The sequence below is a fragment of the Lissotriton helveticus genome, chromosome 7 (genome assembly GCF_964261635.1).
Source record: "Lissotriton helveticus chromosome 7, aLisHel1.1, whole genome shotgun sequence".
Classification (NCBI taxonomy): Eukaryota; Metazoa; Chordata; class Amphibia; order Caudata; family Salamandridae; genus Lissotriton; species Lissotriton helveticus.
In genome coordinates, this window is record NC_136068.1 from 1,869,861,675 (window position 1) to 1,869,933,763 (window position 72,089).

Below are 72,089 nucleotides of genomic sequence, written 5' to 3' on the forward strand. Positions count from 1 at the left end.
TTATTTAACATCTTTAGGTTGGTTCTGACTGTGGGTGGTAGCAACCCCCGATTGGGTCCTTTGAGAGTTATTGGGTCTAGTTCATGGAATTGTTCCAAAATTGACGGTTTCTCAAACGAGAAGCTTACCCGGTCAGAATCTAGATCTTCCGGTCTATTAATAGAAGTGTGTGGTGAACTGTTTATCATTGCTCGTTCTTGTCTCGAGGTTCTCTGTAGCTGACAATTGATTACCTTTTGATTTGGGCCTTGCCTTTCTTGCTCGTTTCCCTTGTCTTTTTGTTAATTTGTCTTGAGGCTGAAGGCCCGAATTGCCCAGAGGTTTAGTTGTTTGGTTTTCCTGAATGGCGGATTCCTTTTTCTGGTCCTCCATGTGGTCCTCTGGGTTTGGTTTCCCGTCTCCCTCTCTGCTGCGTTTTAGTTTATTTGGGTAATTGGGCTATTTAGTTTGTCCTTGCTGTTTTTTTTACTGGTGAATCTTGGTTGACCGTCCCCTTGTTCCCTATCTTTACTGTTCCGAGAATGTTTCTCAATGGTACTCCTACAATCACAAGTACTTTGTTTGTGTTTTGTTGAAAGTTGATCGATGGTTCCTTTGTCGTTTGAAATCTTTTTTGGGAGATCATCCATGCTTCCTTTGTTTGCCAATAAGGATATTATTGAGTCAGTCTTGGAGCTGATGTGTGCGATATGCTCTGCAATAATGTTTATGAGGTCGATTTGAACCTCCATTTTGTCAGACTGGTAATTACGCGCCTTTATGGCTTGGTCCAGTGTGCCTATTAGCGCATTACCCCAATGCACGTTGGGCTCCTGACTGCCTATGCTCCCCTTTGGGTCGTCTGAGTGTGTTGTCATGCTTGCCGATGAAATGGAAATTGGCGTCTGCATGATTCCTTTTCTTACTTTACCTCCGCTGTAAGAGCTGTCTTCTATCAAGATTCTTTGGTTGCCACTATTTTCCGTTAAATTGTGTGGCGTGGATGCAACTAAACCCAGCCTTGGCTCCTTAAGAATTAAATCCTGTGCTGGGTTAGGCCCTTTTTGTGGTTTTGGCCGAGTTTGAGTCGCCAGGTCCCCTTCTAGCCTCTGTTTTATCTGTTCTTTGATTCCTCCTAAGGGTGTCTCTTTACGTTGGTCTTTACGTTGGTCTATAGAAGGATCATTGTGGTTATTATCCCCCATACTTATCTTGTTTTCGGAGTTGTTCAAAAAGTCCTCCAGAGATTCTTTTCCTGGGGATATCGAGGAAAACAATGAGATTTGTTGTTCACCCTTCGTATCTGGCTTCCTTATTTGTTGTTTCCCTTCCTCAAGTAGGCTCAGTTTCGGCTTGATTTCAATCGGTGATAGATTTGTTTTATGGACCAGGGCCTGCACTGTTTCAATTTTTTGGGGATGTTGTTTATTCGATTGTTTGGAGGGTGTTTGTTCCGTTGTCGGCTTACCCAGATTTAAACTTCCCGACCGATTTGATGGTTTTGGCTTGTCGGGCTGGATAGGGCTCGGTAGGTTCAGTACCTCCCTTGTTGCAAAGAGTGTGGATACCGGGTCTTTCAGGAAGAAGAATTTGTTAATCTTCTGCTGTTTTCCTATAGTTGGTCCGGGTTTGTCAGGTATCTGAACTGGTCCTACCGTCGCACTCGCCCCCTGGGCTACCAACCTCCCCTTCCGGGCTACAACTGGGGAAGGTATTTCTTGGAGGGACTTGTCTGGGTTAGGTTTTTTCTTTTTTTTACTACGTGGCGCTTTATTCGGTGGTGCTTGCCGGTTTGTTCTTGATCGCATTCTCCTTATTGTATGGTTGGTTGATTTTGTGCTCTGGCTGATTAACAGCAGGAAATGTGCAGTTAGATCGATAAGTTTATAGCTTGTTAGGCTTGTTAGGCCTATTGAGCCTTGGTCGACCTTGCTGACCCTTGATAATTCTTATAAAAATTCTTATAAACATACAGTATGGCCATCTGAAGCCTTGCTCCTGATTTCTTAATTCCTGGCTCCTGGGTCCTAAATGTCGGTTGTAATTGGTTCAAGGGGATTTGCAGATCCTCTTTTGCTAGTTAAATGAATTATACCCTCCGTGGGGCCGTTGGCAAGCTTCCTATGAGCTTGCTGTGAGGCTTCCTAGGGGGCGAGTAGGGTATTTGATTTCGGCAGTGGGGACTAGTTGTTAGCTATGCCCCCCCCCCCTGCGGCAGCTGGCGAGAAATGCTGTGAGGCTGTGAGGGGGCTGCAAATAAAGCCCACGTGAGCGCAAAGAGGATGGTCGGGAGCGGAGCGCTAAGGGTGGACCGCGGGCTAGATCGAGCCTAGTCGGATCTGCCTAGTCAACCCCCCAGGCTCTTACTTCGCGGCTGCCTCTAACAGCAGCCGCGCTTGTGTCTTCCTCCTCGCCCCTCCCTCAGAAGCGGCCTCACCCAGCGGGCTCCTGGTCCCGGTGCCCGGGTCGAGGCAGAAAAGGCCCGGCGGCTTCAGCGGGGCTTCAGCGGGGAAATGCCGAGATATAGGTAAGGCGCACCCGCGCTGCCACCGATGCCGATGCCGATGCCAAGGAACCGCTGCCTGCCGCCCGCTGCCTTCACTTGGGGTGCGGCTGAATCTGCGTCTGCGTCTGTGTCTGTGACAGTTCTGCTCCTGGTGATTCTGCTCCTGCTCCTGCTCGCACTGGCGCCTCCAGCCTCCAGTCTCCAGCCACCAACACATTTTTTGGTTGAGTGTTTATTAGTTTGGGGCTTAAAGTGTATAATTAACATTATCACTGGCGGAAGGTAAATCCTTTTGTCCCTTCACCTGAGGTATGTCGACTCCTGGTTCTCAATTCTCTGACCCACCTGTTTTTCCATGAATGCTGGGGGCAAGTAAACAGAGAAGACTTACCCTCTGACTCAAGACGCTCACAATCCATCAGAGCATACCAGCGGGTAAGATCTCCTTTATCTCCCATCCCGCTAGTGTGTAGCCTCCTGTGCCCACTCAACAGGTGCTGTCTCTGCCCACGCTGACCTTGACAACACTGCAGCCTCCCAGGGCACGTAAATCGGAAGTACCGAAGTTGAACTGCCATGGTGCAGCAGCGAGGTACTCCCCGAGTCACCATCCGGCTTGCCCGACCCCAGTCGCCTAATGACCCAATACCCTTAGAAGAAGGGGGGAATCATCCTTAAAAATTCTAGCACTGTCAGCATAATGCTAACAGACGCGCGATTCCAACCTCATGGTTGCTCTCGACCAGCCCTTCAGCCAGCCACCATGTTATCTATACCTATGAAGTGTCTTATATGTCTCTTTATGCATGCTGTCAAAAAAGCTGGGTATTTTGCTTATAATTCTTTACATTTTTTCATGTAATTTCCTACGTCTGGCCTAAATCTATTTAGGGATTGTGTTATTATGGAGTTTTTATGCTTTTATTCATTGTATCATTTTGATTACCTGCACTAAACAGTTATCACTTTGATGGACTTGATTGTCTAAATAAAGTATTCAATTGGAAAATAGCATTGAATCCTAGAGGCCAACAGTCCAACTTCCAGCAGGTATCCAGAAACACACAGTCTCATCCATGATGGTTGTGTAGCATACTGACTTGTTGATGTCCACATAGAGATTGTAAGCCAAGAAGGGGAGGAGAAAACACACTGTGGATCTGATGAACTCAAAGAAATATACCCCATCAGGCATGTAATATGTGTTCTCCATAAAGAAAAGGCCCACACTTTTGGGGACAGGACAGATACGTAACAAATGTCGATGAAGAATACATTGGTGAGGAAGAAAGGTATTGGGATGTTCAAATGACTGTTTGAATGAAAGTTACCACAATGAAAAGGTTTCCAAACAGAGCCGTTATGTAAGTCAGTAAAAGAGCAATGGAAAGAGGACCTGTGGCCTTGAAAAATCTCAAAATACCATTATTAGAAATTCATCCTTAGAGGTTACAATTTTTGCTCTCATTGCGCTTGGAAAATACTTGTAGATAATCTGAGCGTTAACAGAAGACCAATGGAAGGGGAATTGCTGTTAGTACATTCGCAAACGTGTGGTGGTGAATAGATGGAAACAGAATGCAACAGTGACAAATATGCTTTCCTTAAAGTAGATAAAAGGGCCAGATTTCCAAGTACTTGTGCCTTACTTATGACTTATGTGTGACTTACTTTCAAATAACCGTAAGTTATGAAACTTACTCAGAAACATGATTTTTGAATTTGGTCTAAGACAATTATGTACATATTTAATGACATGTATACTTGTCTATGATTGGAACCCTTTTTTTTTAAAGTGAGTATTATTAAAATAGAATGATTCTATAAATAGCTAGCATGCAACAAACGTTTAAAGGCAGTGGTGTGAAATCATCCTGAATAGACACATGACAACCTCATTTCAGAAGATAGATCTTCAAAATCCTCAACCTCAAACAAATTTTGTTTCAGTTGGAAGGATAGGTAGTTGTTAAAGGTGCAGTATGAAGTGCCCAATGCCCAAATCCAACAACTGAAATGTCTGCCTAATTCACCTTAATTCCAGCTCGATTCACAATCACAGAGATGAATTAGATAACTAAAATGAAAACCTTAAACCCTTTGATGTAGAAACTGGCTTATGTATTCCTCTTTCTTTGTCTTTCTCTTCTTTGGACGCTCTTTTTAATTGTTTCCTTTCTTCTTCACTCTCTTCTGTGTCTCTCTGTTTTTCTTCTCTCTCTCCTGCAAGGTCCCTTAAGTCCAGGAATATATAGTGAACAATCAGATGCTTCTGTTTTCCGTGAGTTGTAGACATGGTAGAACTTGATGAGACAAAATCTCATGAATGTTCATTTACAACTGGCGAATAAGTTAATTTCTTAGACACACAGTTCTGGAAAATGCTCTTTAATAAGTGGCTAATAATCATTGTTAAATGGCCAAAACAGTCACTTCTGAGCTCTTGACGCTAACTCTTGCACAATAATTTGCTATATATCTATTATGCTTTCTATTCTGCACACTTCAAAGCAGTGGAGTAACCTTTTTCTTTTTGTAAAAGAGCTACTTGCAAAAATGTCTATTATGGCATTTGGGTCCTCGTTAGCGATGAAAGACATTGATTTGGAGGATGGAGAGGTAACTTCCTTGATGCCGTCACTATAAGGAGAAAAGAGAGTGGTCCAAACCATGTTAAAAGGGAGCACTTTATCCTCAATAATTTGAAATGTATATATGTATGTATTTATGTATGTATGTATGTATGTATGTATGTATGTATGTATTTCCTTAGAATTGTTATAGTGCAAATCTAACCAAAAGGCAGCAGAGTTATGAACAGGGTCAATGACAAGCAAAAAGTCAATGATTGATAGGAGAGGGAGCTGATTTGGGATAGTTATGTTATATGTTATGTTATAATAGCTTATCGAGCGCACGGCTGCCCCAGCAAAGGGGCGTCCCGGCGCTGAAGCAGAAAACTGCGTGTGCAGATTGGCCAGGAACCCAGGAGAAGAGATTTTTAAAAAAATATATTTTTATTATCACTGTGAGAGAGAGACAAAAAAAAACAGAATGTCATTCATTATGGACATACCATAAAACATGTAAATGTAAATGTATTTGAGCTTGTAAAGCACACTGCTACCCGTCCGTAGGTTTCCTGGTGCTGTATAACTCTGGGGAACCCGTCCTGGCTTTCCCTGTGGGATGGTCCCTGCTGGGAGTCCCCAAGGTGGAGCCAGGCATCCCCGGAATTGATGGGGCCATTGTGGAGATTAGGCAAGCTATTGCCCAGAGTTGCCGAGTGGAACCCTTGATTAGAGTAAGCACCGAAGCGAGAATTATCGAGTCCGCTGACCCAAGTCCACGACCCTGCCGCGTCGGGAATTGAACCCTGGTCACGGGCCGACTTCTGCTCCCGGGTCTGCTGCCTCTAACCTGTGAGCCACACTACTCCACTGTAAATTATTAATACAGAGGTATAAATTATAATTTAAATTACCAACACAGATAAAACATATATCCTGAATACATAATTGCGATGGTCTGAACAGTATTTTAGAGGGGAAAAAAAAGGGGGGTTGAGAGCTCAAAATTCATATAAACATTCCCCAAATTCTCTCCCATTTTCTTAAAGAGCGAGGACCCCTTACTTTTGCTAAAGATAGTTCCATTGTAGAAATTTCATTGACTAGGGTCCACCACTCCATAACATGCGGGGGTTTTGGAGAAATCCGGGCCCTAGCTATAATTAATCTTGCACATGAAAATAAAATAGTATTTAAATCTTTATGTGGGTTATTTACCTCCTGTAAATCTAACAAAATCAAATGTATTGAGAGAGGCGGAAAAATGATCTGTTTCTGAGTAAGAATGCCTTCTATTCCTTTCCAAAACTCAAACAATGCAGGACAAGCAAAAAGCATATGCTCCAAATCAGCTGCCACGAGATCACACTTAGGACATTTGGAACGATCATTGGGTAGGTTGCTTGGTAACCAGATAGAAATTCTTTTGGGGGTATAATACATTTGACAGATAGTTCTGTACAGTTGAAGTCTTATACTAGATGACTGAACCACCTGATTAATTTGACAGAAAGAAGCAGATAACTGATTTGATGTTATATTTGTGCCCGTTCTAATGGTCCATTTAGCCGCTAGTTTACTACAGTCATCCACTTTCATCTGAGTTAAGTGCTTATAGCCCTCAGTGATGAGTGATTTAGTCTTATCTGAGTAAAGACATGTTATGATGTCAGAATGCGCAACTTGATTAATTTCCATTTTCTGGACAAGAAAGTCCCGGATTTGCATATATTTAAAGTACATAACGCCTTTCAGTTTATAAAGGGATTTAAGTGAAGTAAAATCAAGTAATCCAGTGGGGTCATAAAAGTCACCTAAAGTATTAATACCGCAGCAAGACAATAAGGGGCCTGTGCCATCCGAAAAAATTCTAGGAATTCCTGGATTACCCGATATCTGTAATTCTGGATGAAAAAAAAGAAGTCCTGCAAAAAGTCAAGATCAGATTCCAAATGCTTACAATCTCCCTAGCGGTCTTGACTCGCTTAAAGTAGTTTGGATCGTTGACTCTAGCTAGAAATTGATTACAGTCAGAGCCCAACATAAACTGATAAAAAAATAGCAAGTTTTCCTTTTTGAGCAAGCTCCGGAGACGGCCAAAAAAAGTTGCAAAAAAATATAATTTAAAATCAGGAAAAGTTAACCCTCCTTTTGCTATTGGAAGTTTCAATAACTGAATCGATCTATGAGCTTTCTTGTATCCCCAGATGTAGCTACTACATATTCCATCAAGTTTAAAAAAAAAAGATTATTAAGTCGTAAGGGAATTGATCTAAATAAATAAAGGAATTTAGGTAATACTTTCATTTTAATTAAATTAATCCGTCCAACTAGACTAAGTGGGATCTTATGCCATTTTTTAGTGAAAGAGCTACCTCCTTTAATAATGAGTCATAATTTAGTGCAATTAATTCATCAATGTTTGCAGATATTTTCACTCCCAAGTATATAGCATTTTTACATAAACATTGGACCAATACCGGTGGTTTGTGATTGACTAAGACCTGTGTTTTATTTAAGTTTAGTTTGTATCCAGAAATGTCCCCAAACTTTTTTGCTTACTTAGTTATCCCCGAAATAGCTTTAACTACGTCAGTGGTAAAAATCGCAATATCATCCGCATACGCAGTTATTTTTAGAGTTTTCATGCCATGTTGGAAAGGGATAATATCAGTTTGGGTCTGAAGCGCATTTAAAAATGGTTCCATAGAGAGAGCAAACAGCAAGGGTGACAAAGGACACCCTTGCCAAATGTACCTCGCTATTGTGAAGTTAGATGAGCTCATACCTGCATAGCTTATTTTAGCAGTACAAGGACTGGATCCAGCTGAGATATTGACCCTGGAATCCCAAAGCCTTAAGTACCGCCCATAAATAATCACACCCCACCCGGTCGAATGCTTCTCAGCATCCAGCATGACCATTCCGAGTGGGCTGGAAGAACTTGATGCAACATCAAAGGCGGTAATTGCCATATTGACATGGGCGGTAGTATCTCTCCCCATGACAAATCCGTGCTGTTGTATGTTAACCAGCTCCGGCATAAGGGGGACTAATCGAGTAGCTAAAATGTTCGCGAACGCCTTGGCATCCGCGTTGATTAATGAAATAGGTCTATATGACCCACATTCATCTGCGGGCTTATGTTTCTTAAGAAAAGAATACTATTTTTGCTGTATTCCAAGATGTAGGAGCCTTCCCGGTTTCCCCAATTGAATCTATAACTAAGCTAAAGAGAGGGAGTAATTCCTGGATGCATATTTTATAAAGTTCAATGGGAAGCAAATCTTCCCCCGCTGCCTTCTTGCCAGAGGGGAGAGAAGCAATTGCTAATCTAATCTCTATAAGAGTAATATTTTCATTAAGTTGGCTCACTCCTTCTATGTCTCGTTGACCTGTCAGATAAGCGTTAAGGTATGATAATATATGATGGTTAGTAGGAGAATTTTCCGGAGTATATAACCTACTATAATATTTAACAAATTGATCAAGAATCTGTTCTGGTTGGTTGTAATAAGTTATAGTGTTCATACCTTTGATAGCCTTAATTAATGTCTTAGCCTTCATGTCAGCTACTTTGTAAGCTAATATTTTCCCGATTCTATCTCCGCTTTCATATTGTGATAGATGGTACTTATAAAGTTTCACACTATGCTTCTCCCTCAGTGTCTTTTTAGTAGCTGCCTGAAAGTTCACTAATCCCATTCTTAGCTCATCAATATTAGATTTTCCTTGTTGAAGAGCCTCTGCCAGCTGGGTTTCCAGAGACAAGATATTAGAGGTCATAGACTTTATCTCTTTCAAATGTTCTGAGTTCTTTCTAAAAACATATTGCTGGTCGAAACTGGCTTTACAGGCGTCCCAGACAGATATTACTGAGGTAAAATTCAAATTAATCTCAATGCATTCACTAATGTGTCCTTTAAGTTGTGAGATCAAAGCTACATCCGAAAAAAGCAATCTGGGGAACGTAAATTGCCTGACACCTTGTTTCTTAGTGGAGATGTTAAATTCTAAAAGAATAAGATTGTGGTCTGATGTAACTCTTGGGCACAGTTCTATAATGCAATTGTCCAAAACTCTATCTGTCGCCCAAATCATATCTATGCGGGAACACAGTTTATGAGGCGCAGAATAATAAGTGAAACCCGCTATGTTAGGATGAATTGTACGCCAGATATCTTTCAAATTTTGCAAACGACTTAATTCCACTATAGCAGCTCGGATTTTGCGCATTCACTGAAAAGCACCCCGCCTGGTCGAATCCAGATCGTAGTCCATAACACAATTAAAGTCGCCCATGATCAATATCTCTCCTTCCCAGTCTAATAGTTCAACATTTATCCGATCATACATAGTTGATTCATCAATGTTAGGTCTATAAACCACACAAAATACATGTTTGCGGTGTTCGAGTTCTACCTGAGTTATTGCCCATCTACCACCCGTATCAGCAGATGTTCAAATAATTTCAATACTTAATTGCTTTTGCTTCAATATTGCAACCCCCCTAATAGAGGCACTCAAGGTAGAACAAACAATAAGCTCATATACCAATTGCCCTAATAATTTCTTATTTTGAAATCCTATATGAGTTTCTGAAAGCATAACCAAATGGGGTTTATACATATTAAGCCTCCTCTTGTCCTTACTGTTAAGGTCAGCCACATTCCAAACTAGGCATCTTAAAACCAGATAGAGTACCTTCCTCTGTATTGTGCTCTATTGTAAGATACCATAATGTAAGTGTTCTGCAGTGACTTTGTTTGACAATTCTGATTCTCACAGTGAAATATTTATCATTTTTAACCCTGCAGGCCTTAAGCCCACCCCCTCCCCTTAGTCCCTTCGGGGAGAAAACCCCTCTATACTCAGCTGCCGCTGAAAAGGCAGCTCTGCAGAGTGACAGCAGGTAAGCTACTACCGACAGCCCCTGCCAGGGAAAATAAAGTAAGCATAATAAGAGACTATAAGTGAAAAGAAGAGTAAGAGCGAGAGGAAAAGGAAAGAGAGAAGGAAGGATAATAAAAGAGGGTGAAAGAAGTAATCTCACTACTAATTATCGTGGTTATAGTAATTGCAATCATAGAATTTATTCAGTTCCGATCGGGTTTCTAAATATACTTCATTCAGTCTACCCTCTTCTACTCTTATACTAGCATTCCCTTATGTGTATCACTTAACAGGCCCATACCCATCAGTGCACCTAGCCATTAAACTACTATTAAACCACTATTAATATTCATGTACTAAACTTAGAGAGTGCCAACGCTGACTTTTTTAGATCAGTGAAAAAATACGTGTGGCCATCTTTGGCAACCTTGAGATGAGCCGGTTCCTGCAAGTGTACATCACAGCCAATAGATTTAAAAGAATCTATCAGCTGGCGAAGCTTCCATTGCCTATCCATAGTATTTTTACTTAAATCAGAACGTACAAAAAACGTTACATTTTCTACAGTGACAGGGGTATTGGGTCTAGCTTTTAGCGAGACAGCCTGTCTCAGTAGAGAATTACCAAAATATATCAAAAGAGGACGTGGAAATTTGCTTTCTTTGTTTCCTTGGAAAAGAGGTAATCTATGAACTCTTTGTAATTGCGAGTCTCAGTCCCAGTCCGAGAGATCTATAAAGGCCTTTTGAAACAGTTTAACCACGTAAGCTCTTGGATCTGAGCCTTCCGACCCTTCCCGAATGCCAAAAAGCCGAAGATTTTGTCTCCTTTGGCGATTTTCAATGTCCTCAAATTTAGTTTCCAATTTCGTTATTTGCGCAGAATGTTGGTTAGTTAGAGATTCTGTACGCACAGCTACTTCCTCCACATCCACTACTCTTTGTTTTAACTCTTCAATCTCTTGTTTGCTGGATACCTCCAGTAGGAAATTCTGCAATTTGTTGTTGTCTTACCTCAACTGAAGAAAGTGTTGCAGTCCTTCCTGTCGCTGGTCCATAAGAGTCTTCAAAATAGGATCAAAGCAGGAGGTAGCATGTTCTGAGTTCAGAGATCTCTCTAAAGCTAATGGCTCATGAGTGCATGAAGTACAAGGGGTTAAAATTGTAGCATCAACAATAGAAGGGAGGCTTGTAATTGTAGTTGGGCTTAAAGTGGTAATTACAATCCTACTAGCAGGCTCACATATCTGATCCATGCAAGTAGCTTTTGAGCCAGCGTGAGCAAGAATCGGAGACGTCACGTTATCAACCATTGGAGAGAAGACAACTCCATCTCTTACATTAGCATCTTCCATTGAGCTGGCACCAGACAGACGCAAAGCCATACTCTTGATGCCTCCCTTAGCTTGAATCCATTTCCGCAAAGGGCTTTCATCCCTAATAGGCTTAGTACGCAGATTGGCAGAAGAGATAGCAAGATTAGATACATTAAATTTCCCTTTCTTAAGTTTATTTTTCGTCTTAGCTTTTCCTTTTTTATGACCGAGGAGTTTGGCAGTGCAGTCCAGGGAGGACCTGGCTTGGCATTTCGGGCTGGACTGTTCCCATGGGGCACAGGGTCAAGACTGATTTGCATATGGCTGGGTTCAAACTGGAATGGCATGGTGAGCAAAAAAACGATGGGCTTAAGCCCAGATTACTGTACTGGGGTGAATGTATACATTGTTCTGCATTCTTTCCATCAACTGTTGTTTTTGCATTTGTCACCCCGAGTGGGATGGGTATGCTTAGACGTGAGTCCCATGCTCTCCATGCCACTGGAATCAAGCTATCCGGGCTGATGAGGGCTGAAAGCCAGAAACCGGTCCTAGGATGCTTTTTCCAGACCAGGGAGGACCTGGCTTGGCAGTTCGGGCTGGACCGTTCCCATGGGGCACAGGGTCATGAAAGATTTGCATATGGCTGGGTTCAAACTGGAATGGCAGGACGAGCAAAAAGACTATGGATTTTTTCCCAGATCTGTGTACTGTGGTGAATGTATGACATTGTTCTGCATTCTGTCCATCAACTTTTGTTTTTGTTTTTGTATCTGAGGTTGATGATGTCTTTCACTGAATAGTATAATGGAGAAGGACTTGACCACCTTGATCAGTGTAATTGAGCAGATCATGTAGTCTACCGCCACAGATCTTTTCGAGGAGAAGTGTGTGCATCAAAATGGTTCATTACTAGGATAACATCCATTCAGAGCCATGAGTGACATTTCCTCTTGAGCTGCTGTCAGACTCTCTTCTGTTACATTGGCTCTTTGTGGGTATATGCCCTGTGCTGGGATCAGCCACCAGGAGTCTGCTATTTTACTGGAGGGATTGCTTTTTTAAAAACAAATTTAGATTGAAATCTCAGGTCAAGATGAAATTGTCTTTGGGACGTGGGTCCCTGATATCCACAATCAGGCGTTCTGGTTCCTGGGCTTCAGGCTTCTTCCTGGGGGTTGCCTGGTAAACATATACATTTAGCAGGATTGATCGACCCATTGCAGGGTTCTGATTCCAGTTCTTGAGTTGTACACATAAAAGGCTTTGATGGCTGGTAGCATAGGCTGAGGCCATGAAGTTCCAGCGTGGTGATGAAAAAATAGGCATGCTGCCCATTGCATGACCATTGGCAGATTGTCTCAATGCAGGTTTGAAGAATGTGTGGTAGCCTTCTAGTGGGGTTTCCACTTCTTACCATGACTCCTGGATGCATATAATGTCATCATGTGATGTTTAGTGTTAAGAAAGACTTAGCATCCAGGTCTGGTACGATGTTCCCAAGGCCAAGCACTATCCAGGAAGGTAGACTCATGACTAGGCTCTTCCTCCAAGCTTTGGAGTGAGATGGAATGCTTTTTAAATGAGAGTCAGTTTGGTGGTGAGGGTCCAGACAGGGTGGCAGTCAGACAACTTCAATGCTCTTGCTCAGTTTACAATGGTGGTATAGCAAACTTGCAAAGTCCTCCTGTTTGGTTGTGAGCAAAAATAGTTTAAGCTTGCCTGTTGTTGGTGGCACTAAAATACAGAGGGCCTAATGCATTTTCAAGCATGAATGAGGTTCTTGATAATGTATGTTGCCTGTAGGGTCTTTTGATTTTGTCATGGTCAAGAAGGGGCTTATGGGGGCATGCTTAGGGTCATGTTAAATGAGCATGTGGGAATAGCAGGGCTTTGGTGGTAATGTTATCATAATCCCCCATTCTTCTAGGAGAATGCATTTTTCACATATTGTGCTGACTGCTGAGTGAGTAGTCCAAGTCACAGCGGTTGCTTCCTTCTAGGGAAATATGGTTGAAGTAATAAACTGTATACTTCCAATATTGCTGGAGTTGGCAGAGATTTGGATGAGAAGCCAGTAGTTTGACGATATTGCCTGGATTCAGTGTGTCTTGAAGACCTTGTGAAGTGTACTCCAGGTGCAAAATTGTTATTAGTGCTGTGGTTTCATGTGATAAGCGGTTCTGGGCTAAAGTAATGCCAGGATTTATCAACGGCACTGTTGGAACAAGCAGTGGTTCATTGGGGGTACAGCCCCTTGAGTGACAAATGATGGTGTGGACGTTAGCACGGATGGAATGGTTGTTCTCCTTTGAAGGTTGAGGAAGGATGGTAGAGGAGAAAGACTCAGCAACTGCCTCACTTGATGGAGGAGCTCAACTAACCTGGAATTCTTGGAGCAAATGTACCTTTTGAAACACTATAGCTAGTATGTCGGTTTTTGGATTCGTGAGGGTGAGCTCCGGTAACTTCCTGAGGCATTGTTGAGTTGCCAGAAAGTTGACAAATAGTTTGTTTTGTTATCTCTACTCAACAAGTTTGTGGGTGAGATAGTTTCCGCATGGGTCTTGTTTGCTTTGGTATGGTAGACATTTTCAATCTTAGATCTCTTATCAGCCAGTCTCAGGAGTTTTTTCTGTTTCTTATTTTCTTTCCTAAGGTGCTTTATTTTGTGCTTAACTAATTTTAAAATAGGTGTACTCATCCAGATTGTTTATTTGTACTATCTCTTTGGAGCTGTCAGCCACATAAAGATTCTTATAAAAACAACTTAAGGTCTTGGCTTTTTCTGTTTCGGTGACTGCCCTTCCCCCGAATTGTATTCAATATTTCCTTTTTTTTCCTTTTTCCTCTTTATCCCCAATTGTCTAGCTAGGTGTGTGCGCACATTATTTCATCTGTTGCACGTTTAGGTCATAAGATGGTAACTTCAGCCCAATTATTGTATATGGCATAAATCTTACCTCTGAGTGAGGTCAGTTTTCTCTGGAAAGAGAGAGTGGGGTTTTTCTTATGTCCTATATATATCACCTATAGTGTGGCATTTAAGATCTGAAGAAGTGGGAAAGATATGTTTCAATTTAGTTGTGGATAAGTACCAATCATATAGTGCTTTAAAATGAGCCTCCTGCATCCCCATTGAATTACTGCATTTAGGTGTGTCTCTGTAGAGTCTATGCCACTGTTTGTCCGAGATCGTGTTACGCAGAGTCCGCTCTCAGAAAGCCCTATGCCGTGGTATGGAGGCTAAAAAGAATAGAGTAGTAGAGAGTACAGAAAAAACTACAACCCTTAGAGCCACTCCAGCCTTTCACAAATCGCACCTTTGGTGTGAGGTCCCTAGCTGCTGCTTCCCTCAGCTCGGAGCTGAGTACCCAGTGCTGACGTTGGGTGAAGTGAGTGATAATGTTCATTTGCCAGTAGGTGGAAGCCTTTTGACAGTGTCTGAAGATGAGAATCATCCCATTATGAATGAGATCTGACACAGTGAGGCATCCTCCCACCCTCCATGCATCAAAGGGTTTGGGTTATAAATGCTGGGTTGTAGTGAATTCGAATAAGTGGAGAAGGGAAAGTTGTCTGAGTGAATGTCTTGTTGACCTCATCCCCCATCTTAAGTGTATTCTCCGTGGGGGTGCTAAGGAAAGTATTCAGCGGTCGGTCTGCTTTAGGCTTCCACAGGAGGTCCCATATGTATCTTTTCTCCACTGCCCCGTCCTTATGGAGTCAATGTTTATCAGACTCGCGGGCTGACCACTCAGAGATCACTCATAGTTGGGATGCCTTATAATAAAGTTAGAAATCTGGCAAAGCCAACCCCACAAAAGCTTCTCAGAAGTCGAAGATGTTTAAATGGAAGACACACCCTGCGATCTTGCCATATGGAATGTACATTGGATTTCAGTGTAGGCAAGAACGCCAATCCAGATCAATCGGCAAGCCCTGAAAAAAGAACAGAAGTCTGCGTTACATGTCCATTATAATGGCATATATGCAGCTCAGCCAAGAGATATACATGCGTGATCATCTTTGAAATTCCACCACTTGTGTAAAGTGTCCTAGCTCTACCTGCATTGCTTCCAGGGAGGACCTGGGAGATGTGACGGTCATTAGTATTTCATTGGCAAAGAGGGACATTTTGTGCTCCTCTGTGCCAAATAGAATGTCATGAATGGAGGGTATCATGCCTAGCTTAGCCACCAGGAGTTGAATACAAAGGGAAAATGATAGTGGTAAGAGCGGACACCCCTGTTGTGTTCCCCTCTCCAAGTGGAAAAGATCAGAGCCCACACTGTTTACCAGGACCCAGGCACTATAAAACACATGTTTATCTCTGCTGATAGTAAAAAAACAATCCCAGAATGTCAAATCCACCTGATCAAAATACTTCCCAGCATCTAAGATTGTATTTGGTGGCCTTTGATAAAGCCAGACTGGTCCAGAGGTATCAAGTCTGGCATGAGACCTTCCAATCCAGAGGCCATCATTTTTGGATATATCTTGGAATTGAGGTTGAGAAGAGCTATTGAATGATAGGAACTACACCACCCAATAGCTTTGGGTTCAAGCTAGCCTGGCTGATGAGAGGTGATGCCCCACAACCGGTCCCAGGATGCTTGTTTCCAGTCCAGGGAGGACCTGGATGGCAGTTTGGGTTGGACTAGTCCTATGAGACAGAGGGTCAAAACTGTTTTGCACATGGCTGGGTTCAAACTGGGGTGGCGGGTGACCTTAAAAACAATGTATTAAACCCAGATCCTTGTGACTGGGTGTGAATGTTTGCATTGTCCAGCATGCCATCCATCAATTGTTTCTTTTGCATATGTCACCCTAAGTAGGAAGGGTATGCCCAGAACTGGGCCCCATGCTCACTACGCCACTGGATTCAGGCTAGCTTGACTGATGGAGGGTGATGCCCTGAAAACGGTCCCTGGATGCTTGTTTCCGGTCCAGGGAAGATCTGGCTCGGCAGTTCCGGCTGGACTGTTCCCACAAAGAGCAGGGTCAAGACTGATTTGCATATGGTGTATGATTAATACTTGTCAATATAAATACTTTGTTGACAACCAAGTTCAACCTGGTAAGTCTATGTTTTAAGTGTTACAGCATTGTTGTCATTTTGTGTGTTTCCTTTTGAGAGACTCTTTGATCAGCTGGAACCTTGTTGTATGTAAGATGAGGATCAGTCACCTCTCTAGCAGGTCTTACCAGCCCAGAGGCACGGTGCATTATATTCCAGGTGTGGGTATATCTGCATGAGAAGATATGCCCCTACAATATTAAGGTGTATTCCCTAATATTGTAAGTGCCAGGGAAGCCATTGAGAGTGCATGGACCATCAACCTGGCTACTCTAGTTCAACAGCACCATGATGGCTTCACTGAACCCAGGAGCGTTTGTTCCAAACAGCTCCTTGTAATAAATTCACACTAGGAGGACTGTTGCCTTCAATAAAGACTCCAATCTCCCAAGGACAGTGGACCTGTTCAAGAACTAACAAAGCTCTGAGAACCTCCACAGGGAGGACTGACTATGGTTGACACGGGTATCTGCTGCACAAGAACTCCAAGAACCACCATGGTTGAGGACCGACACTTTTCGACGCAACTCACTGTAACTAAGAGATCTCCCAATGTTCGCAATGGTAGAGAACAAGCACTTATGCCAAACCAACTCTGCCCCGCTCACAAAACACCCTGCACCTGGATGAGCTCCATAACCTCAAAGGATCCTCTAGACCTCTTACAGTTAACAACCACCTGCAACTGTAACTGTGCTGGGCACCTCCTGAACCGTCTCCTGCCCCTTGCTTCCACGGACCACGAGGGGGAAGAGCATTGCTTGTATCCCCTGCCTCCCTGTTGGGACAGAAGTTTGCACTGTATGGGTGTCCCAGTCCCCAATGACCAACCCTGAACTCCCAGTGGATCTGACTACCCAAAGACTGGAACTATAAGTTATATACTCACTCAGTCCCCCTCTTAGGGATCTTGACTTATTAGAATATTGAACTGTTGATTTTTCAACTCGAAAAGTAGCTTGACTTGAAACGCACTCACATCATTACAAAGTCTTGGTTTTCAAAATAAAAGCACAAACAAAGTGTCATTTTATAAAATTGGTCTGGATCTCCTTCTTGAGTCGTGTTACCATTTTTGAACCTGTGTGTACAATACATGTCTTACTCACCTCTGTGTTAGACCAAAGGCTGCTCGGCCATGCTAAAACAAATAGAGCACTTTGGGTTTTGCATTGAGCCCTGGCTTTTTTTACGGAAACCCTGGACTTTGCGGACAGTGTCACCACCCAGTGGTGGTCACATCTGCAGAGCCAGCTTCCTACAGTGGTGTAAGGGAAGATTTTCTACGAATACCAGTGGGAACATTTTCGACATAGTTCTTAACATCCCTCAATTGCGTGGGCCACCAAAACCACAGTTTGCACTCATTTATTGTTTTACATTCACCTGGGTCCCCTGCCAGAGTGGTGTCTTGAGTCCAGTGTAGATACGAATTCTACTGATTCATGGTTAGGTAGTGATAGATATAGTAATTCACCTTCTTTTGTTAAACCTTCCACCACCTTCATGTTTTATTCTGCAGCCTTGAGTTTATCTAGAAATACTTTCGAATTACAGTAGGCTATTATATTGGGGAATGGTATCTTGTGAAGTTTCTGTTTCCTCATCTGCTTCTGAAAAACTAAAAGGAGACAACCGTTCTGCTTTCAGTTGTTTAGTGCCAGGACAATAAGTGATCACTGCATTGTATTAGCTGAATAATAATAACAAAAGCATTTGCCTTGGAGTTAGAGATGTTCTGGTAGAAATAACAGCTGATGACCCCCTTCCTGTAATGTTAGTTGTATAGCTAACAGCTCTGCTATAGTTTAGTTTTATTCTGCAGAGAGGATTATTTTTAGAAAAATATGCTACATGATATAAGGGCCACAATTACTATTATGTCATTTTGTGACTCACCTGTGATTTAAATCACCAATATTATTAGTATCCTATATGGAGGGGAGCCGAAATCATCCCAATTTTCAAAAAAGGGGATCGTGCTGATCCTGCGAATTACAGGCCAATTAGCCCAATTGCATGCATTCAGAAGGTTGTGGCTAGGCTTGTACTACATAGAATTCAGAACTGGATAGATGATTCTGGGGTTATGTCCACACTACAGGCAGGCTTTCGCCCTTTTACCAGCACTGTGGATCAAATGTTCAGATTTTCTACTATATATTGGAAATGGGTAATCCTTGGGGGAGGCACTCTTTACGCAGCCTTTGTCGATTTGAAATCGGCTTTTGATCTTGTCCCACGTACCATGCTGTGGCGAGTGCTTCATGAGCAAGGTATGCCACACGAACTCCTCACCTTCTTGATCAAATTTCACGAAAATAACTATGCACAGGTTAGGTGGGGCAACCAGGGCCAGGTTACCGATAAATTCGATACAGAAAGGGGAGTTAGACAAGGGTGCGTCCTGGCACCAACTCTGTTTACGTTATACATAAACAGGGTTATTGAATATTACAGGGAGGTTCACACAGATGCACCTAAACAAAATGGCATCCCAATACCCCTGCTAATGTTCGCAGACGACACCCTTCTAATTTCTAAAACGCAAGAAGTGCTTCAAAAAGCAATTGGCTGTTTGAGGCTTTCTGCAAAGACCATGGTCTAATCATCAATGTGTCAAAAACCAAATTCATGGCAATACACATACACAAGAAAGTGAGGGGCACAGTCTTTATGAATGGTGAGCTTTTAGAACAGACAGATTGTTTTAGCTATCTGGGCATTACACTGGGGTCTAGGATGGAATGGAAGCCACACATGACTTATTTGACTACAAAACATGCACAGCTAGCAGGTGTCCTTTTGAGAGAATTAAGATCATCAGCTACTCAACCAATAGCCCCAGCCTTAAAAATATATGACACGAAAGTTAGGGCTTCGATGTTATATGGGGCCGAACTGTGGAGGGTTTCTGATGTCTCAGCCCTGACAAATGTAAAAAAATAAATTCTTGCGGTGCATAACTAGACTTCCAAAATCAAAATCATTGACACCGCTGTATGTGGACTTGGGTTGTCAGAAAATTAAGGACATAGCTAGCTTTAGATCAGTCGCATATTGGAGGAGGCTATGGGTTACGCCCGAACTATCTCATTATGCTTCAGTGCTCCTAGAAACTAGAAATATGGACACAGGGGGTAAAATAGTATAGTTTAAACAGGTCAAGTCGCAATATAAAGCCTTAGGAATGGTGGAACTTTGGGAAAACCCATTAGAAAATATCTTTCCATCACGAAAGGCCCTAAAAGAGCTGTATTGGGCTAACATAACCCAAAGGGAATTTCAGAAACATACTGATGCATCACTAACCAGGGCTTTTTTGGAACAAAAACATATCTCTGTATATGAGCGATATTGGGACCTTATCACCATCCCCAATGATAGGAAACTTTTCCATCAATACAGGGTAGGAACCCTTCCTATCAACACATTCACAAGCAAGTGGTCAACCAATAAAGATCACCATCAGTGTCCTTTCTGTATAGCCCAATCCGAAACTCTAGCTCATGTTTTGTTCATATGCCCAGTATACAAAGCCCCGCGCCACAAATGGATAAGACCAATTTGTATACAGAAAGGCATCCATAGTGGCACTGTGGCATTTAGGATTTTAAAAACAGATTGCACTGATAGCATGGTAATTGCACTTGCAAAGTTTTTAAAATGGATAAACTGAAATTAATCTAGACTGCAGTGTTTTAACCTGGCCCTTATAGTAGAAAGTATGAGCTGTTAACTATGTAACACATTTTTAAATGGTTTATAAACATTTTAAGATTACGATATATTTTTTTTTAATGATTGTGTTTGGAACACCCTGTATAAAGCATTGATTAATAGATTAATTCATGAACTTTCCCTTGCTATTATGGATATTATGATGTAACAAGTATGAAATGTTGGGTTTTCTATTGTTTTACTGTGTTGTCTTTTATAACTTGTGTCGAAATAAAGACTTATTGACTTGCCTTGACTGTAGTATCCTATATGGGCTAATGACGGTGTACCAATACACATCCTTAAAACAAGTTAAAATAGATACCGGTCAGTAATGCATGTTAAAGAGTATTCAAATTAAAAATAAAAATAAAAATTGATATTGTGTCCTGTATGACCTATCTACCTAACATACATCAATAGACCAAGCTGACATAGATTTAGTCCTCTGTTTATGGGCTTATTACTGTACAGTTCAACCCTTGTGAAATCACACTATACTGAAAAAAATTAAAGAGCAATACAAATCTTACCTCTCTGGAACAGAGTCTGATTCATATTTTTTCCTCTGTTCCAACCTTAGACTCTTGGACATTCGTTCTTGTAAAATGTATGTGCTTGTTTTTATCCCAAATATTCCACCCCCTAGCTAAGGCGTTTGTTTACAACCTGTTTAGCCCTGTAAAGTGCTTTGATACCCTAACGGGTCAAGTCTGTGCTCTGTAAAACACAAATAAATAAATAAAATACTGTGGGAAATCAGGTTCTGAAACCATGATGAGAAGCCTCTGTTATGATATAGTCTGTGGATGAACTCCCATATGATTAAAATAAATTAGCAACTATCAGTAAACTCTGGTTTCTGTGAGGAATCCCACACTGACTCCTTCCTTCTTGCAGCAAGAAGGAATTCTTTCCTCACAATATGTGCATTAGGAACATGAACAGGAGTAGCAAACAATCATTACAGTTATGAAACAAAGAAGCTAAAGCTGTAAAACAGCTTAGTTAAAAACAATATAATGGTTTCATTGGCACACAATGAATGTGTGTGATGTAGAAATCAACAAAAAAAATGTGGATGCTTGGATATCTAATACAATCTGTGAAAGTGAAAAAAATAAACTCACACTTTCTTAAAAAAAAATCACTAAGGAACAGCTAAAAAAATATTAGTTCTAGCAAAATGTTGCCTTTTGAAGAACAATAGCACATATATATATATACTTGATCAAGGCTTTCCTTAAGCCAAAATGCGTTAGTCAACAATACATTTAAAATTGCAGCAAATAACGTTGCGTGGAGTTTGACTGAGACTAACAGTTTGGACATATTTTTGGGATATGTATATACCTGTGACGTCTGATCAGGGAGGACCTGGCTTGGCAGTTCGGGCTGGACTGTTCCAATTGGGTGAAGGGTTAAGACTGATTTGCATATGGCTGAGTCCAAACTAGAATAGCATGGTGAGCAAAAAACAATGGATTTAGGCCCAGATCTCTGTACTGGAGTGATGTCTGACATTGTTCTGCATTCTGTCCATCAATTGTTCTATTTGCACATGAACATGGAAGTGGCAGTACTTCTGGGAATATCTGGAAAGGACATCATTTGTGACGTGCTGGACTGACACATTCAGAACTGGGAAGACATTTTGACAACTCTGCTCAGATTCTACATCGACACATCATTGTTTTGAGAGCTTGACAATACTATCTCTACAAACACAAGGAGACTTTGGATGGAGCACGGAAACATTTCAGACACACATTCCCAGTCACAGATCTGGGTTGAATCAATCACCTTTCTTTAGCTCACTTCACGTCCCCAGTTTAGACCCAGCTATATGAAAATCAGTTTTGACCCTGTGCCTCATGGGAACAGCCCAGCCCGAACTGCTAAGCGATGTCTTCCCTGGACCGGAAACAAGCATCATGGGACCAGTTTCAGGCTAACAGCCCTCATCAGCCAGGCTAGCTTGAATCCAGTTGCAAAGTGAGCAAGGGACCCACTTCTAGGCAAACCCTGCCAACTTAGGGCGAACAAAGCAAACACAAGGAGATGATGGAATGAACAATTGAAACTTTTCAGACACTCACCCCCTATCAAAGATCTGGGCTGAATCCATTGTCGTTCTTTTACTCACTACGCCACCCCAGTTTGGACCCAGCTATATGCAAACCAGTCTTGATCCTGTTCCTCATGGGAACAGTCCAGCCCGAACTGCCAAGGGTAACACCCTTCATCAGCTAGGCTACCTTGAATCCAGTGGCAAGGGACCTAGGGACCCATATCTGGGCATACCCAGCTAACTAAGAACAAACAAAGCAAATACAAGGAAATGATGGATGGAGCACTGCAACTTTTCAGACTCTCACCCCAGGCACAGATCTGGGTTGAATTCATCATCGTTCTTTATCTCACTTCGCCACCCCAGTTCATGGATTCAACCTTGATCTGCCACTGGTGGTAAGTGTCTGAAATGTTTCAGCTCTCTGTTCAGCATCTCCATGTGTCTGCAAAATATCTTTGCCCCAGAATTTCTATTAGTTGCAAACTCCATGAACTAAGTTACAAGCATATTGCTGTTAAAATTTGATGTTATGTTACATTATGTTTTGTGTATATTCTTTATAAATTAATAAATTCATCTCCTCCCTAAGGGTTATTCTGAAGCATAGTAAGAAAGACATTGCCGCAGACCTCACCACAGAAGTAGTGACTAAAATATTGGGGTTTACAGTTTAAAATCGAATGCATTAACACATATTGTCATTATTACCTGCAGAGCCTAGTTGTGATGCACCAATGTCTACCCACCATCGGTATAGTACTTATTCTCGCTAATCTCCCCTTACTCACCGTGGATCCAGGCATAATACAAGCTGCTATTAGAGATGTGCAATTCACTTTCTTAAATGCCCTGGTCAGTCCTCTATGCCTCCCATATCTTTTACCATTTTTTATGGCAACCTCTCCCATCATGTACCACTTTTTCAGTCATCATGCACCAGTCCATGTCTTTTTACCAGTCCCTAGCAGATGGTAAATGTTCCCACCCACATCCCCAGGCAATGTTTCTCTTTGTTACTGCAGGCCAAGTGACAGCCACAGTTGTTTGTATTTAGGTGTCATGTCCTCTCCCCATGTGTTAAGCACAAACCACTTAGCAGTGTGTCACATATGTCATCACTCTTTCTATTGCCCTCCAATAGCCCTGGATCTGGGGACACTCCCAGAGGATATAAAGAAGGAGTACTGTTGACCACAGTCTCTTGCACACCCTTGTGCTGGGCTTTTCCCGATTTTGTATAGGTCTGCTCATCAGTAGTACCACATGTGTAGGACCTGGGACTGCATCATGTGGAAACCCGTCCTGATGTTGCTATCATGTGGGCCCTGAAGTGCCTCCTACCATTCCTCTTATTCTACCTCGCCTAGTTCAAACTCCCACTTTCTTTTTAACTTCTGAAGTAAATTTGGAGAATTATTAAGTATTTTTTGTACACTGGGGATATTTTTTTTTCTTTAGAGGGTGTAGCAGCATCTGGTTCTCTAAAGGGGTTGACAATGCCAGGTGTGTGCCATGGGCAATATAGGAATGCAGAGCGTCGCTGATCTGTTGGTATCTATAGTTTTCTGTGGCCACTTACTGGAAGTCCCTACAAAGGTTTCATCAGCCTGTATGACCGCTAGTTGCCGAGCCTTGAGATTACTATTGTGTCTCAACTTAAAGTTTCCCACCTCCTTAAGTGTGTCACTATCCCGCAGAAGATTTTGCTCCATAAGGATATCTTTCAACTCCAGGCATGTGTCACCTAATAGGTCTGGGTTCTGACCTAGACCTATAAGGTGACTCTGCGGGGCAGGTAACTTGATGCACGTGTGACTAAAGGGCAAACCTATGTTTTCCTGAGGTCCCCAGTGACGCATTTTCCCTCCCAATGAGGGATGGAAATATGAATGTCAAACAGATAATTATCTGTTTACTTATTCCTAAGAAGCAGCTATCTGCCCTTACATAAAAGTAGGATATGGCCCCCCATCCTCTGCTTCAACCATGGAGGACATGTTTCTCTGCCCTGAAGAAAGTCCAGGACCCTCGTGGCCTACACAGGACTGAAACATGTTGGCATCAGGGTCATAGGACCATAACACTTTTTTATTCCTTTTTAATATCCCTGACAGAACCACGAATAAAGGGATACTGGTATCTGTCTGCAGGTTTTTAATCTTCAACTGCCCCAGGCCATATCTCACTAAGAGCTCCCTGGAACACGGTCGAGCCCACCCTGACTTCTAGGCGTCAGAGTGACCCCATGATGAAGCATGACACCACTAGGGTGTGTGAGGGTAATAAAAACAAAAGGAATCCTTTACTTCCCCACTCCCTAGTGGGTACTGACTTCACATATTAGCTTCCCTATCTTATCTTACTAAGAGTCATCCTAGTTAAATTGTGTACATTGTTCACTTTCTCGTGGAGTAATTTTTTGTGGTTTGTTGTTCATACACAGGAGGACGTACTCCTATGAGATAATCCCTCTCAGCCTCTTCGGTACAGGGGAATTTCGTTTCTCTGTTTAGTGGCTTTGAAGATGATTCAAGACTGAGGCACAAAGAGGAAGATTTAGTGCTAGCCTGGCTGCCATGTTATGAAGCAACTGTAGTTACTTGAAGATATGGGCTGAGAAACCCACATAGAGGGCATTACAATAATCTAGCCTCCTTGTAATTGGCGCTTGAGTGGCCAGTGGTAAGCACTTGAATATTTTCTGAGTATCATAAGGATGCTGAAACAGCAGTACTAGGCCTCCGTCATCTGATTGGTCAAAGTAAGCTGGCTGTCCACAATGATGCCTCAGTTCCTAGTGAATAGAGTCCACTGAGGAGGTGGCCCTTGATCCACAAGCCACCAGGTGTTAGCACACAGAGTTGTGACTGCTGGAATGGGACTATTTCAATGCTGTCAATGTTAAGGTTGAGCCAGTTACTTCTCATCTTTTCAGCTACTCTTATCATAAAACAGGTAAAGTTGCCCTGGGTATCATAATGCCCATATCAATAGTTGTTAAATAGAAATAAGCTAGGAGTAGGTTTAAATGGGTGCAGTGAGATAAGATAGTAAGCACACAAGAGTAAATGTAGCTCTGTTCTGCTAAAGAAATAACAGTGAAGTATTGGATGTAAAAGAAAATTATTTAGAGAACATTTGGCACATTTGCCACAAACACACAATATGTGTGCTTGCCACTGAATATTAATGAAATTGTGAGTAAAATACATTAACATTTTTGCTTGTCACTCTGCTTGAACTCACTGATTGCAGACGGTTGTAACCCCTGGTGTAGTGTCAAGGCCAGATTATGCTAGCTCTGCCTACATTGGGCTATGGACACCACTGTCTTCACTCTGAGAGCAGGCTGCTTCCAGAGATTAGAATTATCCAATGTATCATTCCTGTGAAACACTGACCCCCACTACTACCCTCACAGATACACTTCAGGGGCCCAACTTGTTTGAGGAGAAAACAATCTCTTGATCTCTAGGATCCTAAAAGGTTCTACTAGGGGAGTTCTCATGACCACAGGGTCCTAGACGTCCGAAATCCAGAGCTGCAAAGAAACCTTTTCTCTGGTACATTATGGACGTTCAGAGTGAATTTAGCAACTAAACCCTGCTCTTTTGTTTTACTGTATGGGTTTAGTGTTTAATCTGCCCTTGGATACAATTTAAAATGCTATTTGACTTTGTATGTGTTTATTGTGTTTGTATAGTGAATCTTTCTTTTGATTTTGTTTCACACCTTGTAATCCTAACTCAAAAATAAATAAAATAAATCAAAGCTGCCCATGCATTCCCCTGTCAATAGTTGCCTCTTACTTTGTGTACCCCTTAGAGGTCATGTCTCCAGGTGAACATCCAACGTTAATGGCTGAACCTCTGCATCCATGGAGATACCTGTTCACCATCCCACTGCCACCAGCACGCGGAGAAATGGTTTATATACAGCCAGTGCACAAGGCTCTGGGACTGAGAACTTTCTTTTCAAAGGTGTTTTTAGTTTTTCTATGTATAGTTTAACTTAACTCAAACAAAGCACCTCCTGATGCGTCATCTCTTCTTCTAAGTGTACCTGGAGTTTTAAAGTGACAGGCATCACTATTTTCCTGGATTCCCTTGGCAGGGCTTGCTCGTGAAACATTACTCATTGTATTGTTTGCAGACAGGTAAGAGGGTCAGCTGTGGAAGACATACCATGAATATAGTTGCTGTTGTTTGTTTACTATAATTTGCTTTTCTTTCGTTGTTTCAGGAATGCAGGCCTAGATGTATCAAGCCTTTTGCGATTCGTGAAGGCCGAAATTCACAGAATTTCGGCCTTAACGAATCGCAAACTGACATTTTGCATCTTTTGGAATGTATGAGAAATTAGCAAAATAAGGAATCGCAAAAAATTGCGATTCCTTATTTTGCTTAAGCATTTAAGGAATCGCAATTTTGCGATTCCTTAAATGCCATGTATGAAACTTTTTTACATTGCGAATTCAGGTTAAGGAATCGCAAATTAACACCAATTTGAGGTTCGTGTTAATTTGCGAAATCCTTTCAAAAACCAAAATATGACAATTTTGAAGGTGGCATGTGACACACATACATGCCCAAAGGGCATGTATGTGTGCCATATGCACACACCTGTAAGTTTCAGGGGTGCAGCAGGGTGTCCATGAGACACCCCTGCACCCTTGAAATAATTCTCAAATTGCGATTAGCAAATTGCGAATTCGCAATTTGAGAATTACTTCACAATCATTCCTATGGGCCCCCTGACCCATAGGAATGCATGGGAAATTATTCCTTATTTGCGAATTCGCAAAATGCAAATTCGCAAATAAAAATTAATAAGGAATCGCTAAAAAAAAGCGATTTTTTACATACATTCCATTTTGCGAATTCTAAATAGCGATTTGCTAAAAATCGCTATTTAAGATTCGCAAAATGGAATCTTGATACATCTAGGCCGCAGTTTTTTGGGCCGGACTGACCTTCCTGTTCAGTCTGGTTCACCCATATAATGTCTGGAGTGAAAGATACCTATGCTGCACGCGTCTTGTACATACGGTCGTGTCACCCATCAGGACTTTTCACTTTAAACCTCAATGGCTTTAGATCAGGTTAAGCGGGAGAGGGCGCTATGAAAATGGGAGCAGTTTATAAATTACTGTCCAATGTACCACCCGCCTTGTGCTGCCAGTAGGACAACTAGAAACACCAAGCCCCGTAGAGTGTCTGTACGTGCCCTGTGTAGGACCTGCCTGGGTATGCATGGGACACATACTAGCCTTTAGCATATAAAGCGAGCCCTGGAAGTGCTAAGTTAAGTCCCAGGGTCCTATATCATACAGCGATGACTGTGTGCACTGAGTTTAGACTTTGGGGTCGATTTGATAAAAACGCACGCAGCGCAGCACAGCAACCAAACCTGCTGGGCTGCATTCATTGATAGTGAGAGAGCAGGACAGGGCCATGTCTACTAAGATGTAGTGCTCTCCAGCTCGCTCCCTAGAGCTGCTGCACTCTCAGGCTGCCCAGTGCCAAGCACACACCTGGGCGCCCCAGCACAAAAGGAGTTTGCTTCATGTCTTGTTGTGAAAAGCTACCTTTCCTGTACAAAATATGATTATAAAACCCGATGCCTACACAAACGTTAACACTTTTCCCACTTTAGATGTATGCAGCAGATGGTTGTGTAGGAACCCCCATGTACCATCCATAGAGAGGGTCATTTGCTGTAAAGCTGTGCATTATTCCGGGCATCTTTTCAGTGCGAAACACATTTTGTGCTGAAGAGTACAATAATGCAAAAATGTTGCCCTTGGGTTGCATCAGTTTTCTAGTGCAAGCCCGATGCCACATGTTAGTAAATCAACCCCACCCTATCTGTCACAGTTTTTGGAGTCCTAAGTAGTTGAAGAGCTGGAGTGGCACTTCTTTTGTTTACCAGGGCCGTTTCTAGGTGTTGTGCTGCCCTAGGCGAGAATTGAAAAATGCCGCCCCCTCCCTTTTTCTACCATCACTCTCTCCCCCGTCATCCAGGCTAGAAGAATAAATGCATTAGATAGTCTGCCATTTATTGCAGTATTATCCTTCTACCTGTGTTTGGTACTCGTTTGTAACATGCACACGTCACTTTTCTCTTGTAACACACTGTTTTCTACCGCGTACATTTTGTTTACTTTCGATGCCTGCACAAGTGCCACCAGTGCCTACGTAACGTTTGTTCTTGTGTTTGAGTGTCCTCCATTTATTGCAGTATTATACCTCTATGTTTACTTTGTACGCTTTTGTAACCTGCACACATGTCACTTTTTCTGCCCGTTTACTACCTCTTGTATTTTGTTGGCTCACGATTATCACTTTTGCCTCATTTAATGTAACATTTGCTTTTGTAATTTGTTCACTTGTAATGTTCTCATGTATCAGTTCTGTTCCTATTGTGAAGCGCTCTGACACCTTCGGGTAAAGTCTGTGCTATATAAAAACTATAAAAACGCATAAATAAGGTAAGGGGTCCTCTGCTCTTTCTTCTGCACACTCTCTTCGTGCTTCCTTGACCCCCGCTCCCGTGTCCTACTACTCCTCCAGGCTTCAGCCTCGCTCACATATAGGGAGATAGATTCTATCAGCCATCATCACCTCACCTCAGTCACAGGCCGGAGGCCTGGACATGGGGCCGCCACCACCGCCATCTTAGGATTTCAAATCAGTCTCAGATCTTTTTAGCCTACCTGGCCTGCTGCAACAAACAGACCCGCCCCGCCCGCGCCACCATCCAAACCAAACCTCACTCAGACACCCCGCGTCAGTGCTACCTAACCCCTGCTCATGCTCACTCAGTGTTTTGCGCCAGCCAGGCTCACTCCGGCCGTGACCGTGAGGAGTGGACGGGCTCGGACAGGCTCGGAGATAACAGAAACAGATAATGATTCACCCGCCCACCGCCGCCTCATTTACAACATTAGCAAGCAGGCCTGAGTGATGATGAACAACGTCATTATTACATGATGATTCATTTGCAATTGAATTTGCATGCAATGCATCCGATCCGAAATATGTATTTAAATTTATTTTAGCAGCCAGCGGCCTTCTGACTGACTCACCGGTGCATGCACTGCTCAGTCACGACGTTACGTATGTCCCCACGACCAGGCCTGCCCACGACCACTGTGCTGTTTGGAGGGCCGGCGGGAGACGGAGTCGGGACCGGAAAACAAGACTGTGTGTGGCACTGGCAGCATCAGGGTGGCAGCTGCAGTATACTATACTAATTATGGTAAATTGAATTCACGGCCATCACAGGGGGAGCAGTGCGCCAGCCGACACACACAGTCCGACCGTCCCCCGCGCACGCCGAGAGAGATGGTGGCACTGGTGCGCCGTGCGCGTCACCGTCACTGTGCTGCCCTACCTGGCTGAAGCACTGCTCATGGATTGGCTAAAAATTTTCCCCAGGGCCGTCATTGGTAGCACTATCCAGTGCTACAAGATTGACGGCCCTGGGGACCCAAACTTACACTAGTGTGTCCTGGCCCGCACCCCGCTCTACACACACACGCTACGGTGCGCGCCGCCCCCCGCCACTATGCAAGGGTGTGCCGCTCGGCTCTAAACGGTCTGCGCAACATCATGATGTCACAAGGCAACAATTGCAAACAGCAGGTTTTCACAGTGCACTCGGACTCCACTGCATGATTGATTTCCTGTTTCCTTCCAGACTAGTGCCACACACACAAAAATGCCGCCCTCACCATTTTGCCGCCCTAGGCGGCCGCCTAGTCCTGCCTAATGGCAGAAACGGCCCTGTCGTTTACCAAAATAGACACTGGTAAATGGTTGCTTGTTGAAGGACTAATGTTGTGCTTTGCCAGGAAGTGTAGCGCCTGCCTTTCTTCCGTTCTCCCGCCGTGCCGAATGGCATTTTTAAAGACACCACGACAGCCTCATCTTGATTTCTGTGCTCCTTGAGCACATAATATGAAGTTTAATTGAAGGGACAAGTATTGGGTCGACTCCTCACTTTTGTTGTGACCTAAGATACGATTTTTCATGCAACTCTACAGGTTGATATTAACTAGGCTTATAAGAGCCTTGCGCTGAGGTTTGCCCAGCCCATGGGCTCACTTCTATGCTTCTAGCACATTCCTTGTTATGATAAGGAGTGTGTATTATGGCTGATATTTAATTCTTTTATCATCTATTTGAGACGTGATTCTCTGTATGCCTTATCCAAGCTACCTGTGTCTCAGCATCGGACCTACCCGTCACTCTTCTTTAGCATATCTTCTTACCTCTTCAGGAATATGATGAAGTCGATGTACATACTTGATATTGAATAAACTTGATTTAGAAGGGGAATAGATTTTTAGGATACCGATCCCGCTATTTTCTGGCTTCCATCTTGATGAGATTGACTCAGTCAAACTTTCAGGGCCCTGAAGAAGTCCTTTAAAAGGACGAAACGCGTTGGCTGTATCGATGTGAAAAGTAATGTTTGTGACCTCGTTTTAAAAGCTTTTGGAATTGGAATAAAAAGAAACATTTGGAAAATCATCCGCGTTGGATACAGACTACATATTTGTCTTTTCGCCATTGAAATTGGTGTGTGGTGCACCTGTGCTTTTGTTTCAAAATGTAGCAGCATTTGTTGACACACATAAAGTAAATAACAGAACCAAAAACAATAAATATAAACAACGCAACAGGGCAATTCACTTAAAACATATTAGAGAAAATCACAAAACGACCGTTAAAACAGAATGCAACAGAACTACCACAGCAAAATACAACACAATAACATTACAATAATGCAGCACAGAAACACAGTAGAATAAAAAAAATATGCACTAACATTCTAGTCACAAGTTGTTGATGCATTTCAAGGGTGCTGAGGGGGGTCCAAAGGACCCCCCCTGCACCCTTGAAATGTTTTTTTAAGTGCAAGTCCAAAGGACATGTGTGTGTGTAACATGACACTTTCAAAAATGCTTTTTTGAGCACTTTTGAAAGATTTCGCAAATTAACACGAGGGTCAACCTTGTGGTAATTTGCACCTCCTATTTGCAAATTTGCATTTTTTAAAACATTCATGCATTGCATTTAAGGAATCGTACAAATGCGATTTCTTAAATGCAATTGCATTTTTAGGAAATGCAAAAAATTGCGTTTTTAAAAAAATTGTTTCATGCATACCAAAAAGAGATTTTGGAATCGCAAACGGCCGAATTTTCCGATTCGCACCGTTTGCGACTCCAAAATTGTTTGATGCATGTGGCCGATCGACTTTTCTTTGAATCACTGCTTCCCTGCATCCTTGTAGTTTGGCATGCCTGATGAAGCAAGGCTGTTCATCTTTTCAGTAAAGAAATAAAAAGCTACTTTGAAAAGCCAGTCTTTATCTACTGACACTTGTAACTGTGCTGATGTATTGATAAATGGCATACCAGGGCATATAAAGGCTTGTAATCAGGCTAACCAGGCTAACCAGGTTAACAGGTGTCAGTGGTAGAGGATGGTAGCGACTCTTCTGACTCACATTAATCCCCTAATACATCACGATTGAACATGGGGACGGCGGCAAGCAAGACTTGGAAGAGATTTTCTTAAGAATCCATGATCCTATAGAAATGGTACTTTAAAGAAAGGCCTAGGTAACCAATCAGAGGGAACATTTTGAGGAATAAAAAGTTAGAAATTGAACATAGGTTTAAAATACAGTGAGAAGGCGTAACCTAGCAGGAAGTAAGTTCTTTGCAAATCAAATGTGTGTCCAAAACATGTTAGTCACACATTTAACAGATCTCATATTTGAGACACCATTGAGATGGAGTCCGTCTTTTTTGTTTCTACATTGATTAATGTCTCACCTTCACTTGCCCTCTGTGGTTTTTGTACAGACTTCACGGTAAATTAACAGAGAAACAAGCAATGGCCACGACTTAACACTTTAAGATTAGAACTCAAGCCTGGGGAAGTTAGTCACGTTTTCTTGGTGAGGGTACATATCACACCTAACTAAAAGATCTTTCAATGAAATGTAATTGGGTAACCGACATGCTGCATTAAAACTATTTCAGTCCAGTGGGAGCTTGTTCAGTGCCCCTTCCCCTCCCAACCTCCCACTCATTCTGCACTCACCTCTCAATCATCCCTTTCCACGGTGGCTGAATCTCCTTGCATCTCCACCTCTCTCCTCCCACCACACTCGCTCCTGTATTCAGGTGGGTCTATGGATGCTCCATCGTGGGGCCTGTGGTCCAGGGTCCCAGCCCTCTGCTTTGATGCAGTGTGTGGCTTCTGGGGGTCAGCCAGGGAGCGCCCCAGGCCCAGCAGCAGGATGAGGGGTTACTCGTGTTATCGTCTTTGCAGGGATGCCTTGCTCAGGCTGGAGGCGGCGGGAGGCTCAAGAGCGAGCTTCATGAAGGACTGTGGGGTCTGTACTCACCACCCAGGCATGGCACTCACTTTACCTTCATTGAAGAAGATGTTGAAGCCGCTGCCACATTGTCTTCTGCTAACGAACATCTGGACTGCATGCCGGGCTGGGTGCCCTTTGCCAGGCAGCAGAGTTCCAGCAGGCATTGCCAGTCTAGACACAGGTTGTGGCCAAGGTGGGCGTGGACCTGTGCATGTGGGGGGTGGACCAGAGAAAGGTGAAGGGGGTTATTCTGTCCGACACTGAGGCCATCACTCCTAGGGCCTCACTCTATGAATGCGGTAATAATGATAGCCTGGTACAGTGCAATCCATTCCAATCTGGCTTCACCTCTCCAGTCCAATCCGGGCTTTGCAAACTGACCCCTGAAGACGTGAGTTGTTGACATGTTGTGCAGCATTTGCAGTGGCACCGGGGCAAGAAGCGTGAGGAGCCCACTGCACCCAGAGGCATCTTAAGGATTTTGGGGGCCCTGAGCCAAACATATTTTGGGGGCCCCTGTTCGGAACATCTGTGAGTGTATGCTCCAGTCTCAGCTTGGTCTTACCTATGGCCAGGTGACTGACAGTGCACAAGTACACTGGTCCAAATTCCAAATGTGTTTAGACTTAACATTCAGGGATGGTGACTTTGGACACTATTGTAAAACAGCACCAGGTCACTAATCATATTGCAAATAATCTCTGTAACCCTCTTTCATTTCTCATATGTGAGATTCTGTTTTGATCTAAAATAAACTTTTTTGTATGAATGTTACATGAAACATAAACACAGCGTTTCTCCACAAAACGTCTGTAACAGGACACCCACACATCAACCACTTTAAAAAATAATTAAATAACATCTGTTTAAGAATTATTTAAGATCATCGGGGCAAGACTCTCTGCAGAACAGAGTTAGCCCTTTTAGGGGCCCCCTGAGAGCCTGGAGCCCTGGGACAGCGCCCACTCCTGCCCAGGCCTTAGAACTCCTCTGACTGCACCCCAATTATAGCTCTCATTTATCACCCAAAAGGGAGGCAGGGAAGAGAGTTTCCTTGCACACGGTAGGGCCCATGCCTACTTTGCTGCACCACTGGACAGATGTGCACAAACCTGCGTGCCTACATATCGAGGGCCTCATTTATGAAAAGTGACGCATTGCTGCGTGAAAACAGCGATGCGTCACTTTTCACTGCGCTCTCCCTGCGACATGATTGATGCGTCATATTTATAATATGGCGCATCATGTCGCAAGGAGTTACAGATACGTCAGTATTTCTGACGTATCTGTAGGCGCAAAAGTGACGCATTGCTGGAGTGTTTCACAAAAGTGACGCAACTTCAGCAATGCTTCCTTTCACATGGGGAAAGCCCCATGTGAAAGGGCTTGCATTAGTCTTACGCCTGCTGTGAGGCAGGGGCAAGATTTTGACGCAACAGCGTCCTAAAAGTGACGCAGTGAAATCTCATAGATTTCACTGCGTCACTATTACGAGGCTTTTTGCGGATGAACGCCCCCTCTGCATACATTATACCTGACGCAGGTATAATGTAGCGCAGGGGTTTACAAAGTGACGCATCTGCTCAGATGTGTCACTTTGTAAATAGTGCGCATCAGGAGGCATGTTTTACGCCGCCGATGCGTCACAAAAAGTGACGCATCGGAAGCGCAAAACTGACGCAAGGCCTCATAAATGAGGCCCCGACTTTCTTAAAAGTCTTTGTTTTGGTTGCGTTCTTGAGAGGAACTGGGCTTGAAAATCATGTGTGTGGATTTTCGTCCAATCACATGACTCATATGTATGAAGGTACCCATTCGCGAATCTCAAATAGCGATTTAAGAAATCGCTATTTGAGATTCGCAAATTGGTATGTATGTAGAAATTCGCATTTTTTTGCAATTTCTTAAAATTCCTTAATTGCGATTAGCAAATTGAGGAATCGCAATTAAGGAATACTTTCCCGTTCATTTCTATGGGCCAGGAGACCCGTAGGAATGAATGGGTAGTTATTCTCAATTTGTGATTCGCAATTTGAGAATCGCAAATTGAGAATAATTTCAAGGGTGCAGGGGTGTCCAAAGGACACCCTGTTGCACCCATGAAATTAGCATGGGTGCACATGTGGTGCATATGTGCTTCACAGTGCACTTATAAAAATGCAAAAAAGTGCATTTTTCAAGGAATTTGCAAATTACCACCAACTTGAAGTTGGTGGTAATTTGCGATTCCTTACGGCCAATTTGCATTTTTGTAATGCTTCTTACATTGCATTTAAGGAATCGTAAAATTTGCGATTCCTTAAATGCAATCGCAAAATAAGGAATCGCAAATTTTGTGATTCCTTATTTTGCACGCAGATTTGCTTAATACATACCATTTGGCCAAATTGCATTTGCAAACGCCAAAATTCTGCGAATATCGGCGTTTGCGAATGCAATTTGGCTTGATACATATGGCCCTTATTCACTTCATTTTTACTCAAAGGAATAGCCATTGAGAGGAGCGGGCTCTCTCTACTGTACTTACATCTTGCTCACCTGCCCCGGGGTGGGGGCTGATTCTCCAGTGTTGATTTGAACATTCTTAGGGAAGCATCACAGAGTCTTTTCCCAGCTGCACCCCACTTTTGTGAAAAGAAGGCGCGTTTTTCCATATTGGAATATTGTCAGTGGCCATTGGCTGCACCAACTATGTATCTTTTCTTTTTTCCTTTTTTCCTTTTTCCTGGCCCATGCCTAAACAAGGCCTGGACCTGACTGAATGGCGAAGAGCATCCTTTGAACTGCATCACCGGGGCCCTTCCTTAGAGCGCTGCTGTAATACTTCACTAGTAGAACGGATCCTTGTATACATAACATAGCTGCTCAGCTTCTGATGCGTCACTTTTTGTGACGCATCTGCAGCGTAAAACATACCTTCTGTTGCGCACTATTTACAAAGTGACGCATCTAAGCAGATGCGTCACTTTGTAAACCCCTGCACTACATTATACCTGCATCAGGGGGGCGTTCCCCCGCAAAAAGCCTCGTAGAAGTGACACAGTGAAATCTATGAGATTTCACTGCGTCACTTCTAGGACGCAATTGCGTCAAAATCTTGCACCTGCCTTACAGAAAGCGTAAGACTGACGCAGTCTCTTTCACATTGGGCTTGCCCCATGTGAAAGGACGCATTGGTGGAGTTGCGTCACTTTTGTGACACACTCCAGCAATGCGTCACTTTTGCGCTTACAGATACGTCAGAAATACTGACATATCTGTAACTCCTTGCGACATGATGCGTCATACATTAAATATGACGCATCAGGTATGTCGCAAGGAGTGCGCACTGGGAAGTGACGCATCACTGCTTTCACGCAGGGATGCGTCATTTCTCATAAATGAGGCCCACTACAGTTGTGTTGAGACACCGCACTGCATGCTGCCTGAGCCAGAAGTCTGTCTGAAAGGCAGGACACAGGTCACAACAAAGAAAAGGAACCATGGCGTTTGGTTCTTCTGTTCTCTTTTCTTAGATGGACAGTGATAAGTAGAATGTAGACATTAATGGCAACATGTATATTTTTTCGCAAATCTGAGGTAAATATACAAACGATAGAATTTCTCTGCATAGTGCTTGCTACACTTTCCGGACTGAAGATTTTTTTTTTTCTGCCACTGGGATGGTGAAGGCAGTGCAAGATAACCTGGGTCACATTTATGGGGATTTGACTGAGGGCATGGTAGGAATGTAATACGTTAGCCACATTTTCAATACACACCTCCCTTTTTCTTTAAAAAAAAAATATATATATTTATGGTATTTGTACATATACATATAGTGCAGAGGGATATCTTCATAAGGGTAACCTCACACTTGTTCGATGTCTTTGAAGGAAGCTTCCACTGACTCTTCAGTTCCATCTCTTTGAAGGAAGCTTGAACTAGCCCAGCAGTACCACATTTCTTCAATGTCTTTGAAAGAAGCTTGCACTGACTGGCACTGCAGTACCACACGTATTCTAAGTTTTAAAAGAAATGTGCATTGGTCCTGCAGTATCACACTAGTTCCATGTCTTTCTGGGTAGATTGTGATGCTTTTGACCAGTGTTGTATGTCTTATGCTTGTAAGCTAAGGACCCCATGTACTCTGGCTCCTTGTCTTATATATATTTATGTGTGTTTTAGGTCTGACCAGAAGACTGTTTAAGCCTAATGTTTTCACTAAAATAATACATAATCTTGCAACACAGGGCGTTAGGTATACCTAATTCCATTAATCATCAAACAGTGTGTTATTCCCATATTAGTTCAGTCCTTCAGGACACCATAAATTGGACAGTATATCAGTTGTCTTCAGCCATTAGGTTTGTTGCCAATGTTTGGTTAAGCCTAGTGGATAGCTGCTAGTCTTAGGTTGTCCGGTAGTCGAAGTAACAGTATTTCGTCTGCGTACTCTGTGTTACTCAGCATCCAGAGAAATCAGATCTCAAGAGATAATTTCTGTAGTTCATCCCCCAGCAGCTTACCTGAAAATGCAGCATAGTGCTGATTGAGTAATGAGAGTACCAGCAGATCTGCTTTGATTGCTACTGGACCAGTATCTTTTTATGCAGAGCACATAGTTTTCCTGCTGCAAGCATCACAATCATGCCACCATCTTCAACATTATTCCTCATTCTCTATCACTTTTTCATGTTTTAAGAAGGCAAACCTGTGTAAAACGTATTGTTTTTTATTGAAGCACATGCCCTCCACATTTAGTTTACAGCAGTTCAGGCTGGACAGTTTAATGAGGAACAGGGTTAAGACTGATTTGCATGTGTGTTTCGTGTACCACCCTAAGTGGCATAGGTATGCCCAGGTGTGGGTCCCATGCTTGCTGTGCCACTGGAACCAACCTGTATCCGGCTGCTGAGCTAATAACTAGGACTCGGGATTTGTACCGAGACACCGATGGACAGGGCGGGGTCTCCTTAAACCTGAGTCTGTACCAGGTGAGGTGAGGCCCAGACCTCATACAGGACAGGTGTGGAATTTACCCTTCCTGTATGGAGGTACTTTGTATAATCACAGTGTGCACATTACTTGTTTCTTATTTTTTGTTTTCACTAATTGCAGTAGCTACAATTATGAGAAGGTCCTGAAGAAAGCCAGGGCGAATTTGCCCATTGTTGGCAAATTAACGTTCACACACCCATGATTTACTAACTTGTTGTGCAAGGCACAATAGTTTTCACTTTCCTGACATCTTTAGAAAGTCGGGGCCTCATTTATGAGGCCTTGCGTCAGTTTTGCTCTGCTGATGCGTCACTTTTTGTGACGCATCGGCGGCGTAAAACATGCGCCTTGTTGCGCCATATTTAAAAAGTGACGCATCTAGGTAGATGCGTCACTTTTTAAACCCCTGCGCCACATTATACCTGCGTCAGGTATAATGTATGCAGAGGGGGCGTTCCCCCGCAAAAAGCCTCGTAATAGTGACGCAGTGAAATCTATGAGATTTCACTGCGTCACTTTTAGGACGCTGTTGCGTCAAAATCTTGCGCCTGCCTCACAGCAGGCGTAAGACTGACGCAAGCCCTTTCACATGGGGCTTTCCCCATGTGAAAGGACGCATTGCTGGAGTTGCGTCACTTTTGTGACACACTCCAGCAATGCGTCACTTTTGCGCATACAGATACGTCAGAAATACTGACGTATCTGTAACTCCTTGCGACATGATGCGTCATACATTAAATATGACGCATCATTGGTGTTGTAAGGAGTGCGCAGTGAAAAGTGACGCATCGCTGTTTTCACGCAGCGATGCGTCACTTTTCATAAATGAGGCCCTGGGTGTTTTAAGATAGTGTACACCTTTATCCTTACGCCTGTCTTGTCATCTTGCGTTTCACTCATTCATTGCACTTGGCATGGGAGCTATTTCACGCCAGGTGTAACATATTTCACGGCATTCACTTATGCCTTGCTCTATTCACCTTTCATTTTGATTACTCTGCATTTGAAGACGCCTTGGTTTATGAACTTGATGTGACTAAATACGTCATTACAAGTGACTTTACTTTTTCAGTCTATGTTAAGATTTAACTACTACCCTTACATTGGGTCTACAAGCTGTGCACAGGGGGACATCTCCTCAATAGGAGATGCTACTTGGTCAGTGGTGGCTGGTTAAATTTGAAAGTGGTGGGCCGTAAACTTTGTGGGCAAGCACCGAGGCGAGCGAGCATACCGGGTTTGCCCGAACACTTAAAGCGGGGCACGGGCGAAAATCTATCCAGAGAAAATTTTGAAAAAAGAGTGTGTAAATGGTGCATTTTCAAGCAAATTTGTTAGGCGAGAGAAAAGAAGACTGTGTGTGTGTGTAAGAGATAGAGCGAGAGAGAGAGTGTATGGGGATCATGCCTCTTTAAGGAATTATGTGATAAAATACACCTATTTCAGCATAGAAAGTTTAGGAATGTAAACACATTTTTCAGACTTTTTGACATGTTTACTCAGAATGCCCTTTGGTTTTTGGACCCTTGACTTCTGGTATTTTTATCTATGAACAGTTGACACCTGATAATTATCCCCCAACTAATTGTAGCCTTCCCTAAACATGGAAACAACAACACACTGTCCTTGTACAACTTTTGATTGGCAATGGAAAGTCAGCATTATTTGTTGTTAACAGAACAACCGTATTCTGTGGGCCAAGGAAAAATATGAGGAGGGTTGCGCGAGTTATTGGATTTTTATTATGTAATTTTGACCTGGTGTTGTGGTGAGATCTAACTTTTTATAATTCACGATAATGAAGCTTTGTATGGAAGTTTAACTGGAACTTTGCAAGCGCACACAGGATAAAAACCATCAGTTACCAACCATTCCTTTGGTAGGATTAATGTGCTGCACCCAGCCCCCCAAACACAGCCTTCTTATGTTCCAGTAATTTCTGTAAAGAGGGGGTGATTATTTCGAAAAACTTTAAACAATTTGGCACACAGCTTCAAGCTAAAACAGGGGTTGACATCCGAACTGGGAGACAACTGTGAAAACAGTCAATCAAAGCTGCTGCTGACACATTTACAACTCACTTTCGGAGGAAGCTTAGGGCAACATAACTTGTACAAAGGCTAAACAACTAACGTGTAAAGCGCTTAGCACATATTTCACAGACACAGAGACACCTAGCACGCTACATGTGCCAACAAAGAGCAAAGTACTTGCGTTATTATTAGGTGACCTGTGGTTAGGTTACACTCAGGTACCAACATACATTCTTTTTTTTTATTTCTGTAATTTTTTATTGTGTAAAAAAATATATTTACATGGAGCACGGAATATACATGAGTGGAGGAAAAAGGGAGGAAAGAAAGGCAAAAGAAAGAGGAAGAGAAAGGCGTCGGGGGGGGGGAGAAGGTAGGAGGGGGTGTTGGCCACCGTCGTTCCGTGGCTTTGTTCGAGTGTCAGTTTCAAAGTCCAGCTTGTCATCATCTTCTGCCGCCCCCTCCGCGTGGCTCGGTTGGTGTCCTTGACCCGCGCCCCGGACGAAAGAGAGGGTTGCGGAAGATAGAAGTCGAGAAAGAAAGAGTGGAGGAGCCTTGCGTATTAATTTCCTTCTGTTGGCGCGTGGATCCTCAGCTTGCGACCCTCTGCGGTGGTTTAGAGTTTGCGCCTATGGGGGTTTCTGCGATGATAGGTAGAGGTCTAGGGGTTCCCACATGTTCGACTGCCTATGAGTTTTCGGCGTGTATTTCGCTGTGATGTTATCTGCCCCCCTTAGGAACGTGACCCAGTTTAGCCATGCCTGGGGCGCAGCCTTTGAGGTGTCCTTCCAGTTACTTAGGACTATTTTGACTGCAGCCGTCAGCAGTAGGTCAATGAGGTCACGCTCCTCTTTCGTTGTGATGGCCGGGGATGCAAAACCTAGGACTAGACTTGGGAAATCTATGTGTATGGCTACTCCTGTTATCTCATTGATAAGTGTCCCAATTCTGTCCCAGAATTCCCTGATCTTAGGGCAGCTGAGAAGCAGGTGTTCTAAGTCTCCCTTCTCTCTGTCACAGTTCCAGCATGCATCACTCTCTCGGATCCCCAAGGAGGCCAGGCGGGCTGGTGTCCAGTACGCCTTGTGTACTAGCCAGTATTTGGTCTGGTTTAGCGTTGCAGTTATTTTTTTCCTAGAAGTTGATCTCCATAGTTCCGCTTTCTCGGTCTCACTTAGTTCCTTTCCTGCTGCACCTCCCCAGAAATGTGTAACCTTTTCATTGAGTTTGGTCTTTTTGGGGCGGAGTGTTTTGTATAGGTGTGCTACTTGGTGTCCTAGTGTGTTGAGACTGGCTGCAAGTTGTATGAGTGATGGTGTTCGGTTGTTAAGGTTCGCTTTCCTGATTGCCACTTTGATTTTCAGGAAGTTGTAGAGCTCTATGCTTTGTAGATTGTGAGCTTCCTTGAGGGTGTCAAATGTTGTGTACTCGCCCTGCTTTTGAAGGTCCTGGGCAGTGGAGATACCATGTTTGTACCAATCGTGCATGTCTAGAACCCTATCCCTGTATCTTAACTTAGGGTTATACCAGATGGATTCTAATTGGCCTCCCTTGATGCTTGTTGTCAGGAGTTTGTCAACACTTAGGAGAGCTATTTTTGTGTTCTTTAGGACTGGGTTGTCTTTGGCTGCTGGGTGTCGAGTGGCAGTGAGGAGGGCGATGGGGTTCATGCCTTTTAGTAGTCCTCGCTCGAGTGTGAGCCATGCTGGGGTGTATTCCTGTCTTGGGTCTAGCCAATGTAGCCCCTGTCTGGCTATGTAGGCTACCTGGAATCGTTTGAAGTAAGCCCACCCTGATCTTTTGAGAGTCTAAGCTTTTTTAGGCTTATTCTAGGTTTTTTCCCTCTCCACAAAAAGTTGTTCAGTATTTTGCCTAGTCTCTTGTGGAAGTCTTCTGTGTTGGTAAGTGGGAGCATGGTTAGCATGTAGTTGACCATCGGTGTGATCATCATTTTTATCGCTTCTACCCTTCCCCACCATGTTGTGAATCTGGGGGACCACCCTTCTACTTTATCCTTAATTTTCTGGATTGTTGCTTGTTCATTATGTTCCAGTGTCGTTCTTAGGTCTCTCTCAAAGAGGATGCCTAAGTATTTTATGGGCTTCTGTTGCCAGGCTAGTCCAGACGTTCCTAGAGAGAAACCACTGCTCTCCGTGGTGGCAGTAGGGGGATTTTCGTGGGCAGGGCAGGTTTGCTTAGCGTGCGGGGTACGCCTTGCGTAAAGAGTTGCCGATTGACATTTTAGCTTTCCTGATTGTATCTCCTCACTCTTCTGCCTCTGGAGCACTTGTGTAGGCTTGACCCCGTGGGACAGGGTCCAGTGCAGGCTCCCAGTGCCTCTCGGTGCGTGCCTCTCGGTGCGTGTCCCTGGTGGCCGGCTGGCTGTGGTTGCTCAGCGTCTCATGCGGTCATTTTGGCCTCCCCTCTCCGCGCTGTTGCTTGCGGTATCAGTGCGCGGTGTGCCTCGCGGGCCCCCCTGCCGTCTCTGAAGACTGCTGGGCGGGTCGCTGTCCGACACCGGGCTCCTCCTCCGCCTCTCCCCCGCTATTACCTCCCGTATCTCGTCTGGGTCGGGGGGCTCAACCTGCGCTTCTGGCTCCGGTGCTTATTTCTCGGCCGTCCCCGACCGTGCGGAGCTTCCGGTGGCGCCGTCCTTCCGTTTCCGGTCCATCACTTCCGCCTGGATTTGGTGAAGACTACCGGTAATGGCGTTTCTTCCCTGCAGCTACTTCCGGTTCTCCCTTACTCGGTTGGCGGGTCTCCCTCTCGGTAGGCTTGCAGTTGAGCGGGCCCTCCTGTCGCTGCCGGTGATGGCTCTATACAACAACCCCAAAGCGCGGGTGGTGGTCAACGGAGGCACATCAGACATACTACACCTTGGAAGGGGAACAAGACAAGGCTGCCCACTCTCACCAGCCCTCTTTCTATTAGCCATAGAACCGCTCCTCACAATGATCAGAACGAACTAAGACATAGCGGGGATACCAATAGGAGGAGAAACATTCAAGTTAGCGGCTTTTGCTGATGACGTATTAATAGTCACAGAAGATCCAGAAAGATCCATCAAAGCACTGACTGACACTATCGGGAAATACGCGCAGGTATCAGGGTACAACCTCAATACAGACAAATCAGAGTGCAAACCGTTAAACATCCACACGGCAGGTACCAACATACATTCTAATCGATTTTACTTATGGCGGTGCGACGCCGATGGGTGGTGGGGAGGACAGTGAAAGTAGCCCAGTTTATATACAGCATGAAATGAACACACAAACTGGGTGCCACGTGCCAGCACAGGGCCAGACAGTACTGCCCCTGGAGCCAGACTGCAACAGTCTCTGCATTGACGTTCTCGCTCTAAACACTACTAACACTCTTTGAAGTGCAGAGTGAGTCACTCCGCACTTCAAGGAGTGTTAGTGTTTATAGAGTCGAAAGGAACGCAACCCCTTTCGGCAATTGAGTAGAACAGCTGGCGCAGGCGCAACATAAAATGGAGTGTAGACAGTAATGCGGTGCCTGTGGCCTGCGTGCCGTTGTTATCACCCCTGGCCACAGCCTTCACTCAGACAGTGGCCGGAGGCGGCTTCCCTACTGGTTGACATTCATATTATTTTCGACTTAAGTTTTCCACATGCCACCGCGGCGTATGGAAAACTTAAGTCAAAAATAAATTATAATGAATGTCAACCAGTAGGGAAGCCGCCTTAGCCGAGTCGAGATTAAGACAAGTTGGTCACTCCAATGGATCCTATGGGCGTGACGCAGCTGCAGCACACACAGTCATTTTCACGGTCGGACCACGCAAGATTCAGTGACTGAGAATAGTGCTGGTGAGTCAGTCACACACACATGCAACAACGCAGGGCTCGTATACTAGACGACTCTCGTCTCATAAGCTCTCAGGGCTTGCGCTGTGACTGGCCTGATTCCTGAATCTGATGATCGCCTGCTGCTGGCTGGTATGAAGAGAAGACAGAAGTTGAAGTAGTAAGTAGAGGCATCCCAGCCAATGCCAACGAGGTCAGGCAAACGCTCGACTCGAGAGCTCCAGGCTGACTCTCTCTCTCTCACTCGCTCACACTCCCTTCTGTGTGTGCAAATGGCACGTACGCACGCACGGAGGGGAGGGGAGCACCCGGAGCAGAGCAGAGAGAGCGGGGCTAATGACCATGACCAATCACTGCACGTCCTTACAATAAAGCCATGGAGTGATTGGTCAATATGCCCCTATGCTCCTGGACATGCCCGACTATGCCCAGTGACTAGAGCAGCCAATCCAAGTGCTGCTAAGGCAGGAGACCTCTCCACTCCTTAGGAGGCCGTGGGGCTGCGGCTTTGACCCTCCGCAATTTTCGTACAGCGAGAGTGGCAAGACTATTAAGACTGTGCATGCCGGGCTGGCCAGGGAAAGGCACCCAGCCAACCCGACATGCGCATTTTTGCTACACTGGTACAGGGAACCCCGGTATGCCACAAGCCAAGTAAGTGGCCCCCCTCCCCTCTGAGTGAAAGTGACATCATGGTAACGGCATGCCCTTTGGCCGCGGCTAAGTCAGCCTGAGTGAGAGAGACAGCTGTCTAGCTGAGCTGACTGCTGCCGTGCGCTGCAGGCTGAGAGCTTAGTACTGCTGCTAGTGGACCCCTGGGAGGCAAAATAATCAGTGGGGTGATGCCCCAACGCCCATACAAAGGAACCGCCAAAGTACTTGGTTCTTGATTTCTTGATCACACTTTTAGGAGAAGAAAGTGAATCCCCAGGAGCACGCTACAAATTTACCAACCTCTGGAACAACTCTGGTAGTGCGTGTCTCAATTCAGATTGTCATTACCAGGTCTGCCACTATTGATAAATCAGGGAATGCACCAAAATCCATGGGTGGATGTGTGGGAAAATCTACGCTCCACACATGGAGTTTCTCCCTGAGGCAGAGTAACACAAGGCAGTGACTTGGACTGCTTTGTGTTACTCCAGATTAACCAAGCATTGTAAGGCCACACAAGGTGGCATTGTGTTTCTTACTCAGTGCGACTTTACTGTTGTGTTGCCCTTTTGTTGCCTGGCATGACGCACTATGAAATGTCTGGCCCTGGATGTCTCTCCTTTATGTCTTCAATCACAGCTAGAATGAAAATAGTTTAACTATCTTTGCCTCTATGGCTGTCACCTATAAGGTTGTGTCTAAATTTAAGACGTTGTTCTGTGGCGACCGTTTGTAGCAATGTAGCAATGATTTTTCAGAAATAGTGTAATACCAAGTCTTTCCTCCCTTGTTATGGTCAGTGCTCTTTACTTAGGATAGTTTTCATATAATTCTTACAATGTAACGCTTCATTGATATCTCAATTGCCATTTCTGACATGATTATAAGGTTACCTCAGTGTATGGTATTTTCTTGTTTTTTTTTCTTGGCATGCAAATCAGTTATTGATTCATTGAATTACATTTCAAAATATCCTTTTTGCCATCTACATCCAATCATGACTTGCCCTGGCTTATCAGTTGCTCAGGATGTAGGCATCTAGATATTGGTCTGTGGCCTTCTGTCCTGGCTTCTGCCTAACTGAACACCTTGTTTCCATCACTCTCAAGTGAGGCACTGTTAATTGTCAGAAACTGCATAATTGATAATAAACTTGTGACTTCTCTGCAAGTCATGCTGCCTTCATATTCTGACATAGGAATCATGGTTTTCTCTATGGGAATGATGCATACTTGTGTCCAATCTATTCATAACTGACCAACTCACCACCTACTGTTAATTCATTTTAGGAAACCAATACAAAAAGATCTCCAAAACATGGAACGGTGAGATCTCACAACCGAGTTTGGGACTCCCCTCGGGGTTCAGACCTAAGGCCCCTCATATGGTTGATGCAGATGAGGGATGAGAATCTCTAATTGTTGAGGTTGCCCATCTTCCTGCAGGGTAGAGGCTTTATTGTTCAAAACTGTCCATGCTCAGACCATGTCATTGATGATGGGCTCCTCACCTTCTTCAACCTTAGTGATGAGAACTCCAAGGAAGTTGGGTAGTTCTCCCTACTTTCTGGAAGGGGCATGTGTTAGACTTGCCAGCCTTACAGTGGTCTTCCACCAAACATTTTGCTTGCAGTCCGGCAATTTCACAGAATTTGTTTTTATTGGCTTATGGCTCTGTGCAGTTTACCACTGCTAAATAGTGCTAAAGTGTTTGTGCTCACTCCCCTAAACATGGTTTAACTGACATATATGTAATTGCATATTTAATTAACTTGTAAATCTCTTGTAGAGTGGAATACTATGTGTCCAGTGCTTTTAAATGAAATACTTCTTGTGGACCTGCAGCACTGATTATGCCACCCACTTAAGTAGCCCTCTAAAACCTGTCGCTCACACTTCCCAGGGCTACTTATGGAGGCCACTGCATGGCTCCAGTGAGTAGCACTTGACCTTTTGGTTATGTGCGCCTCTCTCCCTCTCCCCCGCGCCCCTTAGCTCCCCTCGGACTGGGACTGCACAGCCAGTAGTTCGGTCCTGGTGCTAGGAAGCGTGCCTGGGTGGGCTTCAGACTCTTTCACCTGTAGATAATTAATGTCTTTATTTAAGCCCTGTTTAGTGGGTTTAATTGTGCTGTGGTAAAGTTTGTTTTACTGGGATAATCTTGTTTTACTGGGTTTATATTTTCTTAATTTTTCTTACTCCCTTGTCTTTCCCACCCCCTTTGATGTTCCCTCTCCTCACCCTCCCATTTCCCTGACAGCCCTTCCCACCTCCTAAGGCTACTTATGGAGGCCCATGCATGACTGCGCTGCTTGCTCGCTGAAGGCACACCAAAGGCAAGCCCTTATGCTCCTTTCCATGCCTGGACAAGGTCAAGATTCAGGACCCCCGGCACTCCAGCCAGCTGTCGATACACTTGCAATGAGCTCATAGACCTGAGCCCAGGGCAACGATATGAGATGAAATGAAATGAAAAGTAAATACATTTGTAGAGCGCAATTGCTGCCCAGAGCCGTCCAAGCGCTAGAGACCAGAATATAAATTGCTTGACAGAGGTACCTTGCAGAAATTAATGAGGGGCGTTAAACAAAAAAGTCTTCAGCTGTTTTCGAAATGAGAAAAAGTTAGGGTTGGATTTGAGGTGAAGAGGCAGTGAGTTCCAGATCTTAGAGGCATTGTAAGTAAACGTCCTGCCGCCAGCTCTTGCCTTTTTTATTCTGGGAACTATAGCCATACAGGCCTGGCTAGAGCGGAGGTTTCTGCTGGGTAGATACTGTTTTACTAGGTCCCGGGCAATCATTGGTCCTATGTCCCAAAAGGCCTGATGGGCAATACACATGGCCTTAAAGAGGACTCCTTGTCGTACTGGTAGCCAGTGTAGGCTGTTCAGACCAGGTTTGGCTGATTGTCTGCGTGGTAGCTGTAACAGTGTGCGAGCCGCACAATTCTGCACTATCTGTAGTCTGCGCAGGATGTATTCCGGGGCGCCAAGGAGAGGATATTATTGAAGTCTAAACGAGACTGTATCAGACCTTGGATGGCCACCTGCTTTGCATCCACAGGCAGAAGAGGAAGGACTTTCTTTAGCATCCTAAGAAGTCCAAAGCAGGTAGCCGAGAGTTTTGTGGCCTGGGTGTTAAACGAGAGGGTTTTGTCCAGCCACACCCCAAGGCTCTTAATATTGTCCTTGGGTACTGGGGGGGGCACCTAGGCAAGGAGGCCACAGGGAGTTGAAAAAGGTGGGGTTCGAGGGGCCCAGGAGCATCAGCTCCGTTTTATCCCCATTGAGCTTAAGGGATGAGGAGGTCATCCAGCCCTTTACCTCCTCTAAGCACTTTATTAGCCCACCTGACGACGGCCGATCGGCCTCCTGCGCCAAGGAGACCACCAGCTGGGTGTCGTCCGCGTAAGAAATAATCTTAACCCCAAATGGACGAACAACCTCAGCCAGAGGTCTCATATAGATGTTGAAAAGCGCGGGGCTTAAGGAGGAGCCTTGTGGGACTCCACACCTCAAAGGTTTGCTCATGGACACTGTATCTCCATCAAAAACTTGGAAGGATCTGTCACTCAAAAAGGATTTGAGCCATAGCCAAGCTCCATCCATTATTCCGACACTCGAGAGGCGGTGCAGCAAGGTGTCATTGCTGACCGTATCGAATGCCGCGCTTAGGTCAAGGAGGATCACTGCCACTGACCTTCCCTGATCTAGGATTTTTCTGGTTTCCTCAGTGACTGCTAAAAGGGCAGTCTCTGTACCGTGTCTTGGTCTGAACCCCATCTGGGTGGCATCTAACAGCTTGTTGTCCTCAAGAAAATTCACCAGCTGTAGATTGATGTATCTCTCAAGGATTTTGCTCACCCAGGGGAGCAGAGAAATCGGCCGGTAGTTGCTAAAGTCAGAGGGGTCCAGGTTGTTTTTTTTTAGCAGAGGTCGGACCATGGCCCGCTTCCAAGCGGGAGGGACAGTGCCAGAGATGATGGAGGCATTCAGGAGGTCCATGATAGTTGGTAGAGTGACCTGTGATGCCAACATCATGACTTCTGGAGGTGCTGGATCGCATGGAGACCCAGATTTTACCTTGCGAGCAATGGAATCCAGAGATTCAAGATCTAATTGAGGGAAGTGGTCCAGTGTTAGCAAGGGTTCCAATGGAATGTCCCCCAGATGTATTTGATCCTGAGCTGTAGGAACGCTTGCTATGGAGGGGAAATATGAGTAGATGTTATTAACTTTCTGGTGAAAAAATTCTGCCAGGTCATTACAGTGGGCTATTGTTTTGTCCTCATGCAAACTAGGAGAGGGGAGTTTTGTGAGTTTTTTCAGTATTTGAAAAATTTCCTTAGGCTTGGACTTGGCTTGTATAATTTTATCGGATAAATAAACAGATTGGGCAGATTTAACCTCGGTTTTGTAAATTTTAATTGCCTCTCGGTATCGGGTTTTTTCCTCCAATGAGAAATCTAGACGCCATCGTCTTTCTATTTTTCTGCATTGGCGTTTCTTTTCCCTAAGAGCCTCTGAGTACCAGGGGGCAGTTTTTTGGGAACGTTTCAACGTTACACCAGTTGCTTTACTTCCTTGCTGTGATCTTTCAAAGGACGCTGATGAATCCTGCACCCCTTCCACTTAGAAGACCACGAACAGCCCAGAACCACTCCAATGCATCCTGATCAAAGCCTGCTCCCTCTGCAAGCATGCCACTAAATTCTGGGACAGCATCACCACCCTCTCCCCGGACATTGCCTTCAGCACTAAAATGTGGCTCACCCCCTCCTCGAACCTCGACATTGCCACGGCCAGTTCTGACACCTACAAGATGATACACAGAGACAGCACTGACAAACACAGCAGGCACATCACCATCATCTTCCAGGAACCCATCTGATGCACCATCACCGATGATGGCTCAATGCCTCTTATGGAACACCTCAACTTTCAATTAGAATTGACACGAAGACCATATTAAGAGGCACCCTCACCTAATAACCCTTGAGAACCCGACCCCCTCATGTGAAGCCATCCCCAAACTCATCAACCCCTTGCAATCAATTCTCTCCACTACATCCCGGTTGGGAACCTCAAGTTCCACATCTATGACCCCAACAACTACAACTCTACAGCCCTGTTGGACAACCTCAACAACATTGGCCTTGTCCAACTGGTCACCGAACCCACACAAAAAGCTAGACCCACACTCCACTGCATCTTTACCTCCGGCAACAGAATCCAATTCATCCCTGCCACAGAACTCACCTACACATACTTCATCTTCAACGCATGAGCCAACCCAATCAGCGCAGAACTCACCAGCATCCACAACACCTCCATCTACACACTAACCTTCACAGAGCTACAGAAACACAAAGCAGTAAGACCCTTACTAAGGAGGCCCTCTGCTGACCCCAGTGACCTAAAAAATGATGACCAATCTCCCTGCTCTTCTTATGAGCCCAGGTTCTCAAGAAAGCCATCAACCAACACCTCACAAACTTCTGCCCCAAAATCACCTACTAGACACCTTACAATCAGGATTCCTTACAAACCACAGCACTGAGACCGCATTAATTACTGCCACAGACAACATCAGAACTCTCCTTAATTGTAGAAAAACTGGCACTGATCACCCTCCACATCTCTGCTGCATTCCACACCGTGTCACACCACACCCACATTGAAAGACTATACAACATTGGCATACATCAGAACACCATCAAGTCGATCGCTTCCTTCCTTTTAGGATGCACTTAAAGCATACAACTGCCACTTCACCCAGAACATACTTTGCAGTATACCCCCAAGGCTCATTCTTCAGCCCCACACTGTTCAACATATACAAGACCCCCTTGCAGATGTTGTCAGATCCCATGGACGCAACATATTCTCCTACACTGACAACACTCAACTAATTCTCTCATTCACCAAGGACCACTTCAATGACAAAACCAACTCCTGCAACGCAATGACCAACCTGAAAATATGGATGAGAGACATCTGTCAAACTTCACTCCAACAAAATGTAAGTACTGATCTTCAGAAGAACTCTGTGTGAGATGACAGCTGGTGGATGGCAGAACTCGCACCGACTCCCACACCATGAGACCCCGTACGCCACCTCAGCATCATCCTAGACAGCCAACTTACCATGAAACAAAAAGTCAATGTAGTCACCTCCCCTGCTTCCACACCCTCTGCACTCTGCAGACTCTTCAGATGGTCTCCCATCAATACCAGAAAGACCATCACACAAGCCCTCATCACCAGCTGTCTCATTCTTGCTACACTCTCTATGCTGGAATCTCCGCCTAGCTCTTCAAAGACTTCAGACCATACAGAACACAGCAGACCAACTCATCCTGGACCTCTCCACATGGATTTGCATCATCCCTCACATCAGAAACCTTCACTGGTTCCCCATCTAGAACTGATGCCAGTTGAAGATCTTCACACACACATACAGAGCTCTCCACAATCAAGGACCATCATATATCAACCATTAACTGAACTCATACCTGCCCGATACACCTAAGCTCTGCCTCTCTTGCCCTCCCACACGCCACCTGCATCTGCCGCAGCCATAGTAGGGGCCGCCAAGACCTGGAACAACCTGCCCCTCCACCTCCAAACATCACCTTGCATGGTGGACTTCAGAAAGAAACTTAAGACCTGGCTTTTCAACAGTGACACAGTGCCCTCACTACCCAGGTACTTTTAGGGGTGACAGTACTGTGCTTTACAGATGCTATTGTTTTTTTTGTTTGTCCCAGGTGGCTATTGCAGCTTGAAGGCAGTGTTTTACTTCCATGTTGACTTGGCATTTAAAACGCCTTGCCAAGCCTTAAACTCCCCTTTTATTACATACAAGTCACCTGTGTAAGTAAGACATGTACTTTTAAGTTCTACATGTGCTGGTAGTGACAAACTCCCAAATACGTCTTTTACTACTATGAGGACTACTCCTCTCGTAGGATAACATCGCATGTTCCTTATTACAATCAATCAGCTGTAATTCCTAATTGAGCAGGAGTATAACTATCATGTTTAGTACCTATGTACATGCAATGATAAATATTTTTTATGGCAAAGATAGATCTATTATTACTTTTAGACAGTTGGCATTTTCTTGCTCCTAGTCCAGTGTGCCTGAGGCCTGTCTCTGATACACATCTGGCGAGGGTGACAGCTGGACTTTGTGTATTCCCCTAGCTAGTCACAAACTATAGGTGCTTTTGTATAAGTCAATTGGCCATCTGATAGGATGAGAGGGATGAGCTGGGCACAGCCTCACACTTACACCTGAATAGGCTGTGTCCTATCCCCACATAAAGGGCTGCATACACCCCTGTAGTGACTTTAAAGATAGGGATGGAAGGGAGAACCTCTGAGCACTTTAAAGACCCTTCTTTGAAGCCTCCCTCACTTCATAGGCACCACTGGGTATAAAAACTGGACCTTAGACCCAACCACTTCAGTACACTTCTGGATCTGTTGATAGTCTGCCATGAAGAAGTACTGCTGTTCTGCTGAATGAATGCCATTCTGCCGGACTGCTGCTCTGAAAGAACTGCTTTTGTCCTGTTCTGAGTTGCTGCCTGCTGCCTTCCTGGTATGGATGAAAGGGACTTGATTGGCATCACTTGACCCCCAGAACCCAGAGTGACTCCAAGGTCTGGTTGGCTGGCCTCCTGATCTAAAGAAGCAGGGACATAAATTACTTCCAACGATCCTGCTTCTGCACCTGGACTGTGAGTCTATCCTACCAAATGGTGCCACCACACCAGTGCTGTATCGTTGGAAGTGGACCTAAGGTGTTTGATCAGCAGACCCAACTCATCATCGCCGCTGCAGAGATGGAACAGGCACATTGGCATCACTGCGTGGGTCAGTGCTGACTCATCATCAATTTGGCAGAAATTTGAACTGGTGTATTGCCCTTTGTTGCGTGTTTTGGAACCAGCACACTGCTGCTTTTGAGTTGTCAGAGACACTCACTGCCTTCAGTACCAGCACTGCATGACGCTCATCTATGAAAATTCCTTGCATCTCCAGCAATGATAACTTCAATGTCGAAGCTGATACTCCACATCGCAGTAACCCGCCAATCGGAGCTGATGCATCATAGCTGTTGTGCAACCAGGGCCAGCACATGAGTGAGGATGTGTAAATAGACATTGGCGCATCCTCCTTTTTGCTCTCAGCTGCCTCCCCCTTGACAGGATCTTTGATGTTGTCGCAACCCAGACAAAGGTACTTTTGCCCACCAGGCCCAATCTGGTCCCTGTAGCTGGCCCACGCTCCGTCATGTTCGGCCTGAACATTTGACGTGGTCCTGGTCCAGTGCACACAGTTGTCCCTTGTTGGCGCTTAGCGCTTTTTGGTGCTGTGTTCTGTTTATTCTTTAAAAATTCATATCTCCGGATTATTCATTGGATTTTGTTGTTTTAGTATCAAATAGTTCATTAAAATATAATCTATTTTTCTAACTTGGTTTGGGATTCTTCTTGTGTTGTGTGCACTTAAGTACTGTTTGTGTGTTGCATGAATACATTACATATTGCTTCTAACTTATGCCTGACTATTTGAGTGCCAAGCTACCCAGGGTTAGGCACAGGATAATTTACTGAATTTTAGTGGAGAAAATGACAATTACCTATCATACTATTAGAGCACTGTGGACTTCCAGTGAAGGACAGATGGAAGGGGCGAGCATCATCTGTCTACCACACAGCTGGAAAGCTGCCCCTTCACCCATCAGAACCTTTTTACTGCATCCATATTTGATTTTCAGTGACTTTGAAATCTATATGTCTGAGATTGATGTTGGCTGTACAAATGTTTCAAGCTCTAGCATCGTTTTGACCCTTTGACCCTTGTATTCACAAGTCATCCATGTTTGGTCCTTAGATCTTTTTAAACCTCTCTAGGGGAAAATTGTCTAAGGGCAGTAGCCTATTCCCATTGATTATCATTGACTGGCTGTTTTATCATTATTTCTTCTAGGAATTTTAATATCTAATTATCTTATTTTTGTTCATTTAGCTTATAACATCTTATCTTATATGTAGTTTAATTTTAAGATTCAATTTATTAATTTCTTTACCTATAATTAGCACTGGGACACCTCTATTGGAGGTAGCTGTTCGCGCTCTACAAATGGCTGTATTATTATTATTATTATTATTATGTTATTTGATTTGTTTTCTTGGACATCATAATTTGCAAGTGGCAAGGATTTTCAAAGTGCAAGAGGAAAGAAAACTCCAACATTTTGGAAAATTGGTTGTGCATGTGTGTAATTAAGTAATTTGTTTATTACCTGTGCGATTACTTAAAATCTTAACAGTATAATAAAACATAAACAACACCCATTTGCACCAATTCCGGCCACCCTCACTGCCTCCCAACCCTTGAAGTTAAAACGCACCATACTTGCATGTACACCAATTATTGCTTGGACCGTTCTTAATCCTACAAGCGAGATAATACATTTAAGTTGAGTTCCTTAAACATTGTTTACAACTGGGGGTCTATCTGTATGGGCAAAATTAATGTTCAGTCAGAGCTCATATCAATTCAGTGACTTTACCCCACAATGCCATGACAGGCAGATTCTGTCCAACTTGACTCTTGATATTCTCAAAAAAATATGTAACCATTAAAATGTGTTTTTGGATAGGACCCCTATCTTGGTTTTGTTCAGTCACATATTTTGCTTCATTATTTTCTCTGCATCTATTTTGTGAATTGTGTTGTTTTGCTGTTTTTCCTTTTCCAGTAGTGCTGACTTTGATCACCATGTGCTGCTAACAAGACCTTTTGTCTAGGCCTAGGCAAAATTAGAAGTTTGCTGGAGTAATTGGCGTAATTTTGGTCGTTTTGCATAGTGAAATTAATGCAAAATAACCAAGATGATGCTATTACACCGCATCGCATGGATTTCCGGAGAAATTTTAATGCCAGATGTAATGTTCAGGTCAGTTTTTTAATGCAAGCAGCATTTCAGGCAGATTTTATGAATGGGCAGACCGTTTGGATGATCTTTGAGTGCAAAATAGGAATCCAAATGCCAACAGCAGTGTTTTGAATGTGAGCAGCAGTTCCCTTAATGTGGGCAGTCAGCAAACATTTCAGGTAGATATTTTACCCATATGGACCATTCGAGTAATTTTTTTGTGCAAAATTACAAATCTGAATCTGAGCAGCAGTGTTTTGAATGGGAGCAGCTAGAAGTCAAACCAATAATGCATTTTCAAATTTACTTTTTACCTGAGCAGGCCGGTCGAGTTATTTTTTTAATGTGAGATGTGTTTTTGCATAATCAAGTTACATGAAATTATGTGAGAAACATCTACTCCTACTTTTTTTAGAAACAGTCTGCAGTGAAAAAGCACTGATGCACATATTACTGTTAGGAGAAATTGACTAAAGAATTAATGGAGAGAGCTAATTTGGAAACTGTCATGAAGCCCACATACTTCAAGCACATGTTGAAACAAACTCCAATGTAGGGGGATGGGTCCATGCAGAAGAAAACTCTTCTCACTCTTTAAAGTACAATATGCTAAAAATACTGGGGCATATTATCAAGGATGGGCGATACATTATCGCCGCTTTTATCGGCAGGAAACTGCCGATAAAGCGGCGATAATGGGCTTGATAATATGTTCTATGGAATTCCTATCGAAGCCCATGTTAGATGTGAAGACAGTTTCCTGCCGATAAAAGCGGCGATAATGTATCTACCGTCCTTGATAATATGCCCCACTGTTCCTCTGGAAAAAAGTGTGTTTGAATATTTACAATAGATTCTCATTGAATTAAATGTTTGAACTTTTCTTCTCACTGCTTATGATAGCAATAAGCAAATTGTTGATTTATTTGTGTGTACTCTGACACTAATTTCCACTTTCACCCATACTACAATTCATCACATGCAGTTTTAAACCACTTATGCTTAATCCAGCATGTTTAGCGGCTGACAGCATTAAAGGGGAAACTCTTGTGGAAAAAAAACCTCATCAGAAATTGGATGGTCCAACAAGTAATTCGCTTCATTATATTACTTTCACCAGCTTGCTTAACATTTTGCAAATACACATTTGGCAATCTTCACTTTCCTTGCAGCATTTCAAAACTATTTTAATGAGGCGACTGTGCACTCATAATTTCAAATGGGACATTATGTCATGCTAAATATCAAAACATCATGATATCTTACTATCTCCTTACATGGAAGGCTCCCTCTAAACATATTTAACAGAGGACCTGTTTGTGATTTTATAAAAGGATTATGCCAGACTCGCCTCCTCCAGTTTGACATTAAAGAGCAAAATGGAACAGTGCCCACCGCCGCACTATATAAATCTTCCAGGTATGTGAGGGGGTCCTCTCTTTGACAGAACTCACTCAGAATAACTAATATATGAAACTGAGATATTATATCAAACTTGTAAGGTTATTCTCATAATTGAGACAAAAAACTTTTGATTGTGTTTGTTGTTTTTTTTTAAACTTATGTTTCAGTGGAAATGTTTTTTATTTTTTTATACCTGCTTATTAACAGTTTTGAAATGGTTGTTGTGACTATGTAGTAAAGTTTCTTATTGTAAAACAAAAGCTAAAAAAACTGGAAGCTGTGATACGTTTGCTGTATAGTGTAAAACGTGTTCAACAGGCTCTAGATTTGTAATACTATGGTTTACTTGTACGCCTTGAATATTTTTACTTTTTCCACAACTTAATCTCTTCAGACATTAAGGTTGGTGTGTTAGAAACTTGTGACAAAACTTTAAGGCTCATAGTTGTAATTTTTTAACGCAACGCAGAAACCCACCTGATGCTTTGCACTGCGTGACAGGGCAGTATTTAATATTACATGGCGCATTCCTGTCCTTTCCTAGCACTGCAGTACTTTTGGCTGCCTAGGCAGGATTTTTTTTGTGCAGAAAGTGACACCTTCAATCCAGTGCAGATTTTTCTCCTCATTATGACTCACCCGCAGAGGAGCAGCATTTTGCTTCATTCCCAGGTCTACCCTACTGGTAAATCTGGTAATGCGCCAAAATCCATGGGTGGATGCGTGGGAACAGCCACGCTCCTCTCATGGAATCCCTCATTGGGGCAGAGTAACGCAAGGCAGCGATTTGTGCTGCCATGCATTACTCTGGAGTTACCAAGCCATATAGGCCCACACATGGTGGCGTTGCGTGACTTCATAAAGCTGTGTTGCTATTGAGCCCCCTTGAGGGGTGCAAGAACAACGCACAAGCATGATATATATATATACCCCTTAGCATTCTCTTCACTGAGTGTCTTCCGATCTTCATTTGAGTAACTTATGAGAACTCTTTCCTGCATGGGGAAAACATAATGATCACCTCAATTTTATATTCATGTGTTAGGAACTATAGTACAGGCATTGTGTTTCCGACACGCAAACATCCATCTGCGAATTAGTTGACAGCAAATTCAAAGTTTTCTTGCATTCATTTTCCTTTTTCTTTATTTTAAGATACATCAACTCGACTGGACACATGGAATCATCAAATCAAACTTCACTTGATACATTCTTAATTGTTGGGTTTTCAGATTTTCCAGAGATACAAGTTCCACTGTTTGTTGCCTTTGTACTAGTTTACCTCACAACATTGACTGGAAATTTTCTTATAATGTTAATAATATATTCAAACCCCTGTTTGCACACACCAATGTATTTCTTTCTTACACATTTGTCCTTTATTGACATCTGTTGTACCTCAGTTATCTTCCCAAAAATGTTGGCCCAGTTCTTCCTGGAGGAGAATTACATTTCTCAAGCCCAATGTCTGCTCCAAATATATATATTTGGGTCTATGATCTCCACAGAATTTCTTCTGCTCTCGGTCATGGCTTATGATCGCTATGTGGCCATCTGCCATCCCTTACGTTACACAACAATCATGAATGAGACTGTTTGCATCCATCTGTCAATTGCATGCTGGTTTGTTGGCCTCCTGGATCCAATACCACACACAATATTAATATCCCAGCTGTCTTTCTGTGCGTCACATACAATCAATCACTTCTTCTGTGAAGTAACTTCCATAATGAAGCTTTCTTGCACAAGCACTAGCACTATAGATGCACTTACCTACATATTGGGTGCTGTTGTGTTCATAACTTCATTTCTGTTAATCATTACATCTTACCTCAAGATCATCTCAGTCATTCTGAAAATTCAGTCTGTTGTGGGGCGGCGGAAGGCTTTTTCTACATGTACCTCCCACATTACTGTAGTCGTTTTATTTAGCGGATCCCTCTCTTCTACCTATATTCGACCAACATCTGCATATTCAATAAAAGAAAGCAAAATGTTGTCACTGTTTTATATCATTGTTATTCCAATATGTAACCCTATCATATACAGTCTGAACAACACAGAATTTAAAAATGCTCTAAGAAAAAAAAAAAATACTGCATAGGAAAACTTAATAGGTCAACAGAGAAAAAATAAGTTGTTTTCATTTGAAATTGTGTCCAATGACTGAGGGGTGTTGACAGCCTTAAAAAGTAAGCTCTCAAGAAAAAGAGGGAATTACGTTTTTTACATTTGTACTTGTGTATTAACGATTTTGGGATGGTTGCTACTAACAACACAATAAAGTTTGTTGTTTTTGTAAAACGAAAGCTCAGAAAATTCAAACTGAGATATGTGATTTTTGTGTTCATTTACCTTGTTATGATACTGTCTACATATTCAATGTTACTTCTTCCTAGCACTTCTTGAATGTGTTCCCTTTTCCCGACAATTCAACTCTCAAGACATTAAGGGCCTGATTGCATGTTTTGTGGTCGTGGAGCGAGCCGCAACAACACAACCCCGCTCCTGGACTGCCACACAGGGCTGTCTCCTGCTCTCAAGATTCTGAGATTTTCACGGTTTTGCTGGCAGGCAGTGTGTATGTCCTGCGGCAGTGCCTTTCAATGGCATCTATGTATACCTTAGAAAGGCACAGCTGAAGGACCTCCACAGTGTGTTCAAGCACGGCATATGCCCCCTTCCATGCACCCCCAAGTATGGGGCACAAGGTGGCCATATAGGGGCCGCTTTGTTTCTTGATGGACAGCAGTTTCATGGAGGAAGAACCTTCACAACGCTACTGATGGTCCCGAATCATGTAATATGTGTGGCAGTGCCGCAGCGGCACCACCAGCATATTGTGAGCCCCTGAACACCGCAGGATGCCATGGAATGTGGTTCTTTGGCAGTTGCAATGATGCAGTGGCTGTCCCACCACCGAGGTTGTAATACATCTGTTTAGACTAATGGTGCAGCAATTGTTGGCCGACCATGGCCAAGTCTGTGTGATTCTGGGGCCTTTTCTATGTGTATCTGCCACATACCTCTGGTCATTTAAATCATCTGTGTCTTCTCCTTATATGAGGACAACATCCGTACATTTAATAAAAGAAAGAAATTCTTTTTCATTGTTTTATATCATTGTTTCACCACTATGTTACCCAGTCTTATGCTGTCTGAACAACACAGAATTGTAAAATTCTCTATGAAAGAAAATTAAGAACGGAGCATAGGAAAAAACATAGATATTTATGCTTTTGTACTTGAAATTGTGTCCAGTGATTTGAGGAGCAGCTCACCGAGTGATTTGAGGAATAACTCACCGGAACTCAGGACCAAAACCACCTACTCAATGCTGAATAATGATTGAAAATTGAAATTTAACTATTTGACTATTTCAAGCTCCAGCATCTTTTTGACTCTTGTATTCACAAGTCATCCATGTTTGTTCCTTAGATCTTTTTAAACCTCCCTAGGAGAACAGTTTTCTTAGGGTACTAGCCTTTTCCCATTGACTTTCATTGACTGGCTGTTTTACCATTATTTCTTCTAGGAATTTTAATATCTACTTGTCATATTTTTGTTCATATGGTTTATAATATCTTATCTTTTATATTTAGTTTCATTTTGAAATTCACTTTATTAATTTCTTTAACTATAACGTTATTTGGTTTGTTTTCTTGAATATCATAATTTACACATGTCAAAGGTTTGTCAAATTGCAAAAGGAAAGCACCCACTAACATGTGGGAAAATGGGTTGTTATGTGTGTAAGTAAGTAATTTATTAACCATGCAATTACTTAAAATCTTTACAGTATAAAACACATAATCAACACCCCTCCGCTCAAGCTCCTGCCACCCTCAATGACACCCATCCCTTGAAGTTAAAACGCACCATGCTTGCAAGTATATCAATTTTTTCTTGGACCCATCTTAATCCTAGAAGCGAGATAATACATTTTAATTGTGCTAACCTTTCCATAAAACTTGTTTAAAACTGTGTGTCTTTCTGTCTGGGTAAAATGGATGTTCAGTCAGAGCTCACATCAATTTGGTGACTTTACCCGACCATGACAGGCAGATTCTGCATAACATGATTCTTTTGATATTCTTATAAAAGTGTAACCATTACAATGTGTTTATAGATAGGACCTCTATCTTGGTTTTATTCAGCCCCACATTTTGCTTCATTCTTTTCTCTGCATCACACTTCGTAAATTATGTTTTTTGCCTTTTTTTCCTCTCCTAGGAGTGCTGACTTTGATCACCATGTGCTGCTAACTAGTCCTTTTTCGCTAGGCCTGGGCAAAATTAGAATTATGCTGGACTAATTGGCATAGTTTTAGTAGTTTTGCATAATGAAATTAATGCAAAATACCCAAGATGATGCTATTACACCACATTGCATAATTTCGGGAGAAGTTCTAATGCCAGTTGTAATGTTCAGGTAATTGTTTAACAAAAGCAGCATCTCAGGCAGATTTTATAATTCTTTGAGTGCAAAACTATAAATCCAAATGCCAACAGCAGTGTTTTGAATGTGAGCAGCAGTTCCCTTAAAGTGAGCAGGTAGATATTTTACCCATATGGACCATTCTAGTCAGTTTTTGTGCAAAATTGCAAATCTGAATGGGAGCAGCAGTGTTTTGAATGTGAGGAACTGGAAGTCAAACCAATATTACATGTTCAAATTGAATTTTTCCCTGAGTAGGACGGTGGGCAATTTTTTTAATGTATTTTTTCCATAATTAAGCTACGTGAAATTATGTGAGAAACATCTTCCCCTACTTTTTTTAGTAACAGTCTGCAGTGAAAAGCACTGATGCACTTATTGCTGTTAGGAGAAATGGACTAAGGAATTAATGGAGAGAGCTCATTTGGAAGCTGTCATGAAGAAGTGGAGAAGTGTGGCTCACTGGTTAGAGGCGGCAGACCCGTAAGCAGAGAACGGCCCGGGACCAGGGTTCGATTCCCGATGCGGCAGGGTTGTGGACCAGGGTCTGCGGACTCGATAATTCTCCCCTCGGTGCCTACTCTAGTCAGAAACCACACTCTGCAACTCTGGGCATCAGCTTGCCTCATCTTCACAACGGCCCCCCCAGACCGCCGGGGATGCTTGGTCGCACCTTAGAGATACCCATCAGGGACCATCTCTCAGGGTGAGCCAGGACGGGTTCCCCAGCAGTCGAAGCGTGGAGATACTTCTCCGGGAGTCGATTCCTAGCGCTATATAAACCTGCAATTAAGCCCACATACTTCAAGATCATGTTGAAACAAACTCCAATGTGGAGGGATGGGTCCATGCAGAAGCAAACTCTTCTCGCCCTGTGATGCGCAATATGCTTAAAAATAATGTTCCTCTTGAAACAAGTTTGTTTGAATATCTTACAATGGATTTCCACTGAATTAAATGTTTGAACTTTTCTTCTTACTGCTTATAATTGCAATCCGCATATTGTTGATTTTTTGTGCGTACTCTAACACAGATTTTTACTTTCTTCCATACTACAATCCATCACATGCCATGCCATTTTAAACGTCTTATGCTTAATCCAGCATGTTTAACAGCTGTCAACATTAAAGGGGAAACTCTTGTGGAAACAAACCATGATCAGAAATTGTTTGGTCCAACAAGTAATTCTCAACATTAAATTACTTTTGCCAGCTCGCTTAACGTTATGCAAATGCACAACATTTGGGAATCCTCTCTTTCCTTGCCGCATTTCCAAACTATTTTAATGCGGCGGTTGTGCACTCTTGGGACATTATGTCCTGATAAATATCAAAACATCATGATATTTTACATGGAAGGCTCCCTTTAAACATATTTAACAGAGGGCCTGCTTGTGATTTTATGAAAGGATTATGCCAGACTCGCTTCCTCCAGTTTGACATTAAAGAACAAAATGGAACAGTGCCCACCGCCGCACTGTATAAACTTTCCAGGTATGTGAGGGGGTCCTTCTTTTGACAAAACTCACTCAGAATAACTAATATATGAAACTGAGATTTTATATCAAACTTGTAAGGTTATTCTCATAATTGAGACAAAAAACTTTTAATTGTGGTTGTTGTGTGTTTTTGTCAACTAATTTACACATTTAAGCTTAATGTTTCAATGGACAGGTTTTTAAAAAACTTTTTTTTATACATACTTATTAACAGTTTTGAAATGATTGTCATGACTATGCAGTAATTTTTCTTATTGTAAAACAAAAGCAAAAAAAACTGGAAGCTGTGATACGTATGCTGTATAGTGTAAAACATGTTCAACAGGCTCTACATTTGTAATACTATGGTTTACTTGTACGCCTTGAATATGTTTACTTTTTCCACCCCTGAATCTCTTCAGACATTAAGGTTTGTGTGTTGGAAACTTGGGACACAACATTAATGGTCATAGTTGTCAATTTTTAATGCAATGCAGAAAGCCACCTGCTGCTTTGCACTGCGTGAAAGGGCAGTATTTAATGTTACGAGGCGCATTCCTGTCCTTTCCTAGCACTGGTGCACGTTTCGCTGCCTAGGCATGATTTTCTTTGTGCAGAAAGTGACACCTTCAATTCAGTGCAGCATTTTCTCCTCATTACGACTCACCCGCAGAGGCGCAGCATTTTGCTTCATTCCCAGGTCTACCCAACTGGTAGATCTGGTAAATCTGGAAATGATCCAAAATCCATGGGTGGATGCGTGGGAACAACCACACTCTACTCATGGAATCCCTCATTGGGGCAGAGTAACGCAAGGCAGCGATTTGTGCTGCCCTGCAATGCTCTACATTTACAAGCCATATAGGGCCACCCATGGTGGCGTTGCGTGACTTCATAAAGCTGTGTCGCTCTTGTGAGAACTCTTTTCTGCACAGGAAAAACATAATGACCTCAATTTTTCATTCATGTATTAGAAACTATAGTGCAAGCATTGTGTTTCCGACAAGCCATCTGTGAATTAGTTGACAGCAAATTCAATGTTTTCTTTTATTCATTTCCCTTTTTCTTTAGTTTAAGCCAATCAACTCGACTGGACAAATGGAACCATCAAATCGAACCTCACTTGATAAATTCTTAATTGTTGGATTCTCAGATTTTCGAGAGATACAAGTTCCAATGTTTCTTGCCATTGTACTAGTTTACCTCACAACATTGACTGGAAACCTTCTTAAGTCAACCCTATATCCAAACCCCTCTTTGCACACCCCAATGTATTTCTTCCTTACCCATTTCTCCTTTATTGACATCTGTTCTACCTCTGTTATATTCCCAAAAATGTTGGCCCAGTTCCTCCTGGAGGACAAATACATCTCTCTAACCCATTGTCTGCTGCAAATATATATATTTGGGTCTTTGATCTCCACAGAATTTCTTCTGCTCTTGGTCATGGCTTATGATCGCTATGTGGCCATCTGCCATCCCTTATGTTACACTGCAATCATGAATGAGACTCTTTGCATTCATCTGTCCATTGCATGCTGGGTTGTTGGCTTTCTGGATCCAATACCACACACAGTATTAATCCCCCATCTGTCGTTTTGTGGGTCACATACAATCAATCACTTCTTCTGTTATGTAAGTGCCATAATGAAGCTTTCTTGCACCAGCACTAGCACTATAGATGCACTTACCTACATATTTGGTGTTGTTGTGTTAATAATTTCTTTTATTTTATTCATTGAATCTTACATCATGATCATCTCAGTCATTATGATATTTCAGTCTGTTGTGGGGCGGCGGAAGGCTTTTTCTACATGTACGTCCCACTTAACTGTAGTCATTTTATTTAGCGGATCCCTCTCTTCTACCTATATTCGACTATAATCTGCATATTCAATAAAAGAAAACAACATTTTGTCACTGTTGTATATGATTGTTATTCCAATATGTAACCCTATCATATACAGACTGAATAACACAGAATTAAAAAAATGCTTTACGAAAGAAAAACAATATGGCATAGGAAAACGTAAAAGTTGCTGTTTTTAATTTGAAACTGTGTCCAGTGGTTTGGGGGTGTTGAATGCCTTCTAAAGCAAGTTCTCAAGAAAAATAGGGGATTCAGTTTTTTTTAAATTATACTTGTGTACTAAGGATTTTGTGATGGTTGCTACTAACAACGCAATAAAGTTTGTTTTGTTGTAAAACAAAAGCTCAGAAAATTGTAAACTGGGTTGTGTGTTTGTTGTTGACCTTGTTATGATACTGTCCATATTTCAATATTACAGCTTCCTAGCACTTTTTTTAATGTGTTTGCTTTTTCTGCCATATTAACTCTCAAGACATTAAAGGCCCAATTACGTGTTTGGTTGTCCTACATCGAGCTGCAATAACACCACCACTCCCCACGATGGTCAAACAGGGACACATCATGCCCTCCAGATTGTGAGTTTTTCTGGTTTTGCCAGTGGGCAATGTGTCGGTCCTGCAACACTGCCATTCAAAGGCACCTATCTATGCCTCAGAAAGGCACCACTGCAAGACCGCAAAGTTTGTTTAAGCACTGCATATGCCCCCCTGGATCCCCCCCATGCATGGAGCACAAGGTGGCCCTGTAAGGGCCCCTTTGTTTCATGACTGCCAGCAGTTGCACTGCTGGTGGTCCTGAAACATGTAATATGCATGGTGGTGCCGCAACAGCACACCAGCACATTATAAGCCCCTGACTACTGTAAGATGCCATTGAATGTGGCTCTCTGGCGGTTGCGGTGGTCCCATCACCAAAGATGTAATACAGCTGTTCGGACCACCGGTGAGGAAATGGCGTGGCCACCACGGCTGCGTCCCCATGAGTCTGGGTCCTTTTCTACATGTATCTGCCACATAAACGTGGTCATGTTATTCACTGGATCAGTGTCTTTTACCTATATGTGGACAGCATACACACATTTATTCAAAGAAAGCAAAATGTTGTTATTGTTTTATATCATTGTTACACCACTATGTTATCCAGTCATATCCTGTCTGAACAACACAGATTTTAAAAATTCTCTACCAAAGAAAAAAAGAATAGAGCATAGGAAAATGTAATTGGTCAATGGACAAAACATGGATTTTTTGCTTTTTAGGTAGAGCATCAGCAATGACACTTTCGCAAACCCACCCAGTGCTAATGGCTATTAGCTGCAGCATTCAGAAATGCTGGTTTCCTATTGGTGCATTTCTGTTAAAGTTCCTCCTTTGTGTGTTAAGCTCTCTTTCTGGTGATTTCACTCAGAGAGCATGTTTGTTGGCTATCACACAGTACAGTGTGTGATGGCCTCTCTTCACTTCTCCCATCTGTTTTGTAGTTTTAAATAACGCAAACCGGACCCGAAGGTCACCAGTTAAGGAGGACACATTCATTATTTAATAGGCACAGGGAGATTAAGCGATTTGCCCAGAATCACAGTACAATCACTTTGGTGCTCGGTCGGACCGTTGCTCAGAAGTGCAGTTTGCACCCACAGCTGGTAATTTCTTAGGAACCGGCTCAAGAAAGGCTGTGCCCTTTCAGATGGAAAGTGTCTTTGATGACGCCACTTAGGATCAGAAAAGAAGCACTGACCACAAGCTATTATAAATTAATTTTTTAATAAATTCAACTAATGTCTAAAGTTTCTCTGAATTTATCAGTTCTGTAATTTTACATTAAATGCAAAAGAAACCCAAAACAAGTAAACTGGGTAGTTTGCTCATTTCTAATTACAAAACCCATTTTTCAAATATTGTTTTCTTTATATAATTATTGTTTTGAACAAAAAGGCTGCTGAGCTGGTTCCACTTTAAGGAAACTAATATTTCACATTTTCTATAAAACTATACAGTTCTGTAGTTTAAAAAAAGGAAATGTCATTCTTAAGATATGACACTGAATATAAACTTGAGAATTCCTATGTTGACTCTGCTTCTGCTTCAAATTAATCCAGACTGACCTACTGAGATCAATCTGGCTGAGGCCTGGGATACAAGCTTAACTTCTGGGACTCAACAGATTACTCATTATTATATGTAAATATATGTTTTAGTGGTAAATAACACATCATGCAGTCTGAATCACATCTTAAATCCTCAACTATGTCTCCCCAACACCCTGGCTTAAAGCATTCCACAAAGAATGGTCAAGTACCCATTTCAGTCTAATAGGAACATCTCTAGTCTTGTAAAACATATACACACTGTAAATGGCTAGTAGTTTTAAATGGGAAAGGAGGGCAAAGTTAAAAAAGGAAGGGGGAGAAGGGGGTGAGGAGAAAGTGGGGATGGGGGAATGCAGGAAGAGACCTAGTAAATCTAATATATAATATATATAATGAGGAAGCAGACAGAGAGATAAAACACATGGGAAAGTACGCATTGGGTAGAACTTATGGTGAGGGCAACAGGCCGGTCTCGGTGCTGGTGGCGGTAGCTCACCGACGATGTGAGTCTAGAATCATTGCTGAGCTGTTGGGCGAGAATGGCAGTATACTAAAAGAGCAGATAGACTTAGTGAACAGTTTCAGCAGATATTACCAAGACTTGTACAGCTCCAAAGTCACTCCAGATGATGAAGACATATTTAATTATTTGGAATACATACAACTAAGACTATGTGGAGATTCAAATGACACTTAATTCTATGCGTGATGGGAGTGCCCCGGGTCAGGATGGGTTCACTGTGTCCTTTTATAAGGCCTTCAGGGATTTACTGGTCCCACACTTGAGTACCCTGTGACAAGAAATGGGAGTATACGGCTTTATGCCCCCCTCCATGCGTGAGGCTTTGGTCGACACCATATTGAAACCAGGAAAGGCTCCACAAGAATGCTCGTCCTACACTCCATTATCGCTGATAAACATGGATATTCTTGAAAATATTGGCTAACAGATGGGCCCCCTCCTTCCCTTTATGGTAGGCCCCGAACATCATCTAATCTGTGGACTGTATTTGCGGTCCTACAACATGTCAAACCATTTATTAAGGTGGCAGCTGTTTTTTAGACGCTGAAAAAGCCATTGATTCGGTTGAATGGAAATTCATGTTGGCTGTACTGAGGCGCATTGGAGTCGGTGAAATATTTCTTAAATTTATCATGGTACTCTACAATGCACCCACAGCCCGAGATTGCTTAGGAGATGCTGTCAACCCCCACATCCTGATATCTAGAGGCATGAGACAGGGGTGCCCCTTTCCCCGCTGCTGTATGCTGTGGCGGCAGAACCTCTGTTGTGCGCACTTCGTGAGTATCATAGTTAAAGAGCTTATGGGGATGCTATGCTATTATATATATGGGAACCTGACTCTAATCTATCACCAATAATACAAGAAGTTCTCAGATTTGGTGGCCTCTCGGGAATTCAAATTCATTGGGACAAATCTATAATTGTCCCTTAACTTTGATCAACGAGCAGACAGTTTTAGAGTTCCCTCTGCAATGGTCAACAGATCTGGTGCATTTTTTGAGGATACAGGTCCACTCTGACACAGAACAAGTCATTAGGACATATTATGGTAAAGCAATTAACAAGCTAGAAGAGGATATGGAAAGGTGGATCTGTCTCCCTCTTTCACTGATGGGTCATATATCTTGATGAAAATGATAGTTCTTCCCAGATTGGTTTTTCTTTTCGTTAACATCCCTATGGTTATCCTGCTACACATATTCAAAACACTGCTGGCATGGGCAGGGAGAAATCTGTGTGTCAAACTGGAAATCCTTACTATGCCCTATTCAATGGGGGGACTGGGTGCGCCAGATTTTGAGTTGTATTATAGAGTGGCTCAACACTCAAACGCTCACAGTTGGATCCATGGCTTGCATAATCTGCCTCACCTCCACATAGAGAAGGTAGCTGTGAGCCCTGACTCACTCCTGCGGTGTCTGTCCTAAGCACCTATTAGGCAGTGCAACTTGCTCTATTCAGTTAATTCAATGGTACACGCTTGGCATAACATGCTTACAAAAACAGGCCGGTGCACAATTGTATTCACCACTTATGCCCGTGGAATGGTGCCACTGGCTTCGCATAAGTTCCAAAAGAGGCACACTTGGATCACTGAGAGCCCTAAGTATCCTCAGGATGGGAGACTTCTTCAAGGAAGGGAAGGTGTGTATGTGGGAGGAGGTAACAGGGGGCACACACACCTCACCCCTCTCACACAATTTCATTATTTTAGAGTACACCAAACATTGCGAGAGTTGCTTGGAGATGAGCTACAAGAAACGCCAGAGCTTCCCACCTTCTCGCCATTACTGCATTCAGAATTCCCTGTCAAGTTGAAAGTTTATGCCATGTCGCAACCCTCTCAGTACACACAATACACCCAGGCTAGGATAGAGTGTCAAACTGACCTAGGGGTGTCTCTGGCAGATGATATATGGCGCTCATACTGGGAAGCTATGCAAAAGATCTCACTTAATGGAAGGCACAGACTGATCCATTTTAGATATCTAAACAGGGTATACTACACTCCTAAGAAATTATTTTGATATGGTCTTAGGAACACTGATTGCTGTTATATGTTATGTTATGTTATCAATCCCTCTGCACGGACCCTCTTCTAAAACTTTTGGGGAATGTGAAGCCTCTTAAGATAGATGTCAGGAAATTAGTCTCTATGGGTTTATTACTGGCTAAACGCAAAATTGTGGTGCGCTAGTTGTGTGTGCCTACACCAACTGTAACAGAATGGAACAGGATATGCTCTACTACAATACTCAATCAGATATTCATAATGAACTGCTGCCCACCCAGTGTAGACCAACACGTTTTTGGGGTCTATACATGCAATATCTAGTGGCAAAACAAGCTGGAAATACAGACGATAATTGATAGAATGATGTAACAATGAAGCCTCTGAATGTATTAGTAGTTTCAGGATTGCATCAAGATGACCACACTGGGTGTACGCTAAATATGACAGCTGGTCATACCTAGGTTAGCAGGTTACATAGACTGCAAAATTGGAATCTTAGATTGCAATGGCCCAATTTCCTGCTTTAGAGCGATGAATCACCCTATTGTGATAAGGTTTAATAACGAATGTTGGTTAACTGGCTGACATATGTATGTTGCTCATCATGCACCTTGTATTGTTGTGAACTGTCTTATGAAAACCAATAAAATAATACAAATTATAAAAAAAGATTACCCTTTTTAGGTCGAGCCTGGCCAGCGCATGTGCTGCTCTGCGAGGCTTGCTGCATTCAGGTATGGAATACAACGTTCACCCATTTCATGCCCATCTTTTCAATTGGTTCCTGCGACTGTCCTTTAGAAATCATTACATTTGACAAATAAATAGGCTTAGTAGTTCCTGGACACTGCCTTGTCTGCATTTGCAACCTCCCATGAGGACTGGACTTTATATTTGTGGTGTTACACAGTCTGCTTTATCAAAGCTGTAAGCACTCTTTTCTTTAATGATCTAACACTATTCCACCCACGACATGCTATTCTACAAGACAGCCCACCGCTGTAGGAAGGTGGATATCTGACTATATGGTGACCCCAACTTTTTGCCTTGTGTTTTGCTGGTTTTCGACTTAATTAGTCTGGGATCCTGCTATTCAGGGCCCCAGGCTATCTGCTCTCTCTATAAAATGGACTCCAAGTATTTTAGGTACATACCAAATTGGATATTGGGTCACCTCTGTGAGCCCCTGTATAGTGTACCATAGGTACCCAGGGCATAGGTGCATCCAAAGCCTACCAGGGGCTGAACCATGTATTATGCCACCCCTGGCTCGCCATCCAAACTGACACCACAGGCTGATCACTCATCTTGGGTAAGGTAGTGTAATCACCCCTTAATTAGATATAGTATACCTATAGCTACCCACATATATAGACACATATACACCTATAAGTCACTCCTATGGTAGGCCTCGACAATCCTGGAAGTAGAGTGCTTAGTTTTATGTGAGAGGATTCCCTAGCATGAGCCGAGCCCCTCTGCAGCTTTTGGAACCATGTCCTTATTGCTGTTCTATGATATGGCCATACTATATACTCTTAAGTGCATTATAATCCTCACAGTTAATGCTATCTTTGGTTTGGCTTTAACAAAACATGTCGTGTTAGGTGTCAAACACTTTGGAATACTACCCCCCCCGCTAATTCTGGCAGCGGGGGTAGCATTCCACCCTTCTAGAGGGGGGGAAGACATGTTGGTTACTGCTTTACTTGGTCAACGTTAAACAGAGCCTCAGCATCACAAAATGGATGCTGCTGCAAGAGACACAAGTCTGACCTCCTGCTGCTGGATGAAACTCCGGCAGGGGAGGCTTGGACAGTAGGTTTCCTGCCTTGGGAGGTGCTAGCACCTCCCCAGACAGGCTTTTAGTTTATTGGGGCAGGGCGGGCTGCAAAATGAGACACTGCCTGGGGCACACAAGGTGCTTCATGCATAGCCCAGTACCAAACAGTTGCTGGGGCAGCCCCAGCTCTGGCACGAAACTGGACAAAGAGAAAGGGGTGTCCACCCGTAGGAGGTACCTAGCAGGTAATCCAGGTAATCCAGCCCCTTAGTTTAGTATAAAGATAGGAGCTGTGTCTAGAGACATTAGATTATCCTGGAACGAAACTCTGAAATGAAACTCTTGGATTTCGACATTCTATACTGACTAGAAGACGGAAGATATCTCCCTTGCGGTCAAGGAGTGACCACCCTGTTCAAACAGGCACCACCAGTAACTTGCCAGTTTGCTTTGTCGATGCTCACGATGGAACCCGATGACTCAGCTACTCAGGACTAGACTTCCAGACTTCTTAGACTCCGATCTACATACACAGCAAAGGTGAGACCTGTGGCTGACACGAGAGATGTGGGACCAGACTCCCTGGACATCCTGCAAATTGTTAATTGCATCAACTCCTGAGGTAACTCGCAGTTGTACATTGGGGCACGAGAAACCCCAGACCTGAGCATCATCTGCACTGGAGCTCAGCCCTCCTCATTCCACAAGTGCCGCGTGGGGCCCGCTCCTGTATTTCAGCTTGACCCGTCTTCCCGGTTGCTAGCCCGTTGGCTAGTGAGCCCTCTGAAGATGATCCTTTGAATTTCCAATGCTTGCCTGGTTGCTCTGGGATGGCTTCAGCTTCCTTCCAAAAGAGAAGCGCCTCAGACCTTGCTGATCTGACCTGAGGCCAATCTTCACTTCCTGCATGGGTTGCGGTTGCCAAGGCTTGTTGGGTCCAATCCCGATACCGACACCGCAGTCAACTAGAGCCTTTGTGGGACAGCTCGACTCCAGATCGAGAAGTACAAGTGCTTGGGGGGATCCTCCGTCCACTTTTGCTCGCAGGGAGTCCAGGACTGATAGGATAACTGATTCCGTATAGTGGGCTGGGCGGAACCCTGCTTGGTGAGTGTCCAGAAAGGCCAACAAGCTTTTGGCTATGTGGGCTTCCAGTAATTTGGCCATGTAAGGGAGCAGTGAGATGGGTCGGTAGTTGGTGAGAGTTCCAGGGTCCGCTCCTGGTTTTTTCAGGAGAGGGATGGCAGATGCATCTTTGAAAGTGTTGGAAACATAACCTTGGGATAAAGAGGTGTTTAAAAGTGCCAGGGGTGCGTCTGGACAGGCCGTGAAGGCTTCCTTTAGGATCCAAGTGGGGCAGCAATCTTTAGGGGAGCCTGATTTAACCTTGACCATAAGGTCAGTGAGTACTTCTCGGTCTATCCTTGGGAACTGTTCAAGTATTGTGTGTTTTTTGGTGGGTTGGCAGGTGGGTTTAGTGCATGAGGGGATGCTTGCTCTGATGATTTTAATTTTGTCAACGAAGAAGTTATTCAGGGAGTTGCACAGGGCTTGCGAGGGTATGATTTTTTTAGCTACTCTGTCAGGGTTTGATTGGTCATTGATTATTGAAAAAATGTCCTTTGATCAAGGTGAGGATTTTTGGTGAGAAATATTCGGTTTTTACAGTCAGAATTGTTTTTCAGTTCTTCGATCCACCCTTGGATCCACCCAGACACTCTTCTTTAGGCCGCCTCCAGCACTTCTTTTGTAGGTCTCCATTGAAACCATCGACGAAACCCGACACGAAAAGACACCTATACACCCAGCTTCCCTGGGTGAGTTAACTCGAGTACTCCGGTGCTCCCGTGGGTATTGACTATCCAAGTGTCCTTGTTTAAAGGGGTTTCACCGTAGTGTACCCGGAAGTGTCCTTAATCAGTAACTTTGTGACTCCTTCGTTTCCCATTGTAAGTCAAGGGTAGTTCGCAACTGTGTTCCCACACTGCACGCGTCTCCCGTGGGTCTCCTACTTCCGAACCTTTGGTTCCGTAGTGTAGCCCCAGTGATTCCCTAGGACCTAGGCATATTCACTACTCCTGAAGTGGTCTTATACCACTTACTTAGTATATGGTTCGTGAGGCCCCTGGGGCAGAATTGTAGTTGTGCAACTTATAGTATGTTTAATGAGTAACTTATAACATATCTCGAACTCTGACCTCATAAAGAGTGCAGAGGGGTTGTGTTAATAATAAATACATATATATTTGATATATACCTTGTGTGGTGTCCTTTCATTTGGTATTCAAGGGATTATATATGGTAAAACAGCTGGCTTCACATGCTCTCTGAAGTTTTAGCCTAAGACTGCTGGTCCACGCAACCTCTAGGATAGCAGGTCTATAAGGTTGACTTTACAACCAACCACCATGAGGGTCGTTTAGACCGGTGCAAGGTGCCCACTAGAATAGTGGACATCATGTACCAGGCTAACTTCTCACAACTGCCTGCTTTTACATT

At 43.3% G+C, this 72,089-nt stretch overlaps 1 protein-coding gene across 1 annotated transcript; it reads left to right on the forward strand.

Annotated features, from left to right (window-relative positions):
* The first annotated feature begins 7,971 nt into the window (after window positions 1-7,971).
* Window positions 7,972-57,674, forward strand: LOC144769809 (olfactory receptor 5J3-like). Its single transcript, XM_078653996.1, has 3 exons — window positions 7,972-8,019; window positions 9,873-9,967; window positions 56,550-57,674. Exons 1-3 carry the CDS (start codon window positions 7,972-7,974, stop codon window positions 57,496-57,498), a joined length of 1,092 nt encoding a protein of 363 aa, XP_078510122.1. The 3' UTR covers window positions 57,499-57,674.
* Window positions 57,675-72,089: the final 14,415 nt, after the last annotated feature.

Excerpts from the sequence above, each read along its gene's own strand:
- LOC144769809 (XM_078653996.1), top strand. The coding sequence starts at position 7,972 with ATGACCATTCCGAGTGGGCTGGAAGAACTTGATGCAACATCAAAGGCG. Across the intron at positions 8,020-9,872 it reads TTGATGCAACATCAAAGGCG|GCCTTAAGCCCACCCCCTCC; the intron begins GTAATTGCCATA and ends TTAACCCTGCAG. Across the intron at positions 9,968-56,549 it reads GCTCTGCAGAGTGACAGCAG|ATACATCAACTCGACTGGAC; the intron begins GTAAGCTACTAC and ends CTTTATTTTAAG.